Below are 72,089 nucleotides of genomic sequence, written 5' to 3'. Positions count from 1 at the left end.
CTAGTATGACATAAAGTATGTATAAAACATGTGAGTATCATCATAAAAGTAGCATGGAACATAAGAAATTATCGATACGTTGGAGACGTATCAGCATCCCCAAGCTTAGTTCCTACTCGTCCCGAGTAGGTAAACGATAACAAAGATAATTTCTGAAGTGACATGCTATCATAATCTTGATCAATACTATTGTAAAGCACATGTAATGCATGCAGCGATTCGAAGCAATGATAAAGACAATGAGTAAACAACTGAATCATATAGCAAAGACTTTTCATGAATAGTACTTTCAAGACAAGCATCAATAAGTCTTGCATGAGAGTTAACTCATAAAGCAATAAATTCAAAGTAAAGGTATTGAAACAACACAAAGGAAGATTAAGTTTCAGCGGTTGCTTTCAACTTGTAATATGTATATCTCATGGATATTGTCAACATAAAGTAATATAATAAGTGCAATAAGCAAGTATGTAAGAATCAATGCACAGTTAACACAAGTGTTTGTTTCTTAAGATGGAGAGAAATGGGTAAACTGACTCAACATAAAAGTAGAAGAATGGCCCTTCGCAGAGGGAAGCATTGATTGCTATATTTGTGCTAGAGCTTTGATTTTGAAAACAAGAAACAATTTTGTCAACGGTAGTAATAAAGCATATGCATTATGTAAATTATATCCTACAAGTTGCAAGCCTCATGCATAGATTATCAATAGTGCCCGCACCTTGTCCTAATTAGCTCGGATTAACATGGATTATCATCGCAATACATATGTTTTAACCAAGTGTCGCAAAGGGGTACCTCTATGCCGCCTGTACAAAGGTCTAAGGAGAAAGCTCGCATTGGATTTCTCGCTTTTGATTATTCTCAACTTAGACATCCATACCGGGACAACATAGACAACAGATAATGGACTCCTCTTTAATGCATAAGCATTCAGCAACAAATAATATTCTCATAAGAGATTGAGAGATTGAGGATAATTGTCCAAAACTGAAACTTCCACCATGGATCATGACTTTAGTTAGTGGCCCAATGCTCTCCTCTAACAATATGCATACTCAAACCATTCAACTCATGATAAATCACCCTTACTTCAGACAAGACGAACATGCATAGCAACTCACATGATATTCAACAAAGGGTAGTTCATGGCGTCCCCAGGAACATGGTTATCGCTCAACAAGCAACTTATAAGAGATAAAATACATAAGTACATATTCAATACCATAATAGTTTTTAGGCTATTTGTCCCATGAGCTATATATTGGAAAGGCAAAGAATAGAAATTTTAAAGGTAGCACTCAAGCAATTTACTTTGGAATGGCGGAGAAATACCATGTAGTAGGTAGGTATGGTGGACACAAGTGGCATAGTGTTTGGCTCAAGGATTTTGGATGCATGAGAAGTATTCCCTCTCGATACAAGGCTTAGGCTAGCAAGGTTGTTTGAAACAAACACAAGTATGAACCGGTACAGCAAAACTCACATAAAAGACATATTGTAAGCATTATAAGACTCTACACCGTCTTCCTTGTTGTTTGACCCTTACTAGAAAATATCTAAACCTTAGAGAGACCAATCATGCAAACCAAATTTTAGCAAGCTCTATGTATTTCTTCACTAATAGGTGCAAAGTATATGATGCAAGAGCTTAAACATGAGCACAACAATTGCCAAGTATCACATTATTCAAGACATTATACCAATTACCACATGTAGCATTTCCCGTTTCCTACCATATAACAATTTAACGAAGCAGTTTCAACCTTCGCCATGAACATTATGAGTAAAGCTTAAGGACATATTTGTCCATATGCAACAGTGGAGCGTGTCTCTCTCCCACACAATGAATGCTAGGATCCAACTTTATTCAAACAAAATAAAAACAAAAACAAACAGGCGCTCCAAGAAAAGCGCATAAGATGTGATGGAATAAAAATATAGTTTTACTAGAGGAACCTGATAATGTTGTCGCTGAAGAAGGGGATGCCTTGGGCATCCCCAAGCTTAGATGCTTGAGTCTTCTTGAAATATGCAGGGATGAACCACCGGGGCATCCCCAAGCTTAGAGCTTTCACTCTCCTTGATCATATTGTATCATCCTCCTTTCTTGATCCTTGAAAACTTCCTCCACACCAAACTCGAAACAACTCATTAGAGGGTTAGTGCATAATCAAAATTCACATGTTCAGAGGTGAAATAATCATTCTTAACACTTCTGGACATTGCACAAAGCTACTGAAAGTTAATGGAATAAAGAAATCCATCAAGCATAGCAAAACAGGCAATGTGAAATAAAAGGCAGAATCTGTCAAAACAGAACAGTCCGTAAAGACGAATTTTTTAGGTGCACCAGACTTGCTCAGATGAAAATGCTCAAATTGAATGAAAGTTGCGTACATATCTTAGGATCACTCACGTAAATTGGAAGAATTTTCTGAGTTACCTACAGAGACTACTGCTCAAATTCGTGACAGCAAGAAATCTGTTTCTGCGCAGCAATCCAAATCTAGTATGAACCTTACTATCAAAGACTTTACTTGGCACAAAAATGCAACAAAACTAAGATAAGGAGAGGTTGCTACAGTAGTAACAACTTCCAAGACTCAAATATAAAACAAAAGTACTGTAGTAAAATCATGGGTTGTCTCCCAGAAGCGCTTTTCTTTAACGCCTTTCAGCTAGGCGCAGAAAGTGTGTATCAAGTATTATCAAGAGATGAAGCATCAACATCATAATTTGTTCTAATGATAGAATCAAAAGGTAACTTCATTCTCTTTCTAGGGAAGTGTTCCATACCTTTCTTGAGAGGAAATTGATATTTAATATTACCTTCCTTCATATCAATAATAGCACCAACAGTTCGAAGAAAAGGTCTTCCCAATATAATGGGACAAGATGAATTGCATTCAATGTCCAACACAACAAAATCAATGGGGAAAAGGTTATTGTTAACAGTAATGCGAACATTATCAACCCTCCCCAAAGGTTTCTTTGTAGAGTTATCAGCAAGATTAACATCCAAATAACAATTTTTCAATGGTGGCAAGTCAAGCATATCATAGATTTTCCTAGGCATAACGGAAATACTTGCACCAAGATCACATAAAGCATTACAATCAAAGTCATTGACCTTCATCTTAATGATGGGCTCCCAACCATCCTCTAACTTCCTACGAATAGAAGCTTCACGATTTAATTTCTCTTCTCTAGCTTTTATGAGAGCATTTGTAATATGTTTTGTAAAGGCCAAATTTATAGCACTAGCATTAGGACTTTTAGCAAGTTTTTGTAAGAACTTTATAACTTCAGATATGTGGCAATCATCAAAATCTAAACCATTATAATCTAAAGCAATGGGATCATTGTCCCCAATGTTGGAAAAAATTTCAGCAGTTTTATCACAGGCAGTTTTAGCAGGTTCCGGCAGTTTTGTAGGCTTTGCGTTAGAAGTGGAAACATTGCCAACACCAATTATTTTACCATTGATAGTAGGAGGTGTAGCAACATGTGGAGCATTTTCATTGCTAGTGGTGTTAATAGTCCAAACTTTGACTACATTGTTATCTTTAGCATTTTCTTCTTTTTCCCACCTAGCACGCAATTCAGCCATCAATCTTATATTCTCATTAATTCTAACTTGGATGGCGTTTGCTGTAGCAAATGACTTAATATCTTTATTTTCATTAGGCATAACTTTCGATTTCAAAAGATCAACATCAGCAGCAAGACTATCGACTTTAGAAGCAAGCATATCAATTTTCCCAAGCTTTTCTTCAACAGATTTGTTAAAAGCAGTTTGTGTACTAATAAATTATTTAAGCATGGCTTCAAGTCCAGGGGGTGTATTCCTATTATTGTTGTAAGAATTCCCATAAGAATTACCATAACCGTTACCATTATTATAAGGATATGGCCTATTGTTGTTACTAGAATTGTTCCGATAAGCATTGTTGTTGAAATTATTATTTTTAATGAAGTTCACATCAACATGTTCTTCTTGAGCAACCAATGAAGCTAACGGAACATTATTAGGATCAACATTAGTCCTACCATTTACAAGCATAGACATAATAGCATCAATCTTATCACTCAAGGAGGAGGTTTCTTCAACAGAATTTACCTTCTTACCTTGTGGAGCTCTTTCTGTGTGCCATTCAGAGTAATTAATCATCATATTATCAAGAAGCTTTGTTGCGGTGCCTAGAGTGATGGACATAAAGGTACCTCCAGCAGCTAAATCCAATAGGTTCCGCGAAGAAAAATTCAGTCCTGCATAAAAGGTTTGGATGATCATCCAAGTAGTCAGTCCATGGGTTGGGCAATTTTTAACCAAAGATTTCATTCTTTCCCATGCTTGTGCAACATGCTCAGTATCCAATTGTTTAAAATTCATTATGCTACTCCTCAAAGATATAATTTTAGCAGGGGGGTAATATCTACCGATAAAAGCATCCTTGCATTTAGTCCATGAATCAATACTATTCTTTGGCAGAGATAGCAACCAATCTTTAGCTCTTCCTCTTGTCACCATCTACATCCTTATACTTTTTCATTTCACATAGTTCAACAAAATTATTAAGATGGGCAGCAGCATCATCAGAACTAACACCAGAAAATTGCTCTCTCATAACAAGATTCAGTAAAGCAGGTTTAATTTCAAAGAATTCTGCTGTAGTAGCAGGTGGAGCAATAGGTGTGCATAGGAAATCATTATTATTTGTGTTTGTGAAGTCATACAACTTAGTATTTTCAGGAGTACCCATTTTAGCAATAGTAAATAAAGCAAACTAAATAAAGTAAATGCAAGTAACTAATTTTTTTGTGTTTTTAATATGGAGATCAAGGCAGTAAATAAAGTAAAGCTAGCAACTAATTTTTGTGTGTTTTGTTTTAGTGCAGCAAACAAAGTAGTAAATAAAAATAAAGCAAGAAAAAAACAAAATAAAGAGATTGGAAGTGGAGACTCCCCTTGCAGCGTGTCTTGATCTCCCCGGCAACGGCGCCAGAAAAAGTGCTTGATACGCGTACAACACACGTCCGTTGGGAACCCCAAGAGGAAGGTGTGATGCGCACAGCGGCAAGTTTTCCCTCAGTAAGAAACCAAGGTTTATCGAACCAGTAGGAGCCAAGAAGCACGTTGAAGGTTGATGGCGGCGGAGTGTAGTGCGGCGCAACACCAGGGATTCCGGCGCCAACGTGGAACCTGCACAACACAACCAAATTACTTTGCCCCAACGTGACAGTGAGGTTGTCAATCTCACCGGCTTGCTGTAACAAAGGATTAGATGTATAGTGTGGATGATGATTGTTTGCAGAGAACAGTAGAACAAGTATTGCAGTAGATTGTATTCGATGTAAAGAATGGACCGGGGTCCACAGTTCACTAGTGGTGTCTCTCCCATAAGATAAATAGCATGTTGGGTGAACAAATTACAATTGGGCAATTGACAAATAAAGAGGGCGTGACCATGCACATACATGTTATGATGAGTAGTGTGAAATTCGATTGGGAATTACGACAAAGTACATAGACCGCTATCCAGCATGCATCTATGCCTAAAAAGTCCACCTTCAGGTTATCATCCGAACCCCCTCCAGTATTAAGTTGCAAACAACAGACAATTGCATTAAGTATGGTGCGTAATGTAATCAACAAATACATCCCTAGACATAGCATTGATGTTTTATCCCTAGTGGCAACAGCACATCCACAACCTTAGAACTTTCTGTCACTGTCCCAGATTAAATGGAGGCATGAACCCACTATCGAGCGTAAATACTCCCTCTTGGAGTTACAAGTAAAAACTTGGCCAGAGCCTCTACTAATAACGGAGAGCATGCAAGATCATAAACAACACATAGATAATAGATTGATAATCAACATAACATAGCATTCACTATTTATCAGATCCCAACAAACGCAACATGTAGCATTACAAATAGATGATCTTGATCATGTTAGGCAGCTCACAAGATCTAACAATGATAGCACAATTAGGAGAAGACGACCATCTAGCTACTGCTATGGACCCATAGTCCAGGGGTGAACTACTCACACATCACTCCGGAGGCGACCATGGCGGTGAAGAGTCCTCCGGGAGATGATTCCCCTCTCCGGCAGGGTGCCGGAGGCGATCTCCTGAATCCCCCGAGATGGGATTGGCGGCGGCGTCTCTGGAAGGTTTTCCGTATCGTGGCTCTCGATACTGGGGTATTCGCGACGAAGACTTTAAGTAGGCGGAAGGGCAGAGTCGGAGGGCTGACGGGGGCCCCACACGCTAGGGCCGCGCGGCCCCCCTGGGCCACGCCGCCCTAGTGTGGCGGCGCCTCGTCGCCCCACTTCGGTTCCCTTTCGGTGTTCTGGAAGCTTCGTGGAAAAATAGGCCCCTGGGCGTTGATTTCGTCCAATTCCGAGAATATTTCCTTACTAGGATTTCTGAAACCAAAAACAGCAGAAAACAGCAACTGACTCTTCGGCATCTCGTTAATAGGTTAGTGCCAGAAAATGCATAAATATGACATAAAGTATGTATAAAACATGTGAGTATCATCATAAAAGTAGCATGGAACATAAGAAATTATCGATACGTTGGAGACGTATCACTCTGCCCGCGCTTCGCCGACTTCGTCTACGTCGGCCCGCCGCTCTACATCGACTTTTGCGGCCTCTTCCCGCGGTTATGGCCGCGCTTCGTCGACTCCGTCTATGTCGGCCTGCCGCTCTACATCGACTTTCGCGGCCTCTTCACGTGGTTATGACCGCGCTTTGCCGACTCTATCTTCATCATCGTGTTGCTCTTTGTCGCCCCCTTTGGTGGCCTCTGTGCGTGTGGGTGATAGCTCCTCTTCGGCACCTGATTGTACGCCGACCTCTCCAGTCGCGCCCCTCTCTGCGCATGAGATAGCGCAGCTTCACCGCCTGCTTGATGCTTGGGATTCCAGTTTACGTCAGCAGCCTCGCGGTCCGAGTCTCCGCCCTCGTCCTCATTGCACCTACTGTGGCAAGGTTGGCCACACTTCCTCCACCTGCTGGACGCGGGATCCTAGTTTACGTCAGCAGTTCCAGGATCATCAGCAGGCTGGCTCTTCAGGATCTTCTGCAGTTGCACTCTCTGATCAGGACATTCTCAGGGGTCTTCGTGGTCTGCTCGCTATTACAGACTCTTCCTCGCCGGGCGCTGCTGGTTCTGTGACTGGCTCTTCTGGCACTGCGCGACCACCACTTTCTACACAGTCAGGTACGTCCCCGTGGTATCTGGATTCTGGAGCTTCCTTTCATATGACCTCTGAGTCTTCTATTCTGTCTGCTCTTCGGTCTCCTATTTCTCATGTCCGTGTTGTCACGGCTGATGGTACCTCTATTCCTGTTTCTAGTAGAGGCACCCTTTCTACTCCCTCTTTCTCTGTCCCTGATGTTTCTCATGTTCCTCGCCTTCAGATGAACCTTTTCTCTGCTAGCCAGCTCACCGATTCTGGTTGTCGCGTCATTCTTGACGCTGAGTCTTGTGCGGTTCAGGATCGTCGCACACATGCCCTGGTTGGAGCTGGCCCTCGTAGCCGCAGTCTCCGGGGCTTTGGGAGTTAGACTGGCTTCGTGTTCCTTCCGCTACCACTCCATCTGCCAGTTCTCCTCCGGTTGTTGCCTCTATCACCGGCTCTTTTCAGCAGTGGCATCATCGTCTTGGTCACCTTTGTGACTCTCGTCTGTCGTCTTTGGTTCATCGTGGCCCTCTGGGGTCTGTCTCTGGAGATGGGTCGTTACACTGTCAGGGCTGTAGGTTAGGCAAACAGATTCAGCTTCCCTATCCTACTAGTGTGTCTGTCTCTCAGCGACCGTTCGATTTAGTCCATTCAGATGTTTGGGGTCCGGCTCCCTTCGCTTCAAAAGGGGGCCATCGATACTATATCTTATTCATTGATGATTTTTCACGGTACACCTGGGTGTTTTTCATGCACTCTCGCAGTGAGGTGCTCTCTATTTATCAGCGTTTTGCGGCCATGGTCCGCACTCAGTATTCCTCACCCATTTGCGTGTTCCGTGCTGATTCTGCTGGTGAGTATATCTCCCAGCACCTTCGTGGTGCCCTTGCTGAGGAGGGCACCCTCGCTCAGTTTTCTTGTCCCGGCACGCATGCTCAAAATGGCGTCGCCGAGCGTAAGCATCGTCATCTTCTTGAGACCACCCGTGCTATGATGATTGCATCTTCTCTTCCGCCACATTTCTGGGCTGAGGCTATTGCTACGTCGGCCCACCTCATTAACATTCAGCCTTCCGCTGCTCTACAGGGTGGCATTCCTCTCGAGCGTCTCTCTGGTGTTTCTCCAGACTACTCGACTCTCCGTTCATTTGGTTGCGTCTTCTATGTCCTTCTGCCTCCTCGCGAACGCACCAAACTGACCGCTCAGTCTGTTGAGTGTGTTTTTCTCGGATACAGTGATGAGCATAAGGGCTATCGCTGTTGGGACCCCGTTGGTCGTTGGATGCGCATCTCTCGTGACGTCACGTTTGATGAGACGCGTCCCTTCTATCCTCACCCCACCTCGGGTACTTACCCGGTGGATGATATCTCTTTTCTTCTTTTTCCGGATGCACCCCCTGCTGTCCCTCCTCCCCTCCCTCCTACTTCTGATGCGCCCCCTTCGGCACCATCCTCTCGTTCGTCTAGTCTACCTAGTACTCCTCGTTCTCCGGCTTCGGCTCCTTCCGATGCTGTCCCTTCTTCCTCTTCTTCTGATGACTTGTCTTCTGCAGATGAGCTTCCCCTGCACGGCCTGTTCATCAGCGTCGTGCTCCAGTTCGTTACTCTCCTAGTCAGTATGGTCTCTCTATCGTTTCCGAGCCGACTTCTTATCGGGATGCCGAGCGTCATCCTGAATGGCAGCTTGCCATGGCTGAGGAGATCGCTGCGCTTGAGCGCACTGGCACTTGGGATCTTGTTTCTCCCCCTTCTGGTGTTCGTCCCATCATGTGTAAGTCGGTCTATAAAATTAAGACTCGCTCTGATGGATCTCTTGAGCGCTATAAAGCGCGTCTTGTGGCTCGTGGTTTTCAGCAGGAGCACGGCCGTGACTATGATGAGACTTTTGCCCCTGTGGCTCATATGACTACTGTGCGTATCCTTCTTGCTGTTGCTTCTGTTCGCAGTTGGTCTGTCTCCCAGCTTGATGTCCAGAATGCTTTTCTTAATGGCGAGTTGAGTGAGGAGGTTTACATGTAGCCTCCTCCTAGGTATTCTGTTCCCGATGGGATGGTTTGTCGTCTTCGACGTTCTCTCTATGGTCTCAAATAGGCCCCTCGTGCCTGGTTTGAGCGCTTCGCCTCTGTGGTGACTGCTGCTGGTTTCTCTCCTAGTCTTCATGATCCAGCACTTTTCGTTCACACTTCTCCTCGTGGACGTACTCTTCTTCTTCTCTATGTTGATGATATGATCATTACTGGTGATGATCCTGAGTATATTGCCTTCGTCAAGGCTCGTCTTCGTGATCAGTTTCTTATGACTGATCTTCGTCCTCTTCGTTATTTTCTTGGCATTGAGGTTTCCTCCACTTCTGATGGCTTTTCTATCTCTCAGGAAAAGTACATTCAGGATCTTCTTGCTCGTGCTGCTCTTGGGGATGAGCGCACGGTTGATACTCCTATGGAGCTTAATGTTAAGCTTCGTCCTACTGATGGTGATCCTCTTCCTGATCCCACCCATTATCGCCATCTTGTTGGGAGTCTTGTTTATCTTGCTGTCACTCGTCCTGATATTTCTTATCCTGTCCATATTCTGAGTCAGTTTGTCTCAGCTCCTACCACTGTTCACTATAGTCACCTCCTCCGTGTTCTCCGTTACCTTCGTGGCACGATCACTCGTCGCCTTTTCTTTCCCCGTTCCAGCTCTCTCCAGCTCCAGTGCTACTCGGATGCTACGTGGGCGAGTGATCCTACGGATCGTCGTTCACTTTCTGCTTACTGTGTGTTTCTTGGTGGTTCGCTTGTTGCTTGGAAGACGAAGAAACAGGTAGCAGTTTCCCGTTCGAGTGTTGAGGCTGAGTTGCGGGCTATGGCTTTGTTGATTGCTGAGGTGACCTGGTTACGGTGGTTGCTTGCAGATTTTGGGGTCTCTGTTACGACACCCACTCCACTTTTGTCTGACAGTACAGGTGCTATTAGTATTGCACGTGATCCGGTCAAGCATGAGCTGACCAAGCATATTGGTGTTGATGCTTTTTACACACGTGCTCAGGTGCAGGATGATGTTGTTGCGGTTCATTATGTGCCTTCAGATTTGCAGTTGGCGGATTTCTTTACGAAGGCACATACTCGAGCGCAGCATGATTTCTTACTCTCCAAACTCAGTGTTGTCGATCCACCATGATTTTGAGGGGGGGTGTTAGATGTATATATATGTATATTGTAGTTTCCCCATATGTTAGGGGGCTTTCTGCATATGTGCACCTGTACATGTACTAGATATTATGGCCTTTGGCCCCCTGGTAATACAATAAGCATATTGCCCTAACAGACACAAGGGGAGGTAAAGAATACTTATAAGCCTTAACAACTGAGTTGTCAATTCAGCTGTACCTGGAAAAGCACTAGTAACAGGGGTGATGTGAAAGCAGCAGTAATTTGAGAGCAATAGTAATAGTAACACAGCAGCAGTAACAGTAACACAGAGGCAATGGCACCAGAAAATAGTTGATACTATTTCCAATGTCATATAGGAACGAGTATATGATGATGAGAGATGGACCGGGGTTCCCAGCTATCTACACTAGTGGTAACTCTCCAATAACAAGTGACAAGTGTTGGGTGAACAAATTACAGTTGGGCAATTGATAAGATTGAAATAGCATTAAGACAGAACATCAAGATTATTAATCATGTAGGCATGTTTTCCATATATAGTCATACGTGCTCGCAATGAGAAACTTGCATAACATCTTTTGTCCTACCAGCCGGTGGCAGCCGGGCCTCAAGGGAATCTACTGGCAATTAAGGTACTCCTTTTAATAGAGCACCGGAGCAAAGCATTAACACTTGGTGAAAACATGTGATCCTCATATCACAGCCTTCCCCTCCGGTTGTCCCAATTTCTGTCACTTTCGAGCCTCGGGTTCCGGACAGCAATATGTGCAAACAACTTGTAGATACAATCTAAGCAATAATTATAGAGCTTAAATCTAAGATCATGCCACTTGTGCACTAGTGACAAGCATTACACACAACAAGATTGCAGCAACAATAACTTCACAAACTTTATAGATAGACTAATCATAATGTAACAATCCATCGGATCCCAACAAACACAACACCGATTACATCAGATGAATCTCAATCATGTAAGGCAGCTCATGAGATCATTGTATTGAAGTACATGGGATAGAGAGTACCAACTAGCTACTGCTAGAACCCGTAGTCCATGGGGGAACTACTCACGGAGCATGATGGAGGCGGTGACGTCGATGGAGATGGCTTCCGGGGGCACTTCCCCGTCCCGACGGCGTGCCAGAACAGAGATTCTGTCACCCGAAACGGAGTTTCGCGATGGCGGCGGCGCCCCTGGAGTCTTTCTGGAGTTTCGTCAATTGGTATCAGGTTTTTAGGTCACGAGGGGTTATATAGGCAAAGAGGCGGCGCAAGGGGGCGCCTGGGGGTCCCACCCCATAGGATGGCGCGGCCAGGGGGCCACCCGCGCCGCCATATGGTGTGGGGGCCCTGGGCCTCCTCTCCGGTTCCCCTTCAGTGTTCTGGTCCGTCTCGGTGAAATAAGATGTTTGGCTTTTGTTTCGTCGAATTCCGAGAATATTGCCCGAACAGCCTTTCTGGAACCAAAAAACAGCAGAAAACAGGAACTGGCACTTCGGCATCTTATTAATAGGTTAGTTCCGGAAAATGCATAAAATCATTATAAAGTGTGAGCAAAACATGTAGGTATTGTCATAAAACTAGCATGGAACATCAGAAATTATAGATATGTTGGAGACGTATCAGTAACTTGATCACATCATCTTAGAGAGCTCAATACTTTGCATACTTTGCATATCCCTATTGCTTCTTGGTGTTTCTTTGTGTGAGGTTCTTGAACTTGTTAATAGTTTTTCAACCAGCCGAAGTTCATCGAAAACGGAATCCGCATGCATCTTCTATCGCGTTTTCATGTTTGAAGGTTTTACCGGTTTGATGTTTTATAGATAGGCCAAATATTTTATATTATTTTTCTTACGAAATGGTTGGACTATGATTTTTCTATGCATAATGTTGTAGAGCTCGTTTTCATGATTCCAACGAGCCCAAGATCATCGAAATTGGAGTCCGGATGCAAAAGTTATCGCGTTTTCGGCGTGTGGCTCGGCATGCCGAGTGCTGCTGCCGGGCAGCCCGGTACCTAGCCCGGCATGCCGGGTTGGATACCAAAAATTCCAGTCTGGGTTCAGGCTCGATTTTGGCCCAAACGGTCACATTTTTTAGGGGCTATAAAAGGGGCTTTTTCCCCATTGTTCTTAGGGTTCTTAAACACGTTTTTGACGACCATTGTTGACCTTCTTGAGCTTGCTTCCTCTCCTTCCCTCCTATGATTCTTGCATATTTTTGGGGGATTTGAAAGAGGAGATCTTGATCTACAACCTCCTTCAATCCATTCCTCCTCTAAGTGAGGGGAACTCTTGGGATCTTGATCTTGGAGTCATTTGTTGATTTCCTTCATTCTTCTTCCTCTCTAATTCCATCCTAGCATTTGTTGCTTTGGGGGGATTTGAGTGTGAAGGATTGAACACTCTTGGTGTTTTTTGCTTTGCATCATTGCATAGTGTTGAGCTCTCCACCACGATTAATTTGAGTGAGAGACCGTGATCTTGTTACTCTTGGAGGGTGACCTCCTAGTTGGCTTGGTTGGTTTCCCGCATGAGGCCACGAATTTTGGCAAAGAGAACCCATCACGCAATGGACTCTCAGCAAAGGGAGAGTTCATGACTCCGAGAAGAAGCTTGCTCCAAGCATCAATGAGGCGGTTTGAAGAGTGTGCAACACCTTCAGCATCTACATTGGCCCCGTACCCCACGGGCCGCTCCCTAGGGCGGCTTGATACGCGTAAAGCACATGTCCGTTGGGAACCCCAAGAGGAAGGTGTGATGCGTACAGCAGCAAGTTTTGCCTCAGTAAGAAACCAAGGTTATCGAACCAGTAGGAGTCGAGGAGCACGTGAAGGTTGTTGGTGGCGGAGTGTAGTGCGGCGCAACACTAGGGATTCCGGCGCCAACGTGGAACCCGCACAACACAATCAAAGTACTTTGCCCCAACGTAACAGTGAGGTTGTCAATCTCACCGGCTTGCTGTAACAAAGGATTAAATGTATAGTGTGGAAGATGATGTTTGCGAAGAACAGTAAAGAACAAGTATTGCAGTAGATTGTATTCGATGTAAAAGAATGGACCGGGGTCCACAGTTCACTAGTGTTGTCTCTCCAATAAGAAATAGCATGTTGGGTGAACAAATTACAGTTGGGCAATTGACAAATAAAGAGGGCATAACAATGCACATACATATTATGATGAGTAGTGCGAAATTCAATTGGGCATTACGACAAAGTACATAGACCGCTATCCAGCATGCATCTATGCCTAAAAAGTCCACCTTCAGGTTAGCATCCGCACCCCTTCCAGTATTAAGTTGCAAACAATAGACAATTGCATTAATTATGGTGCGTAATGTAATCAACACTAATATCCTTAGACAAAGCATTGATGTTTTATCCCTAGTGGCAACAACACATCCACAACCATAGAACTTTCTGTCACTGTCCCAGATTAAATGGAGGCATGAACCCACTATCGAGCATAAATACTCCCTCTTGGAGTTACAAGTATCAACTTGGCCAGAGCCTCTACTAGCAACGCAGAGCATGCAAGATCATAAACAACATATATATGATAGATTGATAATCAACATAACATAGTATTCCATATTCATCGGATCCCAACAAACACAACATGTAGCATTACAAATAGATGATCTTGATCATGATAGGCAGCTCACAAGATCTAACAATGATAGCACATGAGGAGAAGACAACCATCTAGCTACTGCTATGGACCCATTGTCCAGGGGTGAACTACTCACACATCAATCCGAAGGCGATCATGGTGATGAAGAGTCCTCCGGGAGATGATTCCCCTCTCCGCCAGGGTGCCGGAGGCGATCTCCCGAATCCCCCGAGATGGGATTGGCGGCGGCGGCGTCTCTGGAAGGTTTTTCGTATTGTGGCTCTCGATACCGGGGTTTTCACGATGAAGGCTTTAAGTAGGCGGAAGGGTAGGGTTGGAGGCGGCGCGAGGGGCCCATACAACAGGGCGGCGCGGGCCCCACCTTGGCCGCGCGGCCCTGGTGTGGCGGCGCCTCGTCGTCCCACTTCGTAATCCTTTCGGTCTTCTGAAAGCTTCGTGGAAAAATAAGACCCTGGGCGTTGATTTCGTCCAATTCCGAGAATATTTTCTTTGTAGGATTTCTGAAATCAAAAACAGCAGAAAACAGCAACTGGCTCTTTGGCATCTCGTCAATAGGTTAGTGCCGAAAAATGCATAATAATGACATAAAGTGTGTATAAAATATGTGAGTATCATCGTAAAAGTAGCATGGAACATAAGAAATTATAGATACGTTTGAGACGTATCAAGCATCCCCAAGCTTAGTTCCTACTCACCCTCGAGTAGGTAAACGATAACAAGGATAATTTCTGAACTGACATGCTATCATAATCTTGATCAATACTATTGTAAAGCATATGAGATGAATACAACGATTCGAAGCAATGGTAAAGACAATGAGTAAACAACTGAATCATATAGCAAAGACTTTTCATGAATAGTACTTTCAAGACAAGCATCAATAAGTCTTGCATAAGAGTTAACTCATAAAGCAATAGATTCATAGTAGAAAGTTTTGAAGCAACACAAAGGAAGATATAAGTTTCAGCGGTTGCTTTCAACTTCAACATGTTTATCTCATGGATAATTGTCAACACAAAGTAATATGATGAATTGAAATAAGCAAGTATGTAGGAATCAATGCACAGTTAACACAGGTGTTTGCTTCTAAGATAGAAGAAATAGGTAAACTGACTCAACATAAAAGTAAAAGTATTGCCCTTCGAAGAGGGAAGCATGGATTGCTATATTTGTGCTAGAGCTTTTATTTTAAAAACATAGAAACAATTTTGTCAACGGTAGTAATAAAGCATATGTGTTATGTATAAGATATCCTATAAGTTGCAAGCCTCATGCATAGATTACCAATAGTGCCCGCACCTTGTCCTAATTAGCTTGGATTTACATGGATTATCATTGCATAACATATGTTTTAACCAAGTGTCACAAAGGGGTACCTCTATGCCGCATGTGCAAAGGTCTAAGGAGAAAGCTCGCATTGGATTTCTCGCTTTTGATTATTCTCAACTTAGACATCCATACCGGGACAACATAGACAACAGATAATGGACTCCTCTTTAATGCATAAGCATTCAACAACAGATAATATTCTCATAAGAGATTGAGGATTGTTGTCCAAACTGAAACTTGCACCATGGATCATGGCTTTAGTTAGCGGCCCAATGTTCTTCTCTAACAATATGCATACTCAAACCATTTGATCATGATAAATCACCCATACTTCAGACAAGACGAACATGCATAGCAACTCACATGATATTCAACAAAGGTGAAATAGTTGATGGCGTCCCCAGGAACATGGTTACCGCTCAACAAGCAACTTATTAAGAAATAAGATACATAAGTACATATTCAATACCACAATAGTTTTTTAAGCTATTTTTCCCATGAGCTATATATTGCAAAGACAAAGGAATGAAATTTTAAAGGTAGCACTCAAGCAATGTACTTTGGAATGGCAGAGAAATACCATGTAGTAGGTAGGTATGGTGGACACAAATGGCATAGTTTTTGGCTCAAGGATTTTGGATGCACGAGAAGTAATCCCTCTCAATACAAGGCTTAGGCTAGCAAGGTTGTTTGAAGCAAACACAAGTATGAACCGGTACAACAAAACTTACATAAGAACATATTGCAAGCATTATAAGACTCTACACTGTCTTCGTTGTTGTTCAAACCCTCACAAAAAAATATCTAGACTTTAGAGAGACCAATCATGCAAACCAAATGTCAACAAGCACTACAACATTTCTTCATTAATAGGTGCAAAGTACATGATGCAAGAGCTTAAACATGATCTATTTGAGCACAACAATTGCCAAGTATCAAATTATTCAAGACATTATACCAAATACCACATGTAGCATTTTCTGTTTCCAACCATAATAACGATGAACGAAGCAGTTTCAACCTTCGCCACGAACATTAAGAATAAAGCTAAGAACATATGTGTTCATATTCAACAGCGGAGCGTGTCTCTCTCCCACACAATGAATGCTAGGATCCAATTTTATTCAAACAAAAACAAAAACAATAAAATAAAGACGGTCCAAGTAAAGCACATAAGATGTGACGGAATAAAAATATAGTTTCACTAGAGGTGACCTGATAAGTTGTCGATGAAGAAGGGGATGCCTTGGGAATCCCCAAGCTTAGATGCTTGAGTCTTCTTGAAATATGCAGGGATGAACCACGGGGGCATCCCCAAGCTTAGATTTTTCACTCTCCTTGATCATATCGTATCATCATCATCCTCTCTTGATCCTTGAAAACTTTCTCCACACCAAACTCAAAACAAACTCATTAGAGGGTTAGTGCATAATCAAAAATTCACATGTTCAGAGGTGACATAATCATTCTTAACACTTCTGGACATTGCACAAAGCTACTGAAAGTTAATGGAACAAAGAAATCAATCAAAAATAGCAAAATAGGCAATGCGAAATAAAAGGCAGAATCTGTCAAAACAGAACAGTCCGTAAAGACGAATTTTTCTGGGGCACTTAACTTGCTCAGATGAAAATGCTCAAATTTAATGAAAGTTGCGTACATATCTGAGGATCATTCACGTAAATTGGCAGATTTTTCTGAGTTACCTACAGAGAATACTACTCAAATTCGTGACAGCAAGAAATCTGTTCCTGCGCAGTAATCCAAATCTAGTATCATCTTTACTATCAGAGACTTTACTTGGCACAACAATGTAATAAAATAAAGATAAGGAGAGGTGGCTACAGTAGTAACAACTTCCAAGACACAACAAAACAGTAGCAAAATAAAACATGAGTTATCTCCCACGAAGTGCTTTCTTTATAGCCATTAAGATGGGCTCAGTAATTTAACTGATGCTCTTGCAAGAAATAAGAGTTGAAGTAACACTTTTAAATAGCATCATGAACAAATAAGCATAATGAAAGAGAGCATCAAAAGCAAATAAGAAACACTTTTAATTCTAACCCACTTTCTATGAAAAGGAATCTTGTAAATAAACAAATCATGTAAGCATAATACAATAAGCATAGGAAAATAAGACAAGCGCAACTTCAAGATTTTCAGTGAAAAGAGAGGTGTTTTAGTAACATGAAAATCCCTACAACCATATTGTCCTCTCTCATAAAGATTTTCAGTAGCATCATGAACAAACTCAACAATATAACTATCACATGAAACATTCTTATCATGAGCTACATGCATAAAATTATTACTCTCCACATAAGCATAGTCATTACTATTAATTGTAGTGGGAGCAAATTGAATTAAATAGCTATCATTATTATTCTCATCACCATAATCATCATATATAGGAGGTAAAGTATCATCAAAGTAAATTTTCTCCTCCATGCTTGGGGGACTAGAAATATCATGCTCATCAAAACCAGCTTTCCCAAGCTTAAAATTTTCCATAGCATTAGCAACAATGGTGTTCAAAGCATTCATACTAATAACATTGCCATTAGCACGCATATAAAGTTCCATAGGTTTTTTAATTTTTTCTTCAAACACCTAATGTCCTAACTCAAGATAAATACTATAAAGATCTCTAATATTTTTGTTGTTTTCCATTAAGCCTAACTAGTGAAATAAAAACATGCATGAAATTAAGTAAAGTAAAACAAGTAACTAATTTTTTTGTGTTTTTGATATAAAGAACAAACAAAGCAGTAAATAAAATAAAGTAAAGCAAGACAAAAACAAAGTAAAGAGATTGGAAGTGGGAGACTCCCCTTGCAGCGTGTCTTGATCTCCCCGGCAATGGTGCCAGAAAAAGAGCTTGATACGCGTAAAGCACACGTCCGTTGGGAACCCCAAGAGGAAGGTGTGATGCGTACAGCAGCAAGTTTTGCCTCAGTAAGAAACCAAGGTTATCGAACCAGTATGAGTCAAGGAGCACGTGAAGGTTGTTGGTGGCGGAGTGTAGTGCGGCGCAACACCAGGGATTCCGGCGCCAACGTGGAACTTGCACAACACAATCAAAGTACTTTGCCCCAACGTAACAGTGAGGTTGTCAATCTCACCGGCTTGCTGTAACAAAGGATTAAATGTATAGTGTGGAAGATGATGTTTGCGAAGAACAGTAAAGTACAAGTATTGCAGTAGATTGTATTCGATGTAAAAGAATGGACCGGGGTCCACAGTTCACTAGTGGTGTCTCTCCAATAAGAAATAGCATGTTGGGTGAACAAATTACAGTTGGGCAATTGACAAATAAAGAGGGCATAACAATGCACATACATATTATGATGAGTAGTGTGAAATTCAATTGGGCATTACGACAGAGTACATAGACCGCTATCCAGCATGCATCTATGCCTAAAAAGTCCATCTTCAGGTTAGCATCCGCACCCCTTCCAGTAATAAGTTGCAAACAACAGACAATTGCATTAAGTATGGTGCGTAATGTAATCAACACTAATATCCTTAGACAAAGCATTGATGTTTTATCCCTAGTGGCAACAGCACATCCACAACCTTAGAACTTTCTGTCACTGTCCCAGATTAAATGGAGGCATGAACCCACTATCGAGCATAAATACTCCCTCTTGGAGTTACAAGTATCAACTTGGCTAGAGCCTCTACTAGCAACGGAGAGCATGCAAGATCATAAACAACACATATATGATAGATTAATAATCAACATAACATAGTATTCCATATTCATCGGATCCCAACAAACACAACATGTAGCATTGCAAATAGATGATCTTGATCATGATAGGCAGCTCACAAGATCTAACAATGATAGCACATGAGGTGAAGACAACCATCTAGCTACTGCTATGAACCTATAGTCTAGGGGTGAACTACTCACACATCAATCCGGAGGCGATCATGGTGATGAAGAGTCCTCCGGGAGATGATTCCCCTCTCCGGAAGGGTGCCGGAGGCGATCTCCTGAATCCCCCGAGATGGGATTGGCGGCGGCGGCGTCTCTGGAAGGTTTTCCGTATCGTGGCTCTCGGTACTGGGGTTTTCACGACGAAGGCTTTAAGTAGGCGGAAGGGTAGGGTTGGAGGCGACGCGAGGGGCCCACACAACAGGGCGGCGTGGGCCCCACCTTGGCCGTGCGGCCCTGGTGTGGCGGCGCCTCGTCGCCCCACTTCGTAATCCTTTCGGTCTTCTGAAAGCTTCGTGGAAAAATAAGACCCTGGGCGTTGATTTCGTCCAATTCCGAGAATATTTCCTTTGTAGGATTTCTAAAACCAAAAACAGCAGAAAACAACAACTGGCTCTTCGGCATCTCGTCAATAGGTTAGTGCCGGAAAATGCATAATAATGATATAAACTGTGTATAAAACATGTGAGTATCATCATAAAAGTAGCATGGAACATAAGAAATTATAGATACGTTTGAGACGTATCACGGCTCCGGGGGCGATCTTGTTGGAGATATGCCCAAGAGGCAATAATAAATGGTTATTATAATATATCTTTGTGTTTATGATACTCCCTCCGTCCCGGTTCACAGGGCTCACATGAATTTGCATCGTGACCAAGGCAGCAGTTTATTGGAGAATAAAACTCTTCTCCACGATTACCTCTCTCCAATCAGCTGTCTCTATTTAATAGGAATACTAACCGACGAGTCATGCAAAAACGGAAACAAACCCACCGCGCGCTTAGAATTTGCATGCAATCCGCGCTATCGTCTCCTCCCTCTCCCTCCAAACCTTCCAAAACGGCGCGAAATTTAGGAGCAAAATCAACGCGCGAAACTTGCCTCCCAATTATACGTTTGATTTTTAAATCAACCGCGCTAATTTTCCCACTAATCTCTCCTTTAAGTACTCCCTCGTCAATGAGCTGCCAATTCTCATCTCTCTCCTTCATTTGTTTCCGTCAATGGCGCCAGGCCAACAAAACGTCGGTCGCCGGCCTCCACCGCTAGGTTTACGAGGGTTGAGAGCAACGTCGTTCGGTCCACCGCTCCAGGAGAGGGATGAGAGGCGCTCCGTCGTTCCCCCGGCTGTGCCCGCGCGGCGTGTCGGACTTATGCGGCCGCACGGATCCTCCCTCATCGGCGGGAGTGGCAGCATCTTCGGCGGGAACGGCAGCCTCGCCGCCGGGATAGGGAGCAGCGGCAGCCTCACCGCGACAGGGCCAGGGAGCAGCGGCATCTTCCCGGACGGCACAGGGAGTGATAGCCTGGCCGCGTCAGGGCCTCACTGGTAGAAAAACAGGCTTCCGTCCAGCCCCATAAGTCGCGAAGCTATAGGAACCGCGACTAATGGGACCTTTAGTCGCGGTTCGGGAGGCGAACCGCGACCAAAGGCCTGGGCCCAGGGCGCTCGGTGGCCAGCTGGTGCACGTGGGGGGCTTTAGTCGCGGTTGGCCAGGCCAACCGGGACTAAAGCCCCTCCCCTATATATACCCATCCAGCAACCAACACTTAGCCATTTGGAGCCATTCTCTTCACAAACTTCACAAGTGGGTGTTAGGTTTGCTTTTGGTTCCTCTTATGCACATAAGGTGTTTGATGAAATGCCCCAAGAGCATGAAACAAACATGATATGAAGTGTTGGAGCCACACTTGAGCTTTCTCATTTATTTTTTCCTCCTCGATCGCGGTTAGCAACTTGAACCTTTGATGTGTCATTGATAAAATATGCATGTGTGTAGTTCATTGTTTAATTTATATTGTTTGTAGCTAGTTAGTTTAACAAATGCATGATGGTTAATTATATATTTTATATTATAATAATGCAGATGAATCAACAATGGATGTATGGTAACCGACTCTCCGGCGAGTTCAGTATGGGTTTGAAAGATTTCCTCGTAGTGGCTAATGCGAACAAGCAGGGGGGTTTTGTTATCTGTCCATGTGTTAACTGTAAGAATCAGAAGGGTTACTCTTCCTCAAGAGATGTTCACATGCACCTGCTTCGGCACGGTTTCATGCCAAGCTATAATTGTTGGACCAAGCATGGAGAAAGAGGGGTTATAATGGAAGAAGATGAAGAAGGGAATGATTTCATCGATGAAAGCTATCTTGCTCATTTCGGTGATACTTTCATGGAGGATGCTGAAGGTGAAGGGGAAGGTGAAGAAGAGGCACGTGATGATCCCGTTGATGATCTTGGTCGGACCATTGCTGATGCACGGAGACGCTGCGAAACTGAAAATGAGAGGGAGAATTTGGATCGCATGTTAGAGGATCACAGGAAGGCGCTGTACCCCGGATGCGATGATGGTCTGAAAAAGCTGGGCTGCACACTGGATTTGCTGAAATGGAAGGCACATGCAGGTGTAGCTGACTCGGCATTTGAAAACTTGCTGAAAATGTTGAAGAATATGTTTCCAAAGAATAACGAGTTGCCCGCCGCAGTCTGAAGCAAAGAAGGTTGTCTGCCCTCTAGGTTTAGAGGTTACGAAGATACATGCATGCATCAACGACCGCATCCTCTACCGCGGTGAATACGAGAATTTGAATGAATGCCCGGTATGCACCGCATTGCGTTATAAGATCAGAGGCGATGACCCTGGTGACGATGTTGAGGGCCGTAAACCCAGGAAGAGGGTTCCCGCCAAGGTGATGTGGTATGCTCCTATAATACCACGGTTGAAACGTCTGTTCAGGAACAAAGAGCATGCCAAGTTGTTGCGATGGCACAAAGAGGACCGTAAGTCGGACGGGGAGTTGAGACACCCCGCAGATGGAACGCAAGGGAGAAAGATCGACAGAGAGTTCAAAGATTTTGCGGTGACGCAAGGAACTTAAGATTTGGTCTAAGTACGGATGGCTTGTATCGTTTTGGCGAGCAGAGCTCCAGCCATAGTAACTGGCACGTGACTCTATGCATCTACAACCTTCCTCCTTGGTTGTGCATGAAGCGGAAGTTCATTATGATGCCAGTGCTCATCCAAGGTCCGAAGCAACCCGGCAACAACATCGATGTGTACCTAAGGCCATTAGTTGATGAACTTTTACAGCTGTGGGGCAGACCTGGTGTCCGTGTGTGGGATGAGCACAAAGAAGGGGAATTTGACCTACGAGCGTTGCTTTTCGTAACCATCAACGATTGGTCTGCTCTTAGTAACCTTTCGGGACTGTCAAATAAGGGATACAATGCATGCACGCACTGCTTACATGAGACTGAAAGTGTACATTTGCCAAATTGTAAGAAGAACGTGTACCTTGGGCATCGTCGATTTCTTCCGAAAGGTCATCCAGTAAGAAAGAAAGGCAAGCATTACAACGGCAAGGCAGATCACCGGCCGAAGCCTGCGGAACACACTGGTGCTGAGGTATTTGATATGGTCAAGGATTTGAAAGTCATCTTTGGAAAGGGTCCTGGCGGACAATCAGTTCCGAAGGGAGCTGACGGGCATGCAGCCATGTGGAAGAAGAAATCTATATTCTGGGAGCTAGAATATTGGAAAGTCCTAGAAGTCCGCTCTGCAATCGACGTGATGCACGTTACGAAGAATATTTGCGTGAACATCCTAAGCTTCTTGGGCGTGTATGGGAAGTCAAATGATACAAAGGAAGCACGGCAGGACCAGCAAAGTTTGAAAGACCCTGATGACCGGCATCCGGAACGGTTTCAAGGTCGTGCCAGCTACGCTCTGACAAAAGAAGAGAAGGTCATCTTTTTTGAATGCCTGAGCAGTATGAAGGTCCCGTCAGGATTCTCATCCAATATAAAGGGAATAATAAACATGGCGGAGAAAAAGTTCCAAAACCTGAAGTCTCACGACTGCCGTGTGATTATGACGCAATTGCTTCCGATTGCTTTGAGGGGGCTCCTGCCGGAAAATGTTTGAGTAGCCACTGTGAAGCTATGTGCATTCCTCAATGCAATCTCTCAGAAGGTAATCAATCCAGAAGTTCTACCACGGTTACAGAATGATGTGATCCAATGTCTTGTCAGTTTCGAGTTGGTGTTCCCGCCATCCTTCTTCAATATTATGACGCACCTCCTGGTTCACCTAGTCGATGAGATTTCCATTCTCGGTCCTGTATTTCTACACAATATGTTCCCCTTCGAGAGGTTCATGGGAATATTAAAGAAATATGTTCGTAACCGTGCTAGGCCAGAAGGAAGCATCGCCAAGGGCTATCGAAATGAGGAGGTAATTGAGTTTTGTGTTGACTTTGTTCCTGACCTTAAGCCGATTGGTCTTCCTCGATCGCGGCACGAGGGGAGACTAAGTGGAAAAGGCACGATCGGAAGGAAATCAACGATATGTATGGACGGCCATTCTCTGACTGAAGCACACCACACAGTTCTGACCAATTCCAGCTTGGTGGCTCCGTACTTTGAGAAACACAAGAATATTTTACGCTCGGACAACCACAGGAAGCCTGAATCCTGGATTAGGAAGGCCCACATGGAGACTTTCGACAGTTGGTTGAGAAAACATTTAATGAGTGACGATCATGTTGTAGATCAGCTGTACATGTTGGCCAAGACACCATCTTCGACTATAATGACTTTCCAAGGGTACGAGATAAATGGGAATACATTTTACACGATCGCCCAAGATAAAAAGAGCACCAACCAAAACAGTGGTGTCCGCTTTGATGCAGCAACCGAGAATGGGCAAAAGGTCACATATTATGGTTACATAGAGGAGATATGGGAACTTGACTATGGACCCTCCTTTAGGGTCCCTTTGTTCCGGTGCAAATGGTTCAAGCTAACAGGAGGTGGGGTAAAGGTGGACCAGCAATACGGAATGACAATGGTGGATTTCAACAATCTTGGTTACCTTGACGAACCATTCGTCCTAGCAAAAGATGTCGCTCAGGTTTTCTATGTGAAGGACATGAGTAGCAAACCGAGGAAACGGAAAGATAAGAAAACGATCAGTACATCATGCGATGATCCAAAGCGCCACATTGTTCTTTCAGGGAAAAGAAACATCGTGGGAGTGGAGGACAAGACAGACATGTCAGAAGATTATAATATGTTTGCTGAAATTCCGCCCTTCAAAGTGAACACCGACCCAAGCATTAAGTTAAATGATGAGGATGCTCCATGGATACGGCACAATCGTAAGCAAGCAGGGACACAAGGGAAGAAATGATGTGTAATAATTTATTGTACCAAACTTTGTTGAATGAATCATGTGAATTATATTACCCGTGATGTGTTTGGTGTCCATTTTCGAATGATTCAATTGACTCGAGATAGCACTGATGATACATGAAATTTGGAGTGATTCAGTCATACTCCTGCATACAGGAAATTTGGAGTGACTAAGTCATACTCCTGCATACATGAAATTTGGAGTGACTAAGTCATACTCCTGCATACAGGAAATTTGGAGTGACTAAGTCATACTCCTGCATACATGAAATTTGGAGTGATTTAGTCATACTCCTGCCTAGGCGTATAATATGCATACTCGTAGTCTTCATAGCCGCCGCCGTTGTATTGGTAGTCGTCGCCTTCTAAGTTGCCGGCGGCGTCGTCACTGCTGTCGTCGCTGTCGTCGGGCGGCGCTCGTGGCTCGAACTGAGGGTAGCGCAGGCGGGGGATATCGCCGGCCGTGATGTAGTCCATGACGCTCTGCAGAGTCCGGCCGTACCACCATAGCCGACGGCCGGCCTCGTGGAAGTTTCCAGGAGGCAGACCGTCCTCCTCATACTTGGCGAGCGCCCTCTCATGCCGATTGATGAAGAAGGCGTCCCAAGTATGCTGGTTATCGGGATGCCAGCGGGGATTCATCCGCTGCTCCGGCGTGAGGTCGAGGTAGTAGTGGTTCGTGATGGCCGCCCGGCGCGCAGTACCCTGAGGGACGGGAGGGACCGGCACGCCGCCGGCGCTTAGGCTCCAGCCGGCAGGGACGCGGTAGCCCGGTGGGCAAGGGTAGTTCGAGGCGCAAAGCTCCTCCACCTGCTGGTAGGTTAGAGTGGGTGCGGTGGAAGCCATGAGAGAGTGATGAGAGATTGTAGAGATGTGATAATGCTGGCCAAGCCGGGCTACCTATATGTAGTGACAAATGGCGGGAAAAATGGGAGCGGGAAGACAGGAGGCGGGAAGAAAGAGGCGGGAAGAAAGTGGCGGGAAGAAAGTGGCGGGAAGAAAGAGGCGGGAAGAAAGTGGCGGGAAGAAAGTGGCGGGAAGAATTTTTCTGATTTATTTGATATATTATTTGTATTTTTAAGAATTTGAATTGAATTAGTTTTATTTTTCTGATTTTTTTGATATATTATTTGTATTTTTAAGAATTTGAATTGAATTAGTTTTATTTTTCTGATTTATTTGATATATTATTTGTATTTTTAAGAATTTGAATTTAATTAGTTTTATTTTTCTGAATTTTTTGATATATTATTTGTATTTTTAAGAATTTGAATTGAATTAGTTTTATTTTTCTGATTTTTATTGATGTATTATTTGTATTTTCAACATTTTGAATTGAATTAGTTTTATTTTTCTAAATTTTTTGATATATTATTTGTATTTTTAAAATTTTGAATTGAATTAGTTTTATTTTTCTGAATTTTTTGATATATTATTTCTATTTTTAAAATTTTGAAATGAATTAGTTTTATTTTTCTGAATTTATTGATGTATTATTTGTATTTTCAACATTTTGAATTGAATTAGTTTTATTTTTCTGTATTTATTGATATATTATATGTATTTTTAAGATTTTAAAACGAAAGTATTTCGAAAAATACCTTTAGTCGCGGTTGGCCTCGCCAACCGCGACTAAAGGTCTTTGCGCGCGGGAAACAAAAAACCCGGCGAGGGGGGTCCCTTTATATACACGCGGCCGTTCGCGCACGCGGCACACCGTCTTCTCCGCGCCGATCGAACCGTCTTCCTCTGCAGCGCCGTCGCCGATCGAACCGCGCCTTCGCCGCGCCGTCGCCGCGCCCTCTCTCATTGTCGCCGCGCCGTCGCGCGCCCTCTGTGTGCGCGCCGCGCCAACCGTCGCGCCTCGTCGTCGGGTGCCACGCCGCGCCGCCGCCTGATTCGCCGCCGCATCGCTCGACCCTCGTGCTGTCGCCGTAAGGACCCCGCGCGCGCGCGCCTACCTCTCGTCGATCTGTCGCCGCCGTCGTCGCGCCGCTGCTGTCGCGCGCCGTCGCGCTGCCAGCGCTGCCGCCCGGCCTGCTCGCCGTCGCTTGCCGCGCGCCCGCGGCCGTACCGCTACAGAGACGAAGAACGAGGGCCACGCCGGGCGCCTGGCCATCACACTTTTTTTTTTTGTTTTTTTTTAAATTTGTAACTAAATTTTTTTAATTAAAAATGTAACTAATAAGTTTTTTTAAAAAAATTATTAGTTATACCGCGTGTATATGGAATTGTACTAGTTTAAATTCGCAACTAAATATGCTTCGATAATTCGCAACTAAATTCGCAACTAATTTCGCAACTAATTTCGCAATTAAATTCGCAACTAAATTCGCAACTAAATGCATTTTGAACTACAACTCTTTTTTCCAAGAGAGTTTCTTTATTTTTTAACTTAGCCCCGTATTTATTTTTCATTGAGCAACTCCATGAATCTTGCTAAGTCCATCTAGCCCTTTCGCCTGCGCCCTTTCGCCACCGCCACCGCGTGTATATGGAGGGGGCGGCGAGGCCCTCGCCGCCCCCTCCGTATACGCGCGGGTTTTTTTTTTGTTTTTTTACGAGAGAGAGGATCGGCACCGCCACCTCCACTGCCACCGCCCTTTCGCCACCGCCACCGGTCTCTCGGTCACGCGGTCACTGCGAGGCGAGGTCGATCGTCCGCATATACACATCTAATACGCGTCACCGCCACCGCCACCGCCCTTTCGCCACCGCCCTTTCGCCACCGCCACCGGTCTCTCGGTCACGCGGTCACTGCGTCGCCCCTCTCGCCTCCCTCGTCACCCTCTCTGTTTATATGTAGAAGAGATGTGATAATGCATATACACAATTAATTTGTTTTGACTACATGTTTTCAGGACTGACATATGGCGGACGATAGAGCTGACCCGATTCTGGACAACTATGATCCGGACCTTGAAGACCATATGTTCGGCATCATAAAAGGTGATATTCTATATGTGCCGACCGGACAAGAAGAAGATGATATCTCTTCTTATCTGAACCTTGAGGGTGAAGATGAAGGGCGCCGTCAGCAAGATGATGCCGAAGAAACGTCGATAAACGACGATCTTCAATTGGAAGTAGCAACCACATCCGGCGCCGAGGTATATATATACATTGAGCCTCTGGTGATACAAACTAACTGATTTGAATAAATATGTGTGTACTAACGCGCGCGACTCTCTTTCTTATTTTAGCCCTCGGCCGGATCGTCGAAAAAATCGAGTACGTCATTAAAGCGTGGCGCAACCAAGACGATGAAACCAGGAGAAACATGCACCATCGAGATTGTCGAGGAAGCAACCGGCAGGCCGCTGGAGCCCAACAAGAACGCCACCAAGTTTATCAGCCAATGCGGAGCCGTTGTTAGAGACAACGTCTCGATCACCGTCCAGGAGTGGAATGAGCCAAAGAAGGCACGTCTTGGTTTCACTTTTGTCGATAAGAGAACAAAAAAAGATTGCTTCAACAAGCTTATGGAACATTTCGTTCTACCTCCGGAATACCGCAAATACGATGAGAAGGGTAACAAGATTCAGGAAAACAAGGAGAGGTGCAAGCTAGTCAAACAGTTCGCTCTTTCTAAGATGTCCAACGCATTCCGGAAATACAAGCAAAATCTAGCCCATGACTTTGTCAAGCAGGGCAAGACTCCGAATTTCAAAGGACAATATGAGAAACTGCAACATGATTGGCCAGAATTTGTGAAGCAAAAGAAATCGGAGCAGTTCCTTGAAATATCAAAAAAAATAAGGATAATGCGGCCAAGAAGGAGTACAATCATATTATGGGGCCAGGAGGGTATCGCTTTTGGCAGCCTAGGTGGAAGAAGATGGAGAACGAGCTGAGGGCACGAGGAATCCATCCAGGTACGGAGGGATGGGACCGAAGGGCCAAAAGCTGGTGGTACGGGCATGGGGGATCGCTGAACCCGGAGACAGGGGAGTGTGTTTATCAGGGTAAAATAATTAAACCCACCCAAAAGCATATTGAGGCAATGAGGGATGCTCAAGAGGGGAGGATCAAGTTCAACAGAGAGAACGACGCCCTGATAAAAGCCCTCGGGAATCCTGAACACGGAGGACGTGTACGAGGCATGGGGCCCATTCCGTGGAAAGTAGGGTTCCCCCAGAACGATGACCCGTACGGTTACAGAAGCCGTAAGAGAAAGATGGATCGGGATGCAGATGTTGTGGCGCAGTTGGTATCGGAAATGGATGTGATGAAGAAAACCGTGAGTGTACTAGTAGCCGAAAGAGATGCAGCTCGGGCGTAGCATGAAGATCATCCAATGGATCTCGGAAGCCAGCAGCAGAGAAGAAGCAGCGTGGCTTCCACGGAGGCCTCACCGGCTGGTGCACCGACGATCGAAATTACTGCTCCGGAGCCTCTGGTGGTCGAAATTACTGCACCGGAGCCTCCTCGCTACCCCGTGGACGATATAAAGGAGATGAAAGCATGTCATCTGTATTATCCTATCGGGAACATGTCCATGAAGGTAGCCATCGGCAGTGCTTTACCACCTGGAGCACTCCACCACAACAACCCCATTCAAGATGGCTATGCTCGTGTCACGGTGGAGGAGATAGTCCAAGGGTTTGAGGACCTGGACATTGACATTGCTACACCTGAAGGGGCGAAAAGACTTGGAGATGTCAAGCGCCAGTTCATTCTATGGCAGAAGAAGTTTATCAAGTTTCCAAGCGAGGCGCCAACAAGTCCACCCCCCTACGGTGGTGGTGGTGGCGGCGGTGGCGGTGGTGGTGGTGGTGCTTCACCTACACCTCCTTCACGTCAGCCGACGCCGCCCCCCAATTCACCTCCGGCGGGTAAGCAGCCGCCGCCCCCTAGTCCGCCCCGGGCGGGTAAGCAGACGCCGCCCCCCAATCCACCTCCGGCGAAGAAGCAGAAGCAGCAGTCCTGGATTATTAACCCGGATCCTTACGTACCTAAGAAAACAAAGGTACCGGAGCCATCACTGAAGCCTCTCCCCACGAGGCTTTGGGAACGTAGTGCCGAGGAAGTCGAGGCGGCCGCGACTGCTGATTTAGAGAAATGGAAGGCGGCCTGCAAGAAGAAAAGAGAGCCCGAGCCCAAGCCAGTATTTTCTGATGAGCAAAAGAAGTGGGCTAAGTCATTTTTGAACGCACCGTCCCAAGCCGCGAAGAATCTGCCTGACGACTATGCACGTGAACTAAAGAATCAGGCACGCATATTCAAGGAGAAGAATGAGGAGGCCGATAAAGCGAAATTACAAAGTGCACAAAGCGGGAAACGAGTTGTTGCCCAGCTCGGGGAACAAAGTAAACAATCGATTGCCCCGCTTATAGTGACAGCCGCCGGTCCGGATGCCCCCGAAATCATAGAAGCTGCGGCAGCACAGGGATTGACTGTAACGAGTGCCAGAGAACAAGCGGCCAACTTAGGTATTACTCTTCGTGAACTGTTAGGCCTTGATGAGGTGCCAGTGAAGGAGGTAGTACTTACATATGTGAAGAATGGGCCTCTCGTCGAGCCTGCGCAGGAAGAGGATCTACCTCCACAAATGAAAGGTCTGCTGAACTGGTACAAGGGTTACATAAAACATAAAAACGCCAAAGATTATATTTATGCGGAAGTTGGATATGAGCATCACTTCAAACAATACTGTGTACAAATTCATCTGAGTGAATTGTTCCAGCTTTTCAATCTGCGCGAGCTCGACAAATCTATCATCAGTTGCTACGTTCTGTAAGTGATTTATTTCTACCCCATCTCGTTCATATTGCCTGCACTATATATATATATATGTCCTAACTATATTGTTGTGTCCACTATTATACATGCAGATTGAAGATTAAGGAATGCAGAGTAAGGAGCATCCATGATGTTGGGTTCATTGACCCACACATCGTTAATGGATATACGTTAAAGCATCACCCCGCCGACGTGGAGAAAGACCTGTGGCGGTTTCTTGATAAGCAGGAACTCAAAAGTGATATTTTATTTCCTTACCATTTTGGGTGAGTGTTTATGTCTTGAGCACATTCTCTTTTGTTTACTCCATGCATGGTATGTGGCCGGCTAATCGATGAGTTATGCATGACATACTGTGCATGTATCGTGTCCGCAGGTTCCACTGGATTCTGCTAGTAATTAAAGTTGACAAATCAGAATGTCTCATCCACGACTCTCTAGATATGGATAAGGCGGAGTGGGCCGACATGAAACAAATGATTCAAAAGTAATTGTTTTCATTCATTTGCGCTCTATATCGATCGGCCTTTTTCGTTCATTTCCTAATTAAGCTTCAAGTAATTAACTAATAACTCTCTTGTTCATTTAATTTTCTTTGCCTCGTAGGGTTTGGAGACGGTTCGCAGATACAAAGGTCGGTGAATTCAAGAAAGAGCTAAATTTCATGCGGTCAAAGGCTAAGAATGGTAGCGATATGCAGCCACCGGGAACCAATCTGTGTGGATACTATGTCTGTGAGATGATCCGGAGATACACCTCTGAGCGCGTTCCGAGTGATCTCAATGCTCAGAGGAATAACCTCCGGTCGATGCTTAGTCCAGAAGCTCACTTCCGATCACTTCAAGAGGAACTAGCTGGATGGTTCAGGAGGGAAGTCCTCCATCCTAAAGGAGAACACCATTGCGACGACGTAGAACTATACATGCATTAAATTATGTATGGAAACTTGTTCAAACTTGTATATGGTCATCCGATGATATTGAATATATATTGTATATTCCTCTTGAATTCTTTTTGGTTCTAATTTCAAATTTGTTTGAAATTGTACATTCATATGCATGTATATATGTAGTACCGTAGAATATGTGAAACTCCTTCAAAATTACAATAAAGCACAAAAGAAATAAAACAATATACAAATTAAACAGAAAATATGTTTAGGGGGGGCAGGTTTAGGGGGGGCCTAAAACCCTAAACCTGCGGCGGCCTTTAGTCGCGGTTGGCCAGAAGAACTGCGACTAAAGGTCCTCCGCCTAGACGGCCGCCTGGCGCCCACGTGGACGGGCCTTTAGTCGCGGTTCGTAAGGAACCGCGACTAAAGGGGGGCCTTTAGTCACGCTACTTTGGTCGCGGTTGCGCAACCGCGACTAATGGCAGTTGCGAACCGCGACCAAAGACCCTTTTTCCACCAGTGCCTGCAGGGAGCAGCGGCATCTTCGCGGCTGGCGCAGGGAGCGGAAGCCTCGGCAGCGAGCCAATGCAGCGTCCGCGGCGAGTGGGTCTGAGCCGTCGTCGTCAGCCATCATCTCGGGCACGCACCACATCATCTTCAAGCCTGCAACTCGGCGGCGGATTCCGCCTCGACCTCACCTCTTCCTTCTTCCAAGGCGGGAGCAGCAGCGTCGGCGCGAACAGCGCGGGTATCGGCAGCTCGACGTTCATGCAAGGAGGGAGCAGTGGGCACGGCGGCTCGACGTTCATGCAAGGAGAGAGCAGCCGGCACAGCGGCTCGACGTTCGTGCAAGGAGAGAGCAGCCGACACGGCGGCTCCATGTTCGTGCAAAGAGGGAGCAGCGATCACGGCGGCTCGACGTTCAGTAAGTTCCAACTTTCGTGCTCTCAAGTTGCATGTCATGTTTCTATTGGTAGCAGAGCACAGCATGATCGACGTAAGTTTCCAAATTTCTCACGGTTACTTAATCATGTTCAGATGGAGAGGCTAGAGGGAGCGGCAATGGTGGAGGGGAAAATGGTTCCGACGTAGGTTACCGCGGCGTTGGCTACAACCCTCTGTTTGAGAATGCCGACGAGTACCCTCCTAGCCAGCATGTACAACTTAATCCGCGGGAAATCGATTTGAGTAAGTTTAATGATGTTATAGATTACACTTTCCAACGGATTTGTGTAGATTTGAGTCTCAAAGAATTCCGAATTATCTGATTTGTGTAGATGTTCTAGCAAACAAACGTAAGAGGAAGCACTATCCAACGGAAGAAAAGCGTCAAATATATTCATGGATTTTGCAACGCAATGGAACGGCCAAAAACCTGAAGCGTGGAGTTTCAGCTGGGGTTGCAGAAATTGCAAAGTGTCCAAGGAGAGTAGTCACGGGGATTTGGAAGCAGGTGTAAGAACATGTCCTTTACCCTATGTGTGGTTTTTGTAATTGATGACAAACCCTATGGACTAACGGTTGCATTGAGAATCAATCTTACCTCAAGTCCATAGTCATGTTGGACTCAAGGTTGTAAGATGGAGAAGACGGAGTACAATGATGAAGATGGTGTCGAAGAGAGAAGACGGCGTAGAAGATGAAGAGAGAAGACGGCGTAGAAGATGAAGAGAGAAGACGTCGTTGAAGATGAATGAAGACGGTGGCGTGCGTACAAGATGAAAGAAGACGGTGGCGTGTATGTTGGAGGAAGACGGTGGCATGGACAATGATGAAGACGGTGGCATGGACAATGATGAAGAGGGTGAAGACGGAGCTTGCCGACTCGAGAAGAACGCGCAAGGACTAGGTTTGTGCTCGATAGGATAGTGGGTCGTATCATCGGAGAGAACTCAAACCTTTCATGCATTGCATCGTGTTCTTGGTTCTTCTTGGTTCTTATGCATGAAACGGATTTCGGTTGCATCGCATGTTGCATATGCTAGAGTGATGATTTTCCCGATATACCGTATTGAGAGGTTACACCTCTATGACCATGAGAAAATCATCACTCACTCCTTTGCATGATTTCACCTTGTAAAGATGTAGCTCTTGTCGCCCTCTTTCCAACGAAATTGGTTTCATGTCATTCCGAATTTCCTAGCTCGAGATATTGCGTTTTCCGTGTTGCAGATAAAAAGAAAACGAAAATAAACGTTGTTGGGCCAGGCGGTACTACCGCGAGCGGTACCGGTCTAGATACCGTACGCGCAGTTTTGTATACTGGATCGCGAGCGGTACCAGGCCGGTACCGGCCCGATAGTACCGTAGCCCATTTACGGTACCGGCCCGGTAACTGGCCGGTACTACCGGCCCAACTTTATTTATTTTTGTTTTCCTTTTTTTTCACCTCCTCCCGCTCTTGGGCCGCCCTCCTGCCAGTCCGGCCCAGCCACCGCTGCCTTGCCCCGCGTGGGCCGCGCCTCCGCAGCCCAGCCGCCGCTGCACCACGCCCCGCCTTGGCCCAACTCGCCAAGCGAGCTCGCGTCCACGCCGCCTCGCTCGCCCGCGGGAGAGAGCGCTCGCTCTCGATCCCTGCGCCGGCCGCGTTGACCCCGCTCACCCTCGAGCCCCGCGCCTGCCTCGCTCCCGCTCGATGCTGCTGCGCGCACCATCTCCTGCCCACTGCTGGTTGCTGCGCGCGCTGCCTGCTGGCCCCACCTGCCCATGCACATGCACTGCTACGCTGCTGCACTCGCTGCTCTCTCTCTCTCTTGCTGTTTCTTCTGATTTGCTCTGTTTTGCACACAAGCGGTAGTACCGCTCCGCAGAACGGTACTACCGGTTTCGGGCCGATTCAGATCTGTTTTCTGCACAGTTCGCGCTCAAGCAGTAGTACCGCTTCGACAAGCGGTAGTACCGCTTTGGGCGCGGATCTGACCGTTTTTCAGCCCCAACAGCTATATTTCTGGGTCCTCTATTTATACCTCTCTTCCACCTCCTCCCAAACTAACCCTTCCCCTCCATTCTCTCTCCTCCATTGTTGACCTTGGGTTCTTTCTTCCTCCTCTTGATCCCCCCACTATTTGTTGCATTTTTTGTGGGAAAGGAGAGAGGAGATCTAGATCTAGAGCTTCACCAATTGAATCCTCCTCTAAGTGAGAGGATCTTGCTAGATCTAGATCTTGGAGTTTCTTGGTGTTTCTCCTCACTTTGTTCTTCCTCCCTTATTCCCCCAATAGCTTCTTCTAGCTTTGTTGGAATTTGGAAGAGAAGAACTTGGGCATCCTAGTGGTGTTCTTAGCCATTGCATTAGGTGCATCGGTTGTGCTCTCTCCGGGGTTTCGATCTCGTAGGGTGTGTGTGTTCTTCTTTAGTGGATCTTGGTGATAGGGTTCCTTTGTGGGGCATTGGAAGGGTTCCTTCGTGGGGCATTGGACGGGTTCCTTCGTGGGGCATTGGAAGGTTTCCTTTGGTGGAGTGTGTTAGCCTCTTGTGGCGCATCGCATCCTTGGTGGAGTTGGTTTCCTTGGTGGAGTGTGTTAGCCTCGTGTGGCGCAGAGCATCCTTGGTGGAGTTGGTTTCCTTGGTGGTGTGTTGTAAGCCTCTTGTGGCCGTGTACTTGAGAGCCTCCTCGTTGTGGAGTTGCCTCAAGCTTGATACTTGGGAGTTTGCCCAAGCTTGTACGGGTTCGGTGACCACCCTCAAGGGTCCCTTAGTGGATCGAGGCTTTTCTCCTTGGAGGAAAGGCTCGAGGAGAATACAGTGGCCCTAGTGGCTCATTGGAGTGCCTCGTGCCTCCACACCGCTCCAACGGAGACGTAGCACCCTTGGGTGTGAACTTCGAGATACATCGTCGTCTCCTCGTGCACCGGTTACTTCTCGACCCGAGCTCCTTTACCTATGCGCTTTACATTGTGATATCTATCATGCTCGATGCTATACCTATCTTGTTATCACCTTGTTGCTCATCATGCTAGCATAGTTTATTGGAGCACTTAGGCAAACCCCTAGTTGTTAGGCCTTGAGCTAAACTAGTAAACACTTGTAGTTTTATTCCGCCTAGTTTAGCTCTCAAGTAGAAGTTTTTATACACCGCCTATTCACCCCCCCCCCCTCTAGGCGACGTCCTAGAACATTCAATTGGTATCAGAGCTAGGGCTCTCTTATCTTGTTGGGCTTCACCGCCTAGAGAGTATGATGTCGGCTAGAGGATTAGTGCACATTTCCTCCTTTACATTTGATGGCACTAATTATGATGCTTGGAAATTCTACAGGCTTGATTATTTTAGGGACATGCACCCACATGTGGAGCGAATTCTTGATATGAGTTTTTCTCCTCCTAAGGATCCACAAAATCCAACTTTTGAGGAGAAGAAAAACTCTTATCTAGATGCTCAAGCTACTAAAGTCCTTTGCCGTGTTGTGAGTCATGTAGTGATTTCCTCCATTGCGCCTTTCCGGAGTGCTCATGAGGTTTGGACAAAGCTTCGAGATACATATGGTGGATCCAAGACCATTGAGGATGATCATGCTCCTTCCACTTCACCAACGTGTGGTAAGACACAAGGTAATGGTATGGTGAGTGGTGATGAACATTGCATTTTTGATGGTGAGCGCTCTCTTGATGATTCTTCATCTCTATCCCATTGCAATGTCTCATCTTTGGACTTTAACACTTGTAGCACTATAAATGATTTACATGCTAGTGTTGATAGTCCTTGCATATCTTCATCCCATGATGATATGCTTCTCTTGTCTTGTTGCCATAATGAAGATACTTTGCTTTCCTCTAGTATTTGTGCTAACAATGTAGAGGAAACCAAAGATACTATGGGCCAAGATAAGATCTTGGATGGAGCTTCAAGGAATTCATCTTCTTCATCATCGCACGGTTCCTACACTTGCCTTATGGCTAAGGCTTCTAAGGTATCTCCTTCCTTGGAACCCTATCTATCTAGTGATGATGAGGATGATGATATGGAAGTACTTAATGTTGCTTCCTTAAACAAGTTGGGAGAGTCGGTTTATCATACTCTTCCTAAGAAGAAAGTTGTTCGCTCTAACTTCATGAAAATCTTCAATTTTGCCATTAAGAGCACAAAACTTATTTAGAAAAAGGAAGAGCATGAGCGCGAGTATGCACACGAGATTATAAAACTTGGTAAAGCTCTTAAAGAACAAAAAGCCACCAAAGAAACTCTTGAAGAGAACTTTGCTATGAGGATACTTATGGAAAGGGAATCTCATGATAGAGCTTTAGAGGTGGCACATGATTTTCAAATTAAAAATAAGAAGCTAGTTAGTGCTAATGATAAACTCCTTGAGGATTTTGAGCTTCTCAAAAGTAGCTCTAGGGCTATTGAGAGTGAGCTCATCAAACTCACCGAGTCTCATGAGCAATTTAAAGCTCTCAACCTAATAGAGCTTGCTAAGTTGCCTTCTCCTTGTGCTATGATTGATAATGCTTGTGCTACTAACTCTACCTCTTGTGAAGTTTCCATCTTGAAGGAGAATGTTGAGCTAAGGGCTCAACTTGCTTTGCTAACAAGCAATTATGAGAAATTGGAAGAGAACTATGGAAAGCTTTCTAACTCCCATGATGATCTTCTAGTCTCTCATAATTTGCTAAAGTTAGCCCATGAGGCTATCATGACAAAGGTAAAATCTTGTGTGCCTCATGTGAGTACTAGCACTACCTCTCAAAATGCTATTTTGCCATGTGCTAGTGCTTTTAGTTCACCCACTCATGCTATTGACTTATCTTGTGGTGAACTACCTTCTATGCCTTGTTCTACAATTCCATGTGCTAGTGCTAATAAATCACCCACCCATGATGTTGCTATATCTTGTGGTGAACTACATACCTTGCCTTGTTGCTCTAACAATAAAGCTTCCACTTCCTCTGGTACTTGTGTTGTTACTAACCATGTAGGGGAAATCGAAGAGCTCGAGGCCTGATGACCCACAAGTATAGGGGATCGCAACAGTCTTCGCGGGAAGTAAAACCCAATTTATTGATTCGACACAAGGGGAGACAAAGAATACTTGAAAGCCTTAACAGCGGAGTTGTCAATTCAGCTGCACCTGGAAACAGACTTGCTCGCAAGAGTTTATCAGTAGTAACAGTTTATAGCAGTAGCAGTAGTGAAATAATAGCAGTAGAGTAACAGAGACAGCAGTAGTGATTATAGTAAATAGCAGGATTAAAATACTGTAGGCACAGGGATGGATGACGGGTGTTGCATGGATGAGAGAAACTCACGTAACAATCAAAGCGGGGCATTTGCAGATAATAATAAAACGGTGTCCAAGTACAAAGCAATCCATAGGCATGTGTTCCGTATATAGTCGTACGTGCTCGCAGTGAGAAACTTGCACAACATCTTTTGTCCTACCAGCCGGTGGCAGCCGGGCCTCTAGGGAATCTACTGGATATTAAGGTACTCCTTTTAATAGAGTACCGGAGCAAAGCATTAACACTCCGTGAACACATGTGATCCTCACATCACCGCCATCCCCTCCGGTTGTCCCGATTTCTGTCACTTCGGGGCCTTTGGTTCCGGACAGTGACATGTGTATACAACTTGCAGGTAAGATCATAAAACAATGCATATCATGATGAAATAATAACATGTTCAGATCTGAGATCATGGCACTCGGGCCCTAGTGACAAGCATTAAGCATAACAAGTTGCAACAATATCATCAAAGTACCAATTACGGACACTAGGCACTATGCCCTAACAATCTTATGCTATTACATGACCAATCTCATCCAATCCCTACCATCCCGTTCAGCCTACAGCGGGGGAATTACTCACACATGGATGGGGGAAGCATTGTTGGTCGATGGAGAGGCATCGGTGATGATGATGGCGATGATCTCCTCCAATTCCCCGTCCCGGCGGAGTGCCAGAACGGAGTTTCTGGTCCCCGAGACGGAGTTTCGCGATGTGGCGGCGTTCTTGAGGGTTTCTGGTGACTTCGACTTCGTCCTCGCATTTTTTAGATCGAACCCTTTAAGTAGTCCAGAGGAGGGCGTCGGAGGCCAGCCGAGGGGGCCACACACTAGGGCGGCGCGCCCCCCTCCTGGGCCGCGCCGGCCTGGTGTTTGGGGCCCTCGGGCCTCCACCTGCCTTGCCCTTCTGGCTCCCTGAGTCTTCTGGTAAAATAGGCCCTTTGGTATAAATTCCGAGGATTTTCCCGAAAGTTGAATTTCTGCACAAAAACAAGACACCAGAGCAGTTCTGCTGAAAAAACGTTAGTCCGTGTTAGTTGTATCCAAAATACACAAATTAGAGGCAAAACAATAGCAAAAGTGTTCGGGAAAGTAGATACGTTTTGGACGTATCAAATCCCCCCAAGCTTAGCTTATTGCTTGTCCTCAAGCAATTCAGTTAACAACTGAGTGCGATAAAAGAACTTTCACGAACACATTTGCTCATATGATGTAAATATTCTCATGATATGGCTAACACTTAGGCAGTTCATAATAAGGTACATGCAAATAAGATCATCTAATAACTATGCCAATCATGGAAAGGTACCAACAATTAATAATAAGCATCATGAATCATGTCTATAAGCAGGATTGCAATGTTCATAAAAGGGTATGATAAAGTGGTATCTCGCTTGCCCGAATTTAAACAGCAAAACATAAATGCCCAGGCACCTCTGAGGTTCATAGAAAGACTAGAAATAGAGATTGTCAAAGATAAAAGCATCAAAGTTATACCACAGACAATCATATTTTGGGACAAGCATATTATACTAAGAATGACAGTTGTGCTCTCAAGAAAGTGCTCAAAGAAAGGATGGAGACACAACATAAAAGTAAAAGATTGACCCTTCGCAGAGGGAAGCAGGGATTAACATGTGCTGGAGCTTTTTATTTTTAAAACAGGAGTAAAATTATTTTGAGAGGTGTTTGTTGTTGTCAACGAATGGTAATGGGTACACCAACTACCTTGCCAACCAGACTTTCAAGAGCGGCTCCAATGAAGGACGTTATTTCTACCAGCAAGGTAGATCATCCCTCTTCTCTTTTGTTTACACACGTATTTTAGTTTTATTATGAGTGACACTCCCCCCAACCTTTGCTTACACAAGCCATGGCTAACCGAATCCTCGGGTGCCTACCATCAATCTCATACCATGGAGGAGTGTCTACTTGCAAAATTAAGTTGCTTACTGATGAATCAGAGCAAAACATGTGAAGAGAATTATTAATGAAGTTATTAATTGGGGCTGGGCACCCCGTTGCCAGCTCTTATTATGAAAGTTCATCAAAAGTAAATGACAAGGTTGAAAGATAAACACCACATACTTCCTCATGAGCTATAAAACATTAACACAAATTTAGAAGCATTTTGAAGGTTTAAAGGTAGCGCATGAGAATTTACTTGGAATGGTTTGAAATGCCATGCATAGGTATTTATGGTGGACACTTTGGAACAACTTGGTTTTCAGGTGTTTGGAAGCACAAGCAGCGTTCCCGCTCAGTACAAGTGAAGGCTAGCAATAGACTAGGGAGCGACAAATCAAGAGAGCAGTCACTGTCATAATTATGCTTGTGGCAAAATAAATTAACGAAGGCATAAAAGTGATACAAAAACTCTGAAGCAATGTAAATCATAGAGGCTTAATTGAATTTTGTTCAGTCATATGCATGCGTGAGCATGTGCCAAGTTGATTCAAATGAATTATTCAGAGGAGGATACCACAATTTCATACCTATTTATGAATAAAACAATGCAAGCAAACATCCATGACATGCTACTCATATTAATAAATTGGAACTAAACATGAGAGATCATGAACTACTAGACTTTCTTAAATGACATATACCTCACATGAACCAACTAAGCATGCTCACATGGATGAGTATATGTACAAAAATGAAAACAAATAGAGTTCATACCAGCCTCTCACCACATTCGAATTGTCGTAGATCGTCATTATTGCCTTTCACTGGTGTAGCTTGAATAATATGAAATGAAAACCACGCTCCAGCCACCGAAGACCATTGAACTCATAATGAACTTTACAAAACCAAAGAAGAACAGCAAATATTTTTGGTGTTTTCGAATTGGAAACAAGAACAAAAGGAAACAAGCAAACAAAGCAAAATCTTTTTGGATTTTCTTATAGCAAACCAACGATAGAAAATAAAGAAAAATAAAAGCAAGAAAACAAAATAAGCAAATGGTGAAGAGAAACAACAGAAATATTTTTGGTCTTTTTGTGTTTTAGGAAAGAAACAAAGCAAAAACAAGAATATGAAAACTAGAAGAGTCACATAAACACAAAGCAGCAGGAATTCGTCAAACTTGACAGCAGTACAGTAATCAATTTTTAAGAAATTCTTCCACTGCTCAAATCTAAAAGTGTTCAACTAATGAAAGTTAGATAACAACCTGGGAAACATGCACAAAAATTGGCTTCGCAAAATATCGTGCTGGCTATTTTTGAGAATTTTTTTTTTGGTAACAGTCCAGAATCTGTTTTCAGACAGCACTTCCCCAAATATCATCTCCCTCTCATTAGAAAACCACTTAAAGAAACTAAACAAGTATATACAAGTATCCAGCAACCATAATATGCAAAGAATGAGTGATGCCGGTATACCTCCCCCCAAGCTTAGGCTTTTGGCCTAAGTGGAGTTCAATCTCATGGTGCCCACGAAGTAGCACCTCCGTAGTACGATGAAGATGGATCATATTCCGGGTATGTGCTAGAAGAAGCACCCGGATACGTGACTGTGTAGTCGTAGGAGGGCTCGGTGTCCTCGGAGTCATGCTGCTGGTGGAAGCCTTGTATCTTCATTTTCTCATCCACCTCCTCCTTGGAGCGCGACCATGGTTTCCTATCAATACTGAACAAATCTGGCTGGGGCAAAGGGATTTCCCTCTCATCCCCATCAGCAAACAACATTCTATAGACCAAATTATCTGAACTAGAATCAGCTATAACAAATTGATGGCTCTTCATAGCAGCAATATCAAGCCTTATAGGGGTTAATTGCACATCAGTCGGATCAAGAGGAAGTTCTAGATGTGATAAAATGTGTGATGCAATAATTCCTCCAAACATAGGCCCCTTGCTAGACAAGCGGTGAGCAATAAGAGAACCAAGATGATAAGGTGTCTCTCCAGTAAGTGCAGCAATTAAGAAAGCAAGATGATAGCTAGAAATATTGCTAGTGTTCTCCCTACCAAGAATGCTAGTAGCAATGTAATAGACAAAATACTTAATGGCGGGGAGTTGGATGTTTCTTATCTTGCCACGCTGAATGGTGCGAAAGTCATCATTGGTGATCCCTCGATAGAGCTCCAGCAAGGCCCTGGGGTTGTCCTCAATCCTCCTTGCTATACCTACAGGGCAATACCCAATGCAACACAAAATTCTTCCAATTTCATAGTAATAGGATCACCATAAATCTTGAATGCAAATGTCGGGTGATAGTGCTTGTTGTTGAACTTGAAGCTCTCAACAAAGATTTTGGTGAGCATGAGGTATTGCTCCCTTTCATCTCCCATATAGGCGGTTAAGCCCGCCTTATCAACGAGGGTCAAGAAATCATCCAGCAACCATGCATTACTCAAAAAGTCATAACATGGGAAAGATGAAGCGTTAGGGACTCCATTGTCTTCTTCGGGCTCGAAGCTTGGCGCGATGACATCCTCATTGTAGGATCGCCTGAATTGGGTGGCGGTCCTAGAGGGCCTTCCGGTGCTTGTCGTCTCTCTCTCAAACACTTCTCCAAAGTTAAAATTATCCATCTTCCTTTTCTGAAATTTTTCAACAAACATTATAAAATTTGATTTGGTGACATATAATTGAGGGGAACTACTATAGGAACTTGCTAGAGTACTAATCATGCATCAAAACTAGTTTCTACAACTTAGAACAAGCATGCAAGCTCACTAAACATGTTACCTACAATAGCAAAATGTTCAAGATATACTCAACCAAACAAAATTCTACTTGGATAATCGAAGGAGTCACATACCGAAGAGTAAATGTGCCAAATTTCAGACAGAAATCTGGGCTGAGCAAAGAGATCGAAAAATCTTGAGCTCTTGGGCAGAAACGTGAGTGAGAGAAAGTTGGTGCGAGTTTTTTCGGGAGAGAGAAGAGAGTGGGAGGAAGAGATAAAGAAGTGGGGCAAGGGGGAGCCCACACACCAGGGTGGCGCGCCCCCCTTCCAGGCCACGCCGGCCTGTGGGGTGCCACCCTGGGGTGCCCCACTGGTCATCCCCAGGTGCTCCCAGGTGCGTCTTCGAAAAATAGGACCAACGGTATAATTTTTGTGAATTTTTGAAAACTTTGAAAAATACACATTTCTGGGTATTAAGTTTATTATTACTGGGCAGAAAAAGATTTTGAAATTTCTGTACAACTAAGGAACTTTGCAAATCAAATGTGCTACAGCAAGTAAAACAAGTGGGGGAAGAAAGAGATGTTGTTTACCTCCTATATGCATATAAAAAGTATTTGTTAACAAGGTTGATCAAGTCTTGCCACCAAATAAATTTTACATAGCATAAGAAGAAATAAACCTCAAATCAATCATGTTACCTTGAATTGTATTGATATGGATCCAATCATAAGATTTTTATATCCTTCTTTAAGCTCATATATAGGACAATCGATAGTTCCAACTTTGATAGTTCTCACATTAGAAATAGTATTAACTCCACATACTTTATCAACCCTCTTGGGGAAATAGACGGTATGCTCCTTGTCATCAACATTGAAAGTAACTTTTCCTTTATTGCAATCAATAACAGCCCCTGCGGTGTTAAGAAAAGGTCTCCCAAGAATAATAGACATATTATCATCTTCAGGCATTTCCAACACAACAAAATCAGTTAATATCAAGCAGTTATTAGTAACTTGAACAGGAACATCCTCACATATACCAACAGGAATAGCAGTAGATTTATCAGCCATTTGCAAAGATATATCAGTAGGTATCAACTTATCTAAATAAAGTCTCTTGTAAAGAGAAAAAGGCATAACACTAACACCGGCTCCCAAGTCACATAGAGCAGTTCTAACATAATTATTCTTAATAGAACAAGGAATAGTAGGTATACCTGGGTCGCCCAACTTCTTTGGAACTTTGCCATTGAAAGACTAATTAGCAAGCATAGTGGAAATCTCCTCATTGGGGATTTTCCTTTTGTTAGTGACAATATCTTTCATATACTTTGAATAAGGAGGCAATTTAATAGCATCAGTCAAAGGGATTTGCAAGAATAAAGGTTTCATCCAATCACAAAATTTATTATAGTGTTCTTCTTCCTTCGATTTTAATTTCTTAGCAGGAAAAGGCATTTGCTTTTGAACCCAAGGTTCCCTTTGATTACCATGTTTCTTAGCAATAAAATCTTCTTTAGTATACTTTTTATTTTAGCATGCCTTTCAGGTTCATCTTCTACCTCTTCTTTATCAGAAGCATCATTCTTATCATTATCATTATCATTATCATGTTCATTACCACTTTCAGTTTCAGCATCGGAAATAGAAATACTATTAGGATCATTAAGAGGTTCAGAGGATTCTACAACATTTTTATGTTTCTTCTTCTTTTTCTTAGAAGGAGCACTAGGTTCAGTTCGTTGAGAATCTTGTTCAACTCTTTTGGGATGCCCTTCAGGATATAGAGGATCCTGGTAGAGACACCGCCTCTAGTTGTTACTTCATAAGCATGTTTCTCTTTAGAATTATTTTTTAACAAGTCATTTTGCACTTTAGTGAGTTGATCAATTTGAGTTTGAACCATTTGAAAATGTTCAACAAGCATCTTAACATCATTGGAGGTTCTCTCCACAATATCATGCAAATTGCTAATAGCTTGAGAATTTTCCATTAGATGATTCTCTACTCTCATATTAAAATTTTCTTGCTTAACAATATAATTATCAAACTCATCTAAGCATTGAGCAGGAGGTTTTGAATACGGAATATCTTCCCTAGTAAAGCGTTGAAGGGAGTTTACCTCAATCATGGATGAAGGGGGAATTATCTCGCATAAATCTTCTATGGGAGGTAGATTCTTCACATCTTCGGATCTAATACCTTTCTCCTTAAGAGACTTCTTGGCTTCCCTCATATCTTCATCATTCAATTTAATCAAACCCCTCTTCTTCAATATTGGCATCGGAGTTGGTTCAGGTGTAGTCCAATAATCATGATTCCGGCCTATTTTAGCCAATAATTCTTCAGCTTCGTCTAGAGTTCTTTTCCTGAAAACACAACCAGCACAACTATCCAAATATGCTCTAGACTCAACGGTTAGTCCACTATAGAATATATCAAGTAAATCATGTTTTTCCAAATCATGTCCAGGTCGAGCTCTGATAAGAGAGCAAAATCTTGCCCAAGCTTCAGGCAATTTCTCTCCATCTTCCTGGTCAAAGCTATAAATTTCCTGTAAAGCAGCATCTTGAGCACTAGCAGGAAAGTATTTCCGAAAGAAAACATCAAGCAAATCACCTGGACTTTTAATAGAACGAGGAGGCAAATTATTATACCAAGTTTTAGCATCATCCTTTAATGAGAAAAGAAAAAATTTAGCAACGAAATAAGTACGCATCTTGACATCATCAGAAAACAAGCTACTCATAGAAGAAAGTTCATTCATGTGTTCTACAGCACTTTCTTTTTCAGTACCACAAAAGGGTGTTTTCTCAACAATAGCTATATGAGATAGATCAAGAGAAAAATCATAATCTTTATCCTTAATGCATATAGGAGATGTGGCAAATTTAGGATCAGGAGATAGCTTATGTCTAACAGTATATTGTGCGAGAAATTTTTTAATTTTTCTTGCATCAGTAATAGCATTGCATTTATCAATAAAATCATCATTAAATTCCACATAATCCTCATCAAGATCATCACTAGAATAATCAAGTTCAGGTGAATTAACAGGTGTAGCAGCATTAGGAGTTTCAGTATTTTCAATTTGTCTAGACCTAGCAATTGTAGCATCTAGAAAAGATCCCAATGAACCACTATCATCAAGCACAACAGAAACATTATCAATATTATGAGAATTTTCAGATTCAGCAGAAGTACCAGCAAGTGAAGATTGCGGCGGTGAAACAAGTTGACTTATCACAGATGGTGAATCAAGAATAGCAGAAGTACTCAGAGTTGTACCTTTTCTTGTAGTGGATGGTAATATGGCGACTTTAGGATCGCGAGATTTACCCATGATGGAGAATTTGCAGAACAATATCAATCCAAGTGAACCTCCAAATAAAGCTATGCTCCCCGGCAACGGCGCCAGAAAATAGTCTTGATGACCCACAAGTATAGGGGATCGCAATAGTCTTCGCGGGAAGTAAAACCCAATTTATTGATTCGACACAAGGGGAGACAAAGAATACTTGAAAGCCTTAACAGCGGAGTTGTCAATTCAGCTGCACCTGGAAACAGACTTGCTCGCAAGAGTTTATCAGTAGTAACAGTTTATAGCAGTAGCAGTAGTGAAATAATAGCAGCAGAGTAACAGAGACAACAGTAGTGATTATAGTAAACAGCAGGATTAAAATACTGTAGGCACAGGGATGGATGACGGGCGTTGCATGGATGAGAGAAACTCATGTAACAATCAAAGCAGGGCATTTGCAGATAATAATAAAACGGTGTCCAAGTACAAAGCAATCCATAGGCATGTGTTCCGTATATAGTCGTACGTGCTCGCAATGAGAAACTTGCACAACATCTTTTGTCCTACCAGCCGGAGGCAGCCGGGCCTCTAGGGAATCTACTGGATATTTAGGTACTCCTTTTAATAGAGTACCGGAGCAAAGCATTAACACTCTGTGAACACATGTGATCCTCACATCACCGCCATCCCCTCCGGTTGTCCCGATTTCTGTCACTTCGGGGCCTTTGGTTCCGGACAGCGACATGTGTATACAACTTGCAGGTAAGATCATAAAACAATGCATATCATGATGAAATAATAACATGTTCAGATCTGAGATCGTGGCACTCGGGCCCTAGTGACAAGCATTAAGCATAACAAGTTGCAACAATATCATCAAAGTACCAATTACGGACACTAGGCACTATGCCCTAACAATCTTATGCTATTACATGACCAATCTCATCCAATCCCTACCATCCCCTTCAGCCTACAGCGGGGGAATTACGCACACATGGATGGGGGAAGCATTGCTGGTCGATGGAGAGGCGTCGGTGATGATGATGGCGATGATCACCTCCAATTCCCCGTCCCGGCGGAGTGCCAGAACGGAGTTTCTGGTCCCCGAGACGGAGTTTCGTGATGTGGCGGCGTTCTGGAGGGTTTCTGGCGACTTCGACTTCGTCCTCGCGTTTTTTAGATCGAACCCTTTAAGTAGTCCAGAGGAGGGCGTCGGAGGCCAGCCGAGGGGGCCACACACTAGGGCGGCACGCCCCCCTCCTGGGCCGCGCCGGCCTGGTGTGTGGGGCCCTCGGGCCTCCACCTGGCTTGCCCTTCTGGCTCCCTGAGTCTTCTGGTAAAATAGGCCCTTTGGTATAAATTCTGAGGATTTTCCCGAAAGTTGAATTTCTGCACAAAAACAAGACACCAGAGCAATTCTGCTGAAAACAGCGTTAGTCCGTGTTAGTTGTATCCAAAATACACAAATTAGAGGCAAAACAATAGCAAAAGTGTTCGGGAAAGTAGATACGTTTTGGACGTATCAAGGCCCAAGTCACTTCTTTTATGAAGGACTTGGTAAAGGGTCATGAGGGGAAGCAATTCCCCAGTGACAAGAGTGGACTTGGATTCAACTCCAACAACAAGAACAAGTCCACCTCGCAGAAGCGGAAGAAGGGCCAAGGGCATGTGAAGGACCCCGCCAAGATTGTTTGCTTCAAGTGCAAGATTGAAGGGCATCATGTTAGATTGTGCCCCTTGAAGAAGAAGCCACTTGGCGTGAAGAATCAAGGGAAGCGGCCTCAAGATGGAGCTCAAGGTCTACCTCAACTTGAAGAAGGGCCGCTACCCGAGAAGGATCAAGCCAAGGCTCCCGTTGTGGAGAAATCAAGTGAGAAGAAGGGGAGGAGAAGAAGATGCTACATATGCCGTGAGAAGGGCCACATCTCCTCCTTTTGCACTAATGGTAACTCATCCAACCCTATCTTGATCCATGGTGCTTACTCTCTACATAAGGATAAGGTTGGCGATGTGTTTGCCAAATATGTTGGCACTCAAAGTGGTTTCGCAAAAAGAACCATTTGGGTTGCCAAGCCTATTGTGACTAACTTCTTAGGACACAACTTTGTTGGGGACCAACAAGCCAAAACTTGATCAATAGGTACAAGTGGAGGGCATGGAGGATTGACTAGCTCATGAAGACTTAGGGGATCTTCATTATTCTCACTTCCTCAAGTCAAGTTGTATTCCTCTTATCCTTTACCCATGCATCTCCTTGCGGTAACGAGTCCTCAACTCCTTTACATTGAAAGTTACTCGCCCCCCTTCTTACATGTGTTGGTTTTGTACCTTGCATGTGATTGTGTATGTTGTGCTTCCTACTTGCTTATCTTGCTTCTTATATGTTGGGTGGCACATCATGTACAATTGTTCTTTGTTGAGCCTATTGCATCTTGTTCATATCTTAGTTGTTGGCTCATGTGAGAAATTAATGGACTATCCCATTTTGGGGGAGTGATATGCTTCGTGCATTTCACGATCCTAAAATGTGTGATATGATGAATTAAAATCCTATAATGTCCATTAATTATCTCACTTGGTTCTTATTTGCCTCTTGCACGGAAAATGTCTTTATCACATCATGGGGGAGTATTGTGCCGTGTGCATTTTACAAGCCTAGAAAATGTGAACATTTGAGGTTGTGTCACATAGAGTTGATATTATATATTATCTTGTTCCTATGTGACATGTGTGCTCAAACAAATCCCACTTTACCATTTGCTTTCTTGTTGTGAAGATAATCTTGGACATACTCACAAACTACATATGGATATTTCCTATACACCTCTTCTCTTTTGACAATTGGTAATAAATTGTGTAGTATTGTTCTGGATCATCCTCACATTTGGCTCTTGTGCTAAATTGCTTCATTTCTTGCCAAGAATTTGTCCTTGTGGGTTAGACTCCCATTTGTCTTCCTTACTTCTTTTGGATCTCCTTATTTCTCTTGAACCTTGTTGGTGGTTTGACAAACATGATTGAGCAAATCCCACATTTGTGCATTTTGTATTCAAATGCAAAATTCTAAATGGTGCACTAATTTTGGGGGAGCTCTCATATGTTTGCTAGAACACTCACTTGTTTCAAAAATTTGACCTTGGAAGACAAACCTTTTCTTTTCGGTACATTTGTGCCATCATGAAAAGTGTTGAGGGTTTGGTTTATTTAGAACCTTGCTTTCTTTGGGAGTGGGTTATCTCATTTCTTATATTTGGTTTAGATTCTTAACATGAGATAAGTCCTTGAGCATACTTGTTTTGGATATCTTGCTCTATCTCTCTTGTACCTATCTTGTGTGTGCATGTTTCTTTGTGAATAAATGTCTCCGTGATGTTGTCCACTTAGAGAAACTTATACACATAAGAGATGGTGCATATCTTTTGATATCCCTCTTTGTTGGAGTCTATTCCTTCATTCTTATTTCACTCTTTGATGACTTCACAAAGAACTTGGCTATGAGTGCTCATTTTATACCATTTGCATCTTCAAGCACTCATAGTTGGTTTTGGCACATGCTTTGAGTGGTCTTGTGAGAGTAATGATGCCATGCTTGTGCACCTTATTCTTCAATGCAAATTGTTTATCTTGTGCACAAACTTTGGCGAGCTTCCACATAATTACTGAGAGCATTGTGTTGGTTCATTGATTGCTTGCTTCATAGTGTCTCACCTTCATATCCTCTTGCAATCTTTGATCCTCAATATAGTTTGATTTCCTCCGAATATTCGTCATTGAATATGTGCATTTGATTTCACTCACAATTATGAGAAATGCACAACTTATGGAGGAACACTCACTATGTTGGCCTTTCAAACCTTTCGTCCATTTTGGCAACCGATGCCAACGGGGGAGAAGTTTGGAGGGTTTCGATGCCTTGCATGTGTTGCTTTGCATGGTTGAATATTTAGAGGACACTCCGCTAGGCTTTAATTGCCGGTATATGCAATGAAATTCAAGTTCATTCACACATGCATATATTATGGGGGAGTTTGTTCTAAATATTTAACTTGGGTTGTTCGCTAAATTCCATATCTAAACCCTCTCAAAGAGATTGTCATCAATTACCAAAATGGGGGAGATTGTAAGAACATGTCCTTTACCCCATGTGTGGTTTTGGTAATTGATGACAATCCCTATGGACTAACGGTTGCATTGAGAATAAATCTTAGCTCAAGCCCATAGTCATGTTGGACTCAAGGTTGTAAGATGGAGAAGACGGAGTACAATGATGAAGATGGTGTCGAAGAGAGAAGATGGCGTAGAAGATGAAGAGAGAAGACGACATAGAAGATGAAGAGAGAAGACGGCGTTGAAGATGAATGAAGACGGTGGCGTGCGTACAAGATGAAAGAAGACGGTGGCGTGTATGTTGGAGGAAGACGGTGGCATGGACAATGATGAAGACGGTGGCATGGACAATGATGAAGAGAGTGAAGACGGAGCTTGCCGACTCGAGAAGAACGCGCAAGGACTAGGTTTGTGCTCGATAGGATAGTGGGTCGTATCATCGGAGAGAGCTCAAACCTTGCATGCATTGCATCGTGTTCTTGGTTCTTCTTGGTTCTTATGCATGAAACGGATTTCGGTTGCATCGCATGTTGCATATGCTAGAGTGATGATTTTCCCGATATACCGTATTGAGAGGTTACACCTCTATGACCATGAGAAAATCATCACTCACTCCTTTGCATGATTTCACCTTGTAAAGATGTAGCTCTTGTCGCCCTCTTTCCAACGAAATTGGTTTCATGTCATTCCGAATTTCCTAGCTCGAGATATTGCGTTTTTCGTGTTGCAGATAAAAAGAAAACGAAAATGAACGTTGTTGGGCCAGGCGGTACTACCGCGAGCGGTACCGGTCTAGATACCGCACGCGCAGTTTTGTATACTGGATCGCGAGCGGTACCAGGCCGGTACCGGCCCGGTACTACCGGCCCAACTTTATTTATTTTCGTTTTCCTTTTTTTTCACCTCCTCTCGCTCTTGGGCCACCCTCCTGCCAGTCCGGCCCAGCCACCGCTGCCTTGCCCCGCGTGGGCCGCGCCTCCGCCGCCCAGCTGCCGCTGCACCACGCCCCGCCTTGGCCCAGCTCGCCAAGCGAGCTCGCGTCCATGCCGCCTCGCTCGCCCGCGGGAGAGAGCGCTCGCTCTCGATCCCTGCCGGCCGCGTTGACCCCGCTCACCCTCGAGCCCCGCGCCTGCCTCGCTCCCGCTCGATGCTGCTGCGCGCGCCATCTCTTGCTCACTGCTGGTTGCTGCGCGCGCTGCCTGCTGGCCCCACCTGCCCATGCACATGCACTGCTATGCTGCTGCACTCGCTGCTCTCTCTCTCTTGTTGTTTCTTCTGATTTGCTCTGTTTTGCACACAAGCGGTAGTACCGCTCCGCAGAGCGGTACTACCGGTTTCGGGACGATTCAGATCTGTTTTCTGCACAGTTTGCACGCAAGCGGTAGTACCGCTTCGACAAGCGGTAGTACCGCTTTGGGCGTGGATTTGACTGTTTTTCAGCCCCAACAACTATATTTCTGGGTCCCCTATTTATACCTCTCTTCCACCTCTGCCCAAACTAACCCCTCCCCTTCATTCTCTCTCCTCCATTATTGACCTTGGGTTCTTTCTTCCTCCTCTTGATCCCCCCACTATTTGTTGCATATTTTTGGGGGAAAGGAGAGAGGAGATCTAGATCTAGAGCTTCACCAATTGAATCCTCCTCTAAGTGAGAGGATCTTGCTAGATCTAGGTCTTGGGGTTTCTTGGTGTTTCTCCTCACTTTGTTCTTCCTCCCTTATTCCCCCAATAGCTTCTTCTAGCTTTGTTGGAATTTGGGAGAGAAGAACTTGGGCATCCTAGTGGTGTTCTTAGCCATTGCATTAGGTGCATCGGTTGTGCTCTCTCCGGGGTTTCGATCTCGTAGGGTGTGTGTGTTCTTCCTTAGTGGATCTTGGTGTTAGGGTTCCTTTGTGGGGCATTGGAAGGGTTCCTTCGTGGGGCATTGGACGGGTTCCTTCGTGGGGCACTGATAACCCACAAGTATAGGGGATCGCAGCAGTCTTCGAGAGAAGTAAAACCCATATTTATTGATTCGACACAAGGGGAGGTAAAGAATACTTATAAGCCTTAACAACTGAGTTGTCAATTCAGCTGCACCTAGAAAAGCACTAGTAACAGGGGTGATGTGAAAGCAGCAGTAATATGAGAGCAATAGTAACAGTAACACAGCAGCAATATCAGTAACACAGGAGCAATGGCACCAGAAAATAGTTGATACTACTTCCAATGACATATAGAACGAGTATATGATGATGAGAGATGGACCGGGGTTCCCAGCGATCTACACTAGTGGTAACTCTCCAATAACAAGTGTTGGGTGAACAAATTACAGTTGGGCAATTGATAGGATTGAATAGCATTAAGAAAGAACATCAATTCATTAATCATGTAGGCATGTTTTCCATATATAGTCATACGTGCTCGCAATGAGAAACTTGTACAACATCTTTTGTCCTACCAGCCGGTGGCAGCCGGGCCTCTAGGGAATCTACTGGATGTTAAGGTACTCCTTTTAATAGAGTACCGGAGCAAAGCATTAACACTCCGTGAAAACATGTGATCCTCATACCTACGCCTTCCCCTCCAGTTGTCCCAATTTTTGTCACTTTGGGGCCTTTGGTTCCAGACATAGACATGTGCATACAACTTGTAGATACAATCTAAGCAATAATTATAGAGCTTAAATCTAAGATCATGCCACTCGGGCCCTAGTGACAAGCATTAAGCATAACAAGATTGCAGCAACAATAACTTCACAAACTTTATAGATAGACTAATCATAATGTATCATCCATCGGATCCCAACAAACACAACACCGATTACATCAGATGGATCTCAATCATGTAAGGAAGCTCATGAGATAATTGTATTGAAGTACATGGGATAGAGAGTACCAACTAGCTACTGCTAGAACCCGTAGTCCATGGGGGAACTACTCACGGAGCATGATGGAGGCGGTGGCGTCGATGGAGATGGCTTCCGGGGGCACTTCCCCGTCCCGGCAGGGTGCCGGAACAGAGACTTCTGTCCCCCGAATTGGAGTTTCGCGATGGCGGCGGCGCCCCTGGAGTCTTTCTGGAGTTTCGACAATTGGTATCGAGTTTTTAGGTCGAAAGGGCTTATATAAGCGAAGAGGCGGTGCAGGAGGGGCAACAGGGTGCCCTCCCCATAGGCCGGCGCGGCCAGGGGCTGGCCCGCGCGGCCCTATGGTGTGGGGGCCCCAGGCCTCCCCTCTGACTCCCCTTCGGTGTCCTGGTCCGTCTCGGTGAATTATGATGTTTGGTCTTCGTTTTGTTGAATTCCGAGAATATTGCCTGAACAGCCTTTCTGGAACCAAAAACAGCAGAAAACAGGAACTGGCACTGTGGCATCTTGTTAATAGGTTAGTTCCGGAAAATACATGAAATCATCATAAAGTGCAAGAAAAACATGTAAGTATTGTCATAAAACAAGCATGGAACGTCAGAAATTTTGGATACGTTGGAGACGTCCAACGTATCAGCATCCCCAAGCTTAGTTCCTACTCGTCCTCGAGTAGGTAAACGATAAAAAGAATAATTTCTGTAGTGACATGCTACTTACATACCCTTGATCATACTATTACAAAGCATATGAAATGAATGAAGTGACTCAAGGCAATGATCTATAGTTGCTAACAAATAGATAACATATAGCAAAACTTTTCATGAATAGTACTTTCAAGACAAGCATCAAAAAGTCTTGCACAAGAGTTAACTCATAAAGCAATAGATTCAAAGTGAAAGCATCGAAGCAACACAAAGGAAGATATAAGTTTCAGCGATTGCTTTCAACTTTCAACATGTATATCTCATGGATAATTGTCAACATAAAGTAATATGATGAATGCAAATAAGCAAGTATGTAAGAATCAATGCACAGTTAACACAAGTGTTTGCTTCTAAGATGGAAGGAAGTAGGTAAACTGACTCAACATAAAGTAAAAGAATGGCCCTTCGCAGAGGGAAGCATTGATTGCTATATTTGTGCTAGAGCTTTGGTTTTGAAAACATAAAGAGAGCATAAAAAGTAAAATTTTGAGAGGTGCTTGTTGTTGTCAACGAATGGCAGTGGGCACTCTAACCCCCTTGCCAGACAAACCTTCAAAGAGCGGCTCCCATTTTATTCTATTTTTGGGTGGCACTCCTTCCAACCTTTCTTTCACAAACCATGGCTAACTGAATCCTCGGGTGCCTGCCAACAATCTCATACCATGAAGGAGTGCCCTTTTATTTTAGTTTTATTATGATGACACTCCTCCCCACCTTTGCTTTCTCAAGCCATGGCTAACCGAATCCTTCGGGTGCCGTCCAACAATCACATACCATGGAGGAGTGTCTATTTTTGTTAATTAATTTGGGACTGGGTATCCCATTGCCAGCTCTTTTTGCAAAATTATTGGATAAGCGGATGAAGCCACTAGTCCATTGGTGAAAGTTTCCCAACAAGATTGAAAGATAAACACTACATACTTCCTCATGAGCTATAAAACATTGACACAAATCAGAGGTAATAAATTTTGAATTGTTTAAAGGTAGCACTCAAGCAATTTACTTTGGAATGGCAGAGAAATACCATGTAGTAGGTAGGTATGGTGGACACAAATGGCATAGTGGTTGGCTCAAGGATTTTGGATGCACGAGAAGTATTCCCTCTCGATACAAGGCTTAGGCTACCAAGGCTATTTGAAGCAAACACAAGTATGAACCAGTACAGGAAAACTTACATAAGAACATATTGCAAGCATTATAATACTCTACACTGTCTTCCTTGTTGCTCAAACACTTTTACCAGAAAATATCTAGACCTTAAGAGAGACCAATCATGCAAACCAATTTCAACAAGCCCTACGGTAGTTCTCCACTAATAGGTTCAAACTACATGATGCATGAAATTAAACATGGTCTACTTGAGAGCTCAAAACAATTGCCAAGTGTCAAATTATCCAAGTCAATATGAGGCATTTTCTTTTTCCAACCAAATAACCATAAGTATTGTAGCTTCCAACTTTTATCATTGAACATTAAAAGTAAAACAAAGAATAAGTGTTCATATGAAAAAGCGGAGCGTGTCTCTCTCCCACACAAGGATTGCTAGGATCCGAATTCATTCAAACACAAACAAAACGAAAATAAACACACAGACGCTCCAAGTAAAGCACATATGATGTGACCGAATAAAAATATAGTTTCAATAGAAGAAACCTGATAAGTTGATGAAGAAGGGGATGCCTTGGGCATCCCCAAGCTTAGACGCTTGAGTCTTCTTGAAATATTCAGGGATGAACCACGGGGGCATCCCCAAGCTTAGACTTTTCACTCTTCTTGATCATATATCATCCTCCTCTCTTGACCCTTGAAAACTTCCTTCACACCAAACTTCTCATAAACTTCATTAGAGGGGTTAGTACTCAAAAAACTTGAATCCACTTTTTAGTCCTGTAGTGACACATTGCAAGAACTCAATAAAACATTAGCTACAGCTCTCCACGTCTAGAAAACCTTGCTTAAAGTCCACAAGAGACAATGCAAAAAACAGAGATAGAATCTGCCAAAACAGAACAGCCAGTAAAGACGAATTTCAAAGAGGTACTTCCATTGCTCAAATCAGAAAACTCAAAACTAATGAAAGTTGCGTACATATCTGAGGAACACGCACATAAATTGGCAGATTTTTCTGAGTTACCTACAGAGAATCATTCCCAGATTCGTGACAGCAAGAAATCTGTTTCTGCGCAGAAATCCAAATCTAGTATCAACCTTCTATTAGAGGCTTCACTTGGCACAACATTGCAATAAAATAAAGATAAGGAGAGGTTGCTACAGTAGTAACAACTTCCAAAACACAACAAAACAGTAGCAAAATAAACACATGGGTTATCTCCCAAGAAGTGCTTTCTTTATAGCCATTAAGATGGGCTCAGCAGTTTTAATGATGCACTCGCGAGAAATAAGAGTTGAAGCAAAAGAGAGCATCAAAAGGCAAATCCATAACACATTTAAGTATCACCCACTTCCTATGCATAGGAATCTTGTACACAAATAAATTCATGAAGAACAAAGTGACAAGCATAAGAAGATAAAACAAGAGTAACTTCAAAATTTTAAGCATATAGAGAGGTGTTTTAGTACGATGCAAATTTCTACAACCATATTTTCCTCTCTCATAATAATTTTTAGTAGCTTCATGAATAAACTCAACAATATAACTATCACATAAAGCATGTTTCTCATGATCCATAAACATATAATTTTTATCAAGCTCAAAAATAGTGGGATTAAAACTTTCAAATCCAATTTTATCAATAATATAACATGATGATTGATCAATCTCAAGAAATATGGGACTCATAGATAAAGTCAAGAACTCTCCAATCCCATTTTTATTAGTAGTACAATTAATATTATCAAGTAACATAGGACCATCATCTAGAGCTTTATCATAAACATTTGCTACGCAAAACTCTTTAGTACCATGCATTTCGACGTCAGGCACAAACAAAGCATTATCATAAGATTTATCAAAGTAGCATGGATTATCATAGATAACAGTAGCATAATTATTCTCACAAGTTTTACTTATAGGAAATATTTCAAGAGAATCCACAGGAACATAACATTCAACCTCTTTCGGTAAGCATGGGGGACAATCAAATAGTGTAAGAGATAAAGAGTTACTCTCATTAGAAGGTTGGCATGGGTAGCTAATCCATTCTTCCTCCTTTTGTTCATCACTCTCCTCTTCTTTTTCATACAATGAGCTTTCAGGTTCATCAATTTCTTCTTCCACAGGTTCCTGCAAATTGTGAGTGCATTCTTGTGCATTAATGAGTCTCTCTTTATAATCAATGATATAAGGATTATCAGTGTAACTTTCATTGCAAAAATTAAGGATAGAAGAGACATAATCTTTAAGGTCCTTACAAACAACACAAGTTTCATAATTTTTAGCCATGAAGTATTCTATCTCAGAGGCTCCCATAAATAAGACATTGTTCTACCTCTTCGAACCCAAGATGAATATAGCTATTCCAATTATAGTTCTTAATTAAAACTTCTTCACTAAAGCCACATTGAAATTTCAGATGTTTAGTATCCTCTTTAGAGCAACAATTTATATCATGGCATTTAAGCAAAATTTTAGCAATTGTATTCAATTTTTCTATCATAGCACTCATTACTTTATCAGTTCTTGATTCTCTATAATTATTATAATATTCTATAAGCTCCAAGTAGGTTGTGGGTTCTCCCATAACAGCAGTTTTTAATTTTTAGGGTTTTCAATTTTTTATGGATTTTTGGGTATATGAGAAAAATAAAACAAGACAAAAAGAAACTAGACAAAAGTAAACTAAGCAAAATAACACTAGACAAAAATAAACTAAGCACAAATAAACTAGATAAAAGTAAACTAAGCAAAACAAAATAAAACAAAATAAAAACAGAGAGAGAGGTAGAGTGTACTTCCCAGGTGAACTTATGAGTAGAGCTATGCCTCCCCGGCAACGGCGCCAGAAAACAGTCTTGATAACCCACAAGTATAGGGGATCGCAGCAGTCTTCGAGGGAAGTAAAACCCAAATTTATTGATTCGACACAAGGGGAGGTAAAGAATACTTATAAGCCTTAACAACTGAGTTGTCAATTCAGCTGCACCTGGAAAAGCACTAGTAACAGGGGTGATGTGAAAGCAGCAGTAATATGAGAGCAATAGTAACAGTAACACAGTGATGTCTACTTCCCCCTCCTTTTCCTGTAGACAGTGTTGGGCCTCCAAGAGCAGAGGTTTGTAGAACAGCAGCAAGTTTTCCCTTAAGTGGATCACCCAAGGTTTATCGAACTCAGGGAGGAAGAGGTCAAAGATATCCCTCTCATGCAACCCTGCAACCACAAAGCAAGAAGTCTCTTGTGTCCCCAACACACCTAATAGGTGCACTAGTTCGGCGAAGAGATAGTGAAATACAGGTGGTATGAATATATATGAGCAGTAGCAACGGTGCCAGAAATTAGCTTGCTGGCGTGTAGTTGATGGTGGTAGTATTGCAGCAGTAGTAACGCAGTAAAACAGTAAACAAGCAGTAATAGCAGTATTTAGGAACAAGGCCTAGGGATCAGACTTTCACTAGTGGACACTCTCAACATTGATCACATAACAGAATAGATAAATGCATACTCTACACTCTTGTTGGATGATGAACACATTGCGTAGGATTACACGAACCCTCAATGCCGGAGTTAACAAGCTCCACAATTCAATGTTCATATTTAAATAACCTTAGAGTGTAAGATAGATCAATACGACTAAACCAAGTACTAACGTAGCATGCATACTGTCACCTTCATGCTAAGAAAGGAGGAATAGATCACATCAATACTATCATAGCAATAATTAACTTCGCAATCTACAAGAGATCATGATCATAGCATAAACCAAGTACTAACACGGATGCACACACTGTCACCATTACACCATGTAGGGGGAATAAAACTACTTTAATAACATTGCTAGAGTAGCACATAGATAAATTGTGATACAAAATACATTGCAATCATAAAGAGATATAAATAAGCACTTCACTATGCCATTCATCAGTGAATAAGTATTCTGTGAAATATAGCCTAAGAGACCCACACGGTGCACACACTGTCACCTTTACACACGTGGGACAAGGAGTCTCCGGAGATCACATAAGTAAAACTCACTTGACTAGCATAATGACATCTAGATTACAAGCATCATCATATGAATCTCAATCATGTAAGGCAGCTCATGAGATTATTGTATTGAAGTACATAGGAGAGAGATGAACCACATAGCTACCGGTACAGCCCCGAGCCTCGATGGAGAACTACTCCCTCCTCATGGGAGCAGCAGCGGTGATGAAGATGGCGGTGGAGATGGCAGAGGTGTCGATGGAGAAGCCTTCCGGGGGCACTTCCCCGTTCCGGCGGCATGCCGGAACAGAGACTCCTGTCCCCCAGATCTTGGCTTCGCGATGGCGGCGGCTCTGGAAGGTTTCTGTGGGTTTCGTCGAACGTGATAGGGTTTTCGCGACGGAGGCTTTAAATAGGCGGAAGGGCAGCCTCGGAGGGGGCCTGGGGCCACCACACCATAGGGCGGCGCGGCCCCCCCTCTGGCCGCGCCAGGGTGTGGTGTGGGGCCCCCAGGGCTTCCCTCTGGCGGCTCTCGGGTGTTCTGGATGGTTCCGGGAAAAATAGGAACCTGGGCGTGGATTTCGTCCGATTCCGAGAATATTTCGTTACTAGGATTTCTGAAACCAAAAACAGCAGAAAACAGGAACTGGCACTTCGGCATCTTGTTAATAGGTTAGTTCCAGAAAATGCACGAATATGACATAAAGTGTGCATAAAACATGTAGATAACATCAACAATGTGGCATGGAACATAAGAAATTATCGATACGTCGGAGACGTATCTCACAGCAGCAATATCAGTAACACAGGAGCAATGGCACCAGAAAATAGTTGATACTACTTCCAATGACATATAGAACGAGTATATGATGATGAGAGATGGACCGGAGTTCCCAGCGATCTACACTAGTGGTAACTCTCCAATAACAAGTGTTGGGTGAACAAATTACAGTTGGGCAATTGATAGGATTGAATAGCATTAAGAAAGAACATCAATTCATTAATCATGTAGGCATGTTTTCCATATATATTGTCATACGTGCTCGCAATGAGAAACTTGTACAACATCTTTTGTCCTACAAGCCGGTGGGAGTCGGGCCTCTAGGGAATCTACTGGATATTAAGGTACTCCATTTAATAGAGTACCAGAGCAAAGCATTAACACTCCGTGAAAACATGTGATCCTCATACCTACGCCTTCCCCTCCAGTTGTCCCAATTTCTGTCACTTTGGGGCCTTTGGTTCCGGACATAGACATGTGCATACAACTTGTAGATACAATCTAAGCAATAATGATAGAGCTTAAATCTAAGATCATGCCACTCGGGCCCTAGTGACAAGCATTAAGCATAACAAGATTGCAGCAACAATAACTTCACAAACTTTATAGATAGACTAATCATAATGTATCATCCATCGGATCCCAACAAACAAAACACCGATTACATCAGATGGATCTCAATCATGTAAGGCAGCTCATGAGATCATTGTATTGAAGTACATGGGATAGAGAGTACCAACTAGCTACTGCTAGAACCCGTAGTCCATGGGGGAACTACTCACGGAGCATGATGGAGGCGGTGGCGTCGATGGAGATGGCTTCCGGGGGAACTTCCCCGTCCCGGCAGGGTGCCGGAACAGAGACTTCTATCCCCCGAATTGGAGTTTCGCGATGGCGGCAGCGCCCCTGGAGTCTTTCTGGAGTTTCGACAATTGGTATCGAGTTTTTAGGTCGAAAGGGCTTATATAGGCGAAGAGGCGGCGCAGGAGGGGCAACAGGGTGCCCTCCCCATAGGCCGGCGCGGCCAGGGGCTGGCCCGCGCGGCCCTATGGTGTGGGGGCCCCAAGCCTCCCCTCTGACTCCCCTTCGGTGTCCTGATCCGTCTCGGTGAATTATGATGTTTGGTCTTCGTTTTGTCAAATTCCGAGAATATTGCCCGAACAGCCTTTCTGGAACCAAAAACAGCAGAAAACAGGAACTGGCACTGTGGCATCTTGTTAATAGGTTAGTTCCGAAAAATGCATGAAATCATCATAAAGTCCAAGCAAAACATGTAAGTATTGTCATAAAACAAGCATGGAACGTCAGAAATTATGGATACGTTGGAGACGTATCAGGCATTGGAAGGTTTCCTTTGGTGGAGTGTGTTAGCCTCTTGTGGCGCATCGCATCCTTGGTGGAGTTGGTTTCCTTGGTGGAGTGTGTTAGCCTCGTGTGGCCCAGAGCATCCTTGGTGGAGTTGGTTTCCTTGGTGGTATGTTGTAAGCCTCTTGTGGCCGTGTACTTGAGAGCCTCCTCGTTGTGGAGTTGCCTCAAGCTTGATACTTGGGAGTTTGCCCAAGCTTGTACGGGTTCGGTGACCACCCTCAAGGGTCCCTTAGTGGATCGAGGCTTTCCTCCTTGGAGGAAAGGCTCGAGGAGAATACGGTGGCCCTAGTGGCTCATTGGAGTGCCTCGTGCCTCCACACCGCTCCAACAGAGACGTAGCACCCTTGGGTGTGAACTTCGGGTTACATCGTTGTCTTCTCGTGCACCGGTTACTTCTCGACCCGAGCTCCTTTACCTATGCGCTTTACATTGTGATATCTAGCATGCTCGATGCTATACCTATCTTGTCACCTTGTTGATCATCATGCTAGCATAGTTTATTGGAGCACTTAGGCAAACCCCTAGTTGTTAGGCCTTGAGCTAAACTAGTAAACACTTGTAGTTTTATTCCGCCTAGTTTAGCTCTCAAGTAGAAGTTTTTATACACCGCCTATTCACCCCCCCCCCCCCCCGCCCCCTCTAGGCGACGTCCTAGAACATTCAGCAGGGATTAACAGGACTCGGCATAAATTCGGTGAAGTGCATGAAAAATAAGGCTGGAAGGAAAAAAATCCCTTTTGACATTGATGCATTGGAAGCCATCCCTCCTTCCGAGCGCACCACCATACGACAATTAGCTGAAGCTATTAACATGCCGAAGAGCACTGTTTTTTGGAGGTAATTTTCATAAACATTTGCATGGTTTAATGTATTTGACATCATCCTACTCGTTGTCTAAAATCCTTACAAAAAATATGTTCTTGTGTAGGTTGAAGGAAAAGAAAATAAGGCGAGTTACTAGTGAAGTCAAGCCCTCGTTGACTCAAGATAATATAAAGGCACGAGTGATATATTGTCTTCAAAATATTGAGCCTTCCACGTTCCATGACAATCCCACGTTCAAGGCCGGATTCAACATTGTTCATATCGATGAAAAGTGGTTCTTCCGAATCCAGAAGAAGCAAAACATATATTTAAGCCATAGAGAGGAGCCCCCGCACAGAGAAACAAAGAATAAGGGTCATATCCAAAAGATCATGTTTATATCCGCGATGGCTAGACCTCACTATGATGTCGAAGGGAACTGTATTTTTGATGGGAAGATTGGTGTGTGGGCTTACGTTGAATGGGTTCAAGCTCAAAAGAGAAGCGCTAACATGTTTTCTTATTTACAACTTTTGTACATCACAAATTTACCTTTCCAATGTATGTGCACTAATTTTGTTTCTTATAGGTTGAGGGGCGAGTGGGAACTGAAGCCTTGCACCGACGTGAACAAGGAAAAAAGTAGGGAATACTTGGTTAACTTTGTGCTACCGGCTATAAAGGCAAAGTGGCATGCGAGTGATAGGTACTAAACCATCTACATTAATGCGAGAACCCATATACAACCCGACGATCCTGTTTTTCTTATGGAGGCTGCTAGAGGAGGTTGGGATATTAGGATGGTTTTTCAACCACCTAATTCACCCGACACGAACATACTAGATCTTGACTGGTTTGCGTCGATCCAATCACTTTTCCAAAAGAAAATGCCCAAGACTCTCATCGAAATTCTTGAAAAGGTTAACCAAGCTTTAGCCGAATATGAACCTGACAATCTCAATAGGTTCGTTACTATTATTCTTGTTACTTTTTTCAAGTTTCACTAGACTTGAATTTTAAAATTATTTTGATTTTGTAGGATATTCTTGAGCCACCAAAATTGCATGAGGGAGATTATACGGAAAATGGGGAGCATTCACTATGATGTTCCACACATGAAGAAACAAGTTCTTCAGAGACAAGGACGATTGCCTGTTCGTTTGACAATTGAGAAGGAGTATGTAGATGCAGCAATAGCGTGGCTGAACTCAACTTGATAATTCTGTCCAACTGTATTGTTGTACTTTGTTATGTATTGGTGTATGGACTTGTGTTCAAGATCAAGTTTGAGGTTCTGTAATGTTTAGACTTTCCAAACTATATGCAATATTTTCATTAATCAAAGGCAAGTAACCATGCATCCATCACATAATCATAGAGAAGTACTCAAAGCATACACCGATGTCTACCAGAAACAGAATAGAGTTTCGAACAGAATATAAAGCTACTAGTTCTCCTGCGTCTCTGGCACGAACTTGACGGCATCCTGCACAACATCATCCGGACGATGACCACACCTTTTGCATATGCTGGACGCGTCAACTGAAAACCCAAGGATGCAGTCACAGCACGAGTAGATCATCGGCACAACACTGTGACCGCATACGTTGCAAGATGGGAGAAGTTTCGGCAAGGCAAGCCCGCACCCACGACAAGCGAATGAGGAGTTGTCGCAAGCGACAATGCAATAACCGCATACACGTGGCGTTACGCACCCTGCGCAAGCTGATTGTTGGGCGGCCTTCATCTTTGCCTTCTCGAACTTCTTCTTCTCTTCTTCATATTCCGGCTTCTTTGCTTCCAACATCATCCTCTCATTGTCACTCTCTTTCTCAACTTCTTCCTTGTGTTCCATCTCTTTGTTCTCGACCACCTTCTTCCAGTCCAGGTCCTCGCTGCCAGCCATGCTTCTCGTCTTCTCTTTTCTCTCCGGTGGCAACAATGGTGAGTTTTATAGAAGAAGTAAAGATACGGGGAGTGCAAAGAGCTGGGAAAAGGCCAATCCCTTCCACACTTGGTGCATGCAGCCAAAGGTCAAACTCAATCATTTTCACACCACGAATGCATGCATGCGCTCCCAGCCCCACACGAAAACTCGGTTGGTTTCCCACCCCACCCGCATGCACAGTGCGCTTAAAAAAGGGAGAAAGAGAAAGTGGAGAGTAATTAGAGGGGGTTACTACTTGTACTTAAATGCATGCAAGCCTTAGTGGGAAGGTATTATGGGACAAATGTTTTTTCAGAGTAGGCCCTGTGAACCGGGACGGAGGGAGTAATATTTACATACCATGCTATAATTGTATTAACCGAAACATTGATACATGTGTGTTATGTAAACAACAAGGAGTCCCTAGTAAGCCTCTTGTATAACTAGCTTGTTGATTAATAAATGATCATAGTTTCATGATCATGAACATTGGATGTTATTAATAACAATGTTATGTCATTATGTGAATGATGTAATGGACACACCCAATTAAGCGTAGCATAAGATCACGTCATTAAGTTCATTTGCTATAAGCTTTCGATACATAGTTACCTAGTCCTTTCGACCATGAGATCATATAAATCACTTATACCGGAAGGGTACTTTGATTACATCAAACACCACTGCGTAAATGGGTGGCATTAGGTATTCGGAAAGTATGAGTTGAGGCACATGGATCAACAGTGAGATTTGTCCATCCCGATGACGGATAGATATACTCTGGGCCCTCTCGGTGGAATGTCGTCTTATTAGCTTGCAAGCATGTGAATGGTTCACAAGAGATGATATACCACGGTACGAGTAAAGAGTACTTGTCTGAGACGAGGTTGAACAAGGTATAGAGATACCGATGATCAAACCTCAGACAAGTAAAATATCGCGTGACAAAGGGAATCGGTATTGTATGTGTATGGTTCAATCGATCACTAAGTCATCGTTGAATATGTGGGAGCCATTATGGATCTCCAGATCCCGCTATTGGTTATTGGTCGGAGAGAAGTCTCAACCATGTCTGCATAGTTTGCGAACTGTAGGGTGACACACTTAAGGTTTGATGTTGTTTAAGTAGATATGGAATATGGAATAGAGTTCGAAGTTTTGTTCGGAGTCTCGAATGGGATCCAGGACATCCCGAGGAGTTCCGGAATGGTCTAGAGAATAAGATTCATATATAGAAAGTCATTTTATAAGTTTGAAAATGATCCGGTGCATTTATGGAAGGTTCTAGAAGAGTCCGGAAGAAATCACTATGGAAGGCGGAGTCCCGGAGGGACTCCACTAGCTAGGCTGGCCAACCCTAAGGGGAGGAGCCCAGGTGGGCTCCACCTAAGGTGGCCGGCCACCCCACCTCAAGGAAAGGTGGGAGTCCCACCTTGAGTAGGACTCCCCCCTTGAGTAGGTTTCCCACCTATGAGAGGTTTTGTTGTTGGGGTCTTATTCGAAGACTTGGACTACAACTCTTGGGGATTTCCACCTATATAATGAGGAGGAGAGGGAGGGGCAGCCCACTCTTGGCTGCACAACCAAAGGGTGCCCATGGCCGGCGCCCTAGCCACCCCCTCTCCCCAAACCCTAGCCTCTCCTCCTCCACATACTACTCCCGCAGCGCATAGGCGAAGCCCTGCCGGAGTTCTCCACCACCACCGCCACCACGCCGTCGTGCTGCCGGGATTCCGAGGAGGATCTACTACTTCCGCTGCCCGCTGGAATGGGGAGAAGGACGTCGTCTTCATCAACACCGAACGTGTGACCGAGTACGGAGGTGCTGCTCGATTGTGGCATCGTCAAGATCTTCTACGCGCTTTTGAAAGCGGCAAATGATCATCTTCTGCAACAACGAGATCTAATCTCGTAGGCTTTGGAAATCTTCAAGGGTTAGTCTCGTTCATCCCCTCGTTGCTACCATCTTCTAGATTGCATCTTGGCTTGGATTGCGTTCTCACGGTAGGAAATTTTTTGTTTTCTATGCTACGAATCCTTACAGTGGTATCAGAGCCGTGTCTATGCATAGATTGGTTGCACGAGCAGAACACAATTGTTTTGTGGGCGTTGATGCTTTGTTGTCTTTAGTTCGTGTACTTTGCATCTTGCGACATGGTGGGATGAAGCGGCTCGGGCTAACTTTACATGACCGCGTTCATGAGATTTGCTCCACGCTCGACATGCAACTTGTATTGCATAAGTGGCTTTGCGGGTGTCTGTCTCTTCCACCATAGTGAAGATTCAATTTACTCTTTCTATTGACAACACTAGTATCACCGTTGTGGTTCATGTTCATAGGTAGATTGGATCTTACTCGAAAACCCTAAACCACGTAAAATATGCAAACCAAATTAGAGACGTCTAACTTGTTTTTGCAGGGTTTGGTGTTGTGATATGGCCATGATGTGATGATGAATATGTATGAGATGATCATTATTGTATTGTGGCAACCGGCAGGAGCCTTATGGTTGTCTTTAAATTTCATGTCGAGTAGTATTTCAAAGTAGTTGTAATAGTTGCTACATGAGGTGAACAACCATGAAGACGGCGCCATGGACCTTGACGCTACGCCGACGATGATGGAGATCATGCCCGTTGATGATGGAGATCATGTCCGTGCTTTGGAGATGAAGATCGAAGGCGCAAAGACTAAAGGGCCATATCATATCACATATGAATTGCATGTGATGTTAATCCTTTATGCATCTTATTTTGCTTAGAACGCGACGGTAGCATTATAAGATGATCCCTCACTTTAATATCAAGATAATAAAGTGTTCTCCCCTCGTATGCACCGTTGCTATAGTTCATCGTTTCGAAGCATCTCGTGATGATCGGATGTGATAGACTCAACGTTCACATACAACGTGTGTAAGCCATGTTGCACACGCGAAATACTTGGGTTTGCTTGACGAGCCTAACATTGTCGTCGTGGTGAACGAGCAGATGCCATAGGATGGCTTAGATTGGGGCCGAATGGACGCAAGAGGATTCGGGGGAGGGTTTGTGATCAGGTGGGATGAACTTCCGGATGGTTTCCTCAAGAACTTGGCCAGGGCCAGAGGTTGAAGAAGAAAGACACAAGGAAGAACTCGCTCTAGATCACCATGTTCATTGATTCACACAAGTTACAGGTTTCTCTCTCTCTCTGTGCTCCGCGCGTACATACATACATGCCCGTGAAGAAGGGCTGCCCCCTCTCCTTATATAGGGGAGAGGGTGGCTTACAGTGCAAGGAACCCTAATGGCATCTTTGACTGGACAAACTACTTTACAAGGCTACTGTACAAAGCTACTTTAATCATAGATGACACCGGGGTCTTCTTTAATCAGGGAGGCTGACGTCCTCCGGCTTCTTTCTCCGTCATCTTCTTCTTTATCGTCAGCCCTTCGTTTAAAGCTACTTTGCTTAGCTCATCCTTGTCTTCTAGCTCTGGAAAGGATCTTTGACCAGCTTTGCCGACAAGCCCTTCCTTCCGGTGGCCCGGTACCTTTTCTATCCGGTTCCGGTATCCCTCTTATGAGGATACCGGCTTAGCCTGTTCAGGCAAACGCCTACCTTAGACTCCGGCATGAACATCTAACCGGTATCCTGACGGCTCAAACCATCCGGTTTGGCATGCCTTTGGCATACCGGGGGTCATCCCCCCCAACATTAGTCCCCGAAGCTGGTATAGTCTGGCGGATCCTATCCAACAGACCATGCCAGGTTCTTACGTCTTTGGATACCGGTTTGATCCATCCGGCGTTAGGCTCGGATCCGGCATCTTTGCCCGGATCTTCCTTATCTTTTCTTCGTAAGTCATTCTCCGGTATCTTGTCTTCCGGTATCTTAACCATTAAACACCTCCTCGGCGAAGTCGAGAATATCTCGGGCCCCGCGCCTGACAGAGACATGCGCACTGTGACTGACGGGCCAGTGTCAGTTGTCATTTCGCTTCGACTCCCGTGCGCCCATTTAATGCACCGCTGCGGATCCCACTAGCCGTTCCAGATCTCCTGTGTGCCTCCGTGTGGCCTCCTGTTTTTCGCGTGTATCTCTTCGACACGTGGCGGCCCATGGTGCGAACCGCCGCGGGCCGCGAGGCGAACCGCCACGGCCCAGCGGTTTCCAGCCCACTTCCCTTCTTCTTTATAAGCGCAACCGCCGCTCCTTCTTCCTCTTCTCGCATTCTCCACTTCCTCGCGCACAGTGCTCTTCGCTTCCGTCCCTTCGCCGTTCCCCGTCCGCCGTCGCTCGCCTGAGCCCCGTCGCCCGGCGAACTCACGCCGTTCTCCGCCGGTGTCAACACCCGGATTTTTAAGGTCCGGATGCCTATTATGTCATACATCGCAATCCCAGGAAATTGTTGTTGCGAGGCATAAAAGTTAAGTATCACAGTCATTATTCATTACAAACCATAATGTCTTACAACTTGGAATCACATGATCCATATTACACAAATAGTTGATCTAATGATCAATGAACAAACACAAGTTCATAGCGGATGCGTAAGATACAAGGACTCTCTAGTCCACAGGCCAACGCTTGACGTTAGAAGCTCCTAGTTGTGGTAGACGTCCTGCTGGTCATCCTCCTCGTACTGCTGCTCGGCTTCATATTCTGGCCATTTGAATAGCCAGGGACAAAGCCGTGAGTACTTTAAGTACTCGCAATCTAACACTAAAGTAAGTACTAGCATTGACATAAAGGTGTTCTAAGCTCTAAGTTTATTTGCATAAAGCCAATTTTATTTCATAAACACTTTCATAAACAACTCCCCAAGTGCTAACTAACTCAAGTGGGAACATTAGTGTCATTCCCACAACTTAGTTGTGATTCAAAGTCAAAGTCACCGTTCAAGTTCAAGTTCAAAACACCAGTCACAAAGATATAAATTCTGATGACGAAACAGAATGGCCTTTCCAATTGTCCATATCCGCGGACGCGGCTATTCGAATAGTTCTACACTCTGCAGAGGTCGCACACTTGTGCCACAACATTTGATTACATCCGTCAGGGATAAAACCCTGAATAATCGTAACTCAGTACGCGGATCATCAACCGTTAACCTTTCACTTACACACCCTAGTATAGGCACCTCTCCCCATGAGCTTGGCCTCCCGGTGAAAACCAACCGTTAACCCGGAACCGCACAGGGCTTGGGCCGGACATTCACCTCATATTCACGTCATATCTCATCATCTCTTTTGTGGTAGAGGCAGCTTTCGGCATAACCCCGATGACGCTTGTTTAGAGGGAACCCATACTAAGACACATAAATTTCCAGCTAAGCCCTACCCATAATCAGGTATTGTGGGGGTACTTAAAAATTGGAATGGTATCGCATCCAACTCAATCATCGCTTTTAACCAAAGTCACCAAGTCAACTTCAGTGTCATATTCACCTTCAAAATCTTTCAATGGAAATGACTAATCATTTCCAAGGTTTTCACATCATCATTTCATCAACACATGTTCCCATCTAGAGTAGTCATTTTTAATTTAGCACTAGCATCTAAGTATGAGGGGTGCTAAGTACTTGCTTTGCTTCTAGGCTAAGTTTGATACTCTTGTACTAACTCCATACTAACCCAGTAAATATAAATCAAAGGTACTTTGATAAAACAAAGGTAAATGAAGCTTGTAAAGTAAAACTGGGAAATAGGATCATAGGCATAAAGTAAATGGGGTAATGCTTTGCTCATGGTGAGCTTTGCACTTTGCAAGAGTATTATCTTGCCTTGGTTGGGAAACTGGTCAAAGTGGTCTTCTTCTTCCTGGAAGTAGACCTCCTCCTCCTCCTGGTACTCCTCGGTACTAGCGTCTAAAATACGAATACGGAGTACACAATCATCACACCAAACTAATTTACTAAACTATGCACAACCATGGTTCACACACTTAAACTAGCATCACCTATTACTATTATGTTGGTGGATGGGTTTTTCTTATTGGTTAGGAAAAATAATTTCCTCTCATACTAGTCTTAAATGTTACTTTGAATATTTCAGAGAAATAATTTCCTCTCATTATCTTATTAAGATTTAATTTCTCCTATGCTTAATATGTGACCTAGGTTGACCCAAGTCAACCTCTTCACACTTATCATTTGGAGAAAATGATTTAAATGAGGTGAGCACCTCATACCATTTAATTCTAGCATACCAAGATTTTAATATCACCAAAAATTCCTAAGGGACCTAAATAACCAGAGTCTCCACTTCATTTGGAATTAGTGGTGACAAGATTTAAATGAGAGAAAACTCCCTCATAAGATTTCTTAATAGTTTTGGACAATACCTTTGACTAGAAATAGCCATAAAGGCATTTAAAACAACTAAGCCATGATCATTCAAAGTAGGCATGGCATATTTTTGTAGAAACAATTAGTATAAGTGAAAAGTGAATTATTGGAGGTGGAATTAACTGAAAAGCATTTATGGTTGATTTTTAAGAATTATTATAAGGCTGAAAAGTCCCTGCTTTGTTCATTTTGTCACTTTAATTCTACAATAGATCTAAGGTTCTATCCAGTGGCATTGTGTAGATAATTTCCTAAGGTTTCCAAAAATATAAAGTTTGAAAATTTTGGCCGAGTAGATTTGTCACTATTGAATTTCAAAGTTTGCAACAGATTAGAGTATTTTGCAAATTTCTAGATTTGAATTCAAACGGTGGGCTTGCGCGGGAAAAGAACTTGGGCCGGCCCAGTACTGCGTCCAGCGTAGCGGGCCGCCTGACAGCGTGGGGGCCACGCGTCAGCGGGACTTAACGCCCGAAGCGGTACGGGGAGAGGAGGGCCGTGCGATTAGAGGTGAGATCGACGGCCGAGGGTGGTCGTCTTCTCCGGCGAGAGGGAGGCTTACGGGAGGCGGAGGTAGGGGGTCGGAGAGGTCGTCGGAGCTCCGGCGGTCGTCGGAGGGGTGCGCCGCGACGTTGGAGTAGATGGGGAGGCGCCTGGAAGCAGTTGCGTCTCCAATGGCGGCCTCCTGCTCCGGCGGACTCCGTGTACTGGCGGCGGCGGCGATCTTGCAATTGCGACGGTGTGGTGGCTAAAAGATGAAATTGAGGCGGCGAGGAGAACTGTGGTGAGGTGAGGAAGAGATTGGCGTGCTCAGTTTGGCGTGAGGAGCCCTCCTTTTATAGGAGCGGGAGGTGGCAGTGGCGCTTGGCTAGGGTCGCCGGCGTCGTCGTCGGTCCAGGGCTGCGAAGGGGCAAGTGATGGGCGCGTACGGTGGCTGGTGTCCTGGCGAAGCTGACGCGCGTGATCGTGGCTTCGCAGGGACTCTGTAGCGATGGTGCGTTTGACGGGAGCACTCGGGCCATGGCGGACGGTCGTGGATGCTCACGTCGGCTGCGGCGTTCCCGCGGGCCAGGGGCCATGTCCAGGCGTTGCAGGCGGTCGTCGTGCGTCGACTGGCGGTGAGTGTGAGGGCGGAGGTGATGCGAGGACGCGGGGCGTCGTCACGCTCTGGGCGTCCAGGGTGAATGCCATGCGCGCTCTGGCGCGGCATGGGCGAGTCCTGGGCGCGTCTGGGCGCTCGTGTTCTGACGCGTGTGAGCTCGGTCTCGGTCAAGGGATGGCATGAGCTCGTCCAGGGAGGTGAGAGGGAGCCAGTGGGCATGGTGGTGCAGGCTAGAGGTGACCAGGTGAGGAGATGGCATGAAGTGGCCATGCCATGCCACGGCATGGCAAGGTTTGATTTAATTGACCACACATTGATCAGTGCAAGTGGTGGTGATGGTGTGGTGAGGTGAGAGGGAGGCTCCAGGGTGCAGAGAGGGCAAGATTGGACCAAGTCCAAGGTAGAAATGAGGTATGGGCTCAGATTTTTACCCTGCCAACAAGGTGTTCGACAGAATGCCCGCAAGAAAATTATTTTTGAATTTTGAAATTCTTTTTGGTGGGTTGTAATCAATTAATTAATGGAGCATTTTGGTGGTGGTGGGGGTAAAAATGGAATTGATATGCAAAATCACATTTTGCATATGATCTTACATATGTGAGAAAGTTCCAACTTTGCTTGCTTCCCATTTGAAATTGGTAAAGACTTTGGGGTGGTGGTTTTGGGCAAAGTTGAAGTGCTTGATGTTGTCTTGGATGAGGTGCAAAGAAATGGTCCAGGGTAGAAGTGAAAACTCAAAAGCCAGGGGCTCAAAGTGAGCATCAGACTAAAATTGCCTCATATGACCATAATCATATGTGAGCTCATATTTGCTTCAAATTTGATTTGAAAAGTGTTTGATGGTTTCCAAAGTTGTTAATAAGTGTTTAGTAACCATTTACACCCAATGGTGCAAACCAAAATGGTCTATAACCAAGATTTGTAAAAATGGCCTAAGCCTTATGTGTGTGTGAAGTTGATTTTTATTATTTCTTTTCTATTTCAATTTTATTTGGCTAAGGGTGATCAAGTGATCATTGCTATGGTTTTAGGATGAGAGTAACACACAAACAAGCATCATGGCAAAAGCACACTCAATTAACTTAATAAGGTGAGCTAATATGCATAGTCCTATATGATGAGAAAAAGTTTTTGTTGGCTCCAAATTTTGGATTCTTGAATTCTCTCTCTTGTTCATTTTATTGAAACTTGGGATGTTACAAACCCTTCCCCCTTACAAAAGATCTCGTCCCGAGATCTAGAGAAAACTAGGTACTAAAGAGATCTGGGTATTCCTTCTTCATATCTTCCTCGCGTTCCCAAGTTGCTTCTTCTTCGGTGTGGTTACTCCATTGTATCTTCAGGAACTTGATACTTCTGGTGCGGGTGGTCCTGAATGCTTCTTCAAGGATGCGAATAGGCACTTCGCGGTAGGTCAGATCCTTGTTGATATCAATGGCTCTGTGGTCGATGTTCTTGAATACTTCGGTCTTTTCCGGCACTTCTAGGCACTTCCGAAGCAGTGAGATGTGAAACACGTTGTGTACGGCGGACATCTCTTCCGGTAGTTCCAACTGATATGAGACTTCTCCTCGGCGATCCAGAATCTTGAATGGTCCGACATATCTGGGGGCGAGCTTTCCTTTGAGTTGGAATCTCTGCATTCCTTTGAGGGGTGAGACTTTGAGATACACAAAATCTCTGATCTCGAATGTCATCTCTCGGCGTCTCTTGTTGGCGTAGCTCTTTTGTCTGGACTGGGCGGTCTTGAGGTACT

General features: G+C 44.1%; 1 pseudogene; it reads left to right on the top strand.

The window, feature by feature from the left end:
* Positions 1-31,680: 31,680 nt before the first annotated feature.
* Positions 31,681-62,146, top strand: LOC139835741 (uncharacterized; annotated as a pseudogene).
* Positions 62,147-72,089: the final 9,943 nt, after the last annotated feature.

This window comes from Lolium perenne, chromosome 2 (assembly GCF_019359855.2).
Source record: "Lolium perenne isolate Kyuss_39 chromosome 2, Kyuss_2.0, whole genome shotgun sequence".
Classification (NCBI taxonomy): Eukaryota; Viridiplantae; Streptophyta; class Magnoliopsida; order Poales; family Poaceae; genus Lolium; species Lolium perenne.
This window is presented reverse-complemented; position numbering and strand designations above follow the sequence as displayed.